We start from the raw sequence: 66,382 nt of genomic DNA, 5'->3' as shown, positions 1-66,382 counted from the left end.
AAGCCCACCAGAAAAGTGAAGAAAATCTCTGCAATAAAGGCACACCAGACCACCTTCGTTGGGGGAGCCGCGGTGTAGACCAGAGCAGTGCAGCTGAAAGCAGATCCCAGCCAGGGCTCCACCCCAACCCCAGAGGCTGGGGCACACTGGCCCAAGCCAAGGGCCTGCCTGGAAAAGAGCTGCACAGGCACACAAGCAACAGCCAGAGGTTCACCCCAATACCATCAGTAAGTGTTCAAGACCCTAGGCAGAAGCTTGCTCACACAACAGGAACTGGGGTGCAGAGCCCCCAGCCAAAGACCCTCCCAGACAACAACTACACAGGGGCCCGAGCCAGTGGCACACCTAGATATCATGCCAAGTGTGCACAGGCCCCAGCCAGAAGCCCACCCAGACAACAGGTCAGCTCAGGGATCCAGAAGGCCACCTTTCTGAACCCAGGAATCAGTGTACTGGTGAGCAGCAGAGAAAAGGCAGCTCTGTGGCTTGCTGAGAACTCAAGACCACTGGGAGAGCAAAAAGTTGCCTCAACAAAGGCACAGCACGCTGCATCTGTTGGAATGAGAAGACATGTAAATAAGCCTCAACACCAGACTTCCAGATCACCTAAGGCAACCCCAAAGGGAAACAAGATGGAACAATCTGTTACTCAATGATCTGGACACCCTGAACTGGCAAAGAAAGAGAATCTGGAAAAAATGAAATCAGAAATAATTTCTCAGATAACAGCAGAGATTGTGCCCATAGTGCAAGCATGATTAATAAATCTAGAGTGGACACAGATAAAATAATAGAGAAGCTGAGGAACATGATGGAATCCCAACATAGGAAACAAATGGAATCCATAAAACACATGCAAACAGATTTCCAGGAGATTAAAAACTCCATTGAAAGTTTATGCAGCAGAATGAGCCAATGTGAGGACAGAATTTCAGATATAGAAGATAAGATTGCAATTAGTGACCAGGAAAAGAAAAATTGCTTTAAAATAGTAAGGGACCATGAGAAATCAATCCAGCAGCTGCTAGACAATGCAAAGAAGAATAACATAAGGCTGACTGGAGTCAAGAAAGAAACAGGAGAGGGTGCAGTTGACATAAAAAAACTATTCACAGAAGTGATGGCAGAAAACTTCCTAAGCAGGGGAAAAGAACTTGACATACAGATAAGGGAGGCATATAGGACTCCAAATAGCCTTGATCAAAAATAATATACACATAGCCATATAATAGTTAAGATTCCAGAAACCCAACAGAACAACAAAATTCTACAAGCAGTGAGAGAAAAGAAACAAATCATATACAAAGGAAAGCCCATCAGAATCACGGCAGACTTCTCAATGCAAACTCTCAAGGCAAGAAGGGGTTGGTGTGATGTATTTCAAGCCCTAAAGGAAAACAGCCTCCAACCCAGATTGATGTACCCTGCAAAACTATCTTTCAAAATTGATGGAGAAATAAGATATTTCCATGACAAAGAGCTCCTTAGGAACTTCATGAATGTCAAACCAGCACTCCAAAACATTTTACACAATACCCTAGGAAAAGACAATGAAGATTGCAACCCCAGGAAACCCAGTGGAATGAATCCTTTGGGTATGACAAGAAATTAAATGCAAAGGGGGAGAACCCAAAAAAAGAAAAAGTCATGACAAGGATAACTCAATATGTATCAGTTATAACTATCAATGTTAATGGTCTCAATTCACCAATCAAAAGAATTAGGGTGGCAGAATGGGTCAAGAAGCAAGATCCAACAATATGCTGCATACAAGAAACACACTTAATTTGAAAAGAAACTCATGCACTGAAAGTTAAAGGGTGGGAAACAATACTCCATGGGACAGGAACCTGAAAAAAAGCAGAAGTAGCTATCCTCTTTGCAGATCAAGTGGATTTCAAAATCTGAAACACTGCTGGTCCCAAGAATTTCAGAGAAGGGACACCCAACCTGTATATACAAATCTATTTTGAACATGTGTTTTCATTTCTCTCAAGTAAAAACTTAAGAACAGAACTGTTGGTTCTTAGCAGTAATACAAGAAATTTCTATATTGTTTTCCAAAATGGTTTTATCATTTTACATTCATATTAGCAGTATTAGAAAGTTCTAACTGGTTCACACCTAAGCTGACATTTGTTCTTTTAAAACCTTTAATCTCCCTAATGAGTGTAGCAATCTTGCTATTATACTGATTAGCATTTTTCTGATTCTAGTGATGCACGCCTTTCCTTGTGCTGTACTGGCTATTTATTATCTTCTTGTGTCTACTTTTTAATTTGGTGGCCTATTAATGAGCTGTAAAAGTTCTTTATATGTTCTAGTCATAGGTTATATGTATTATAAATATGTTCTGATTAAGGACTACTTTTCATTTTCTTAATGATGTCTTTTAAAGTTCTACATTTTGATGGAATCTCATTTATCATTTTTTTTCTTTTATACATCATGTTTTTTGTATCCTAGGAAATTCTTGCCTACCCTAAATTCATGAACATTTTCCCTTATCATTTCTTCTTAAAGTTTTATAGTTTTAGTCTTTCATGTTTAGGTTCATAGATCCTTTCAAGTTATTTTTATGTATGGAAATGAAGGGTTGAGGTTAATCTTTTACATACAGATACCAGGTGTTCTAGTACCATTTGTTGAAAACATATTTTTCTCTGCTTTTGCATTTATAGTCTATAAAATGTTAATGTTAAATAATCTTTCAAAAATCAGTGGACCATATATGTGTGGTTCTATTTCTAGATTCTCTGTTTTATTCCATTGATCTATATGTCTTTCCTCATGCCAACATTGCCTTGATTACTGTAGCTTTAGAAGAAGGCTTAAAATTAGGTAATAAATGTCTTCCAACACTGTTATTTTTTTTTTAATTTTCCAGGTCCTTTCCACTCCTACATAACTTTTAAATTTCAATATCCAATTCTTCATTTATAGCAAGTATACATAGATCTGAATTTTTATATATAACTTGTGTTTTCTAATCCTGCTAAATTCAAATACAAGTTCTAGGGGCTTCTAGAGATTTCTAAGTATTTTCTCTGTAGATGATCATTTCATGTACATATAAAGATTTCACTTCTACCTTGCCAATCCTATGCTATTAGTTTCTTTTTATTGCCAGACTATTTTGGTTTCAGCCTATGTTTCAAAGTTTAATGCACAGACGAAGAGTAGACATACCTGCCCTTGTTCCCCACCTTAGGGAGAAAGCATTGTATCTTTTCCATTCATATAAGTTGTTTTTGCTGGAACTATGGAGTACATATCTTTTATCTGTTGAGAAGTTTCTGTTCTACTTCTAGTCTCCTGATAGCTTTTACCATGAACAGCTATAGAATTTAGTCCAATACTTTTTCTGCAACTACTTATAGGATCATATGGCTTTTTCCTTTCCTTTGTTAAAATGATGACTTATAGGGCTAGATCTTCCAATCCTGAACCAACACTGCCATCCCTATAATAATTCCACTTACCACATACTGCCAGATCTGACTTCTAATACTTTGTTTTGTTAAACAAATTTTTATTTATGTTCATACTTTTCTCTTCTATTATCTTTATCCAGTTTTAGTATTATCACAATGTTGATTTCCTAAAATGAGGGGAGATGTGTTCCTTCTTTTTTCTGCTTTAAATGTTTGATATAATTTATCAGTTAAAATGTATATGACCCTGTTGTTGTCATATAAGTAGGTTTTCAAGCTAGGAATATACTTTCTTTAATATGTGCTATTCAAATTTTATATTTATTCCAAATTTTATATTTGTCTTCCAAGGTACTGCATAGAAGTTGTCAAATTTATTTCAAAAAAAGATTTTTGTAATATGCTTTCTATATCCTTTTAAAATTCTGTAAAATCTGTGGTAATGTCTCCTAGATCTTGATATTGTACTTTTAAAAAATGTATAATTGATACTGTGTAATAGGAAGAACAGGTCTAAAGGAATAGGGGAAGTGGGAGGACTAGGGGAAAAGAAAGAAGGGAAAATAAAAAATATGAGAAAAGGAAAAAAATGGAAACAAAGTCTTTGTACATAGGGATGCGTAGAGGGGGTGAAGGGAGGGCAGGGGAATGGGGAAAAAAATAAGAACCAAGATATGTTGTGTAAAGGTACAAGATCCCAATGATGAATGTAACTGTATCTTATACCTAAAATATACCAATAAACTTAATGGGAAAAAAAAGAAAAGTAGAAAGCATTATAAATAGATGATTAGCCCCTGAAAATGTATCATCATATATCATGAAGGTATATTCTGTTCGCACTGAACACACTTGTGGCAAAACCACTACAACAAATAGACTTGAAGTAAACGTTCAAGGCATTAAAACAATCATTTCACCCTGAAACTGCACAAACTCATGAGATCGTCTGATGTGCCGTCCACCTGTATTCTATTGAGGGCCCTCAGCCTCTAAATTCTGCATATTTTAAAACTACGGAGAAACCAGCAAGTCACTTTATAGTTGTCAAACAAAACTTAAGCACCAGATCTCTTACATCATTACGCTCTGATGATGCCTTGACGCTTTCCCTCCTGCATGTGTTCTCTTTTTATTTTGAATCTTCCTTGATTTTACAAGTGGGAGTAATTTCCCCCTAGATGTTTATGTGATTCTGATTTACAAATGTTGAGACCTGTTGGCCTCAGCCTTCAAGACATTTATCAATTAATGTTGCTAAGACCTCAAGAAAACTGTAAAATGGTAAAAGTGAAAATAGGCATTTGAAAAATATTTTCACATAATTTTTCACATTGGTGAACCCGTGTTGGTGTGTGCCATCTCCTTATCAGTATGACTTGCAACAAGGTTGCTATGCTTTTTGAGCTTCCGCCTTGTAAATAGGTGGTTGAGACCATTTAACCAGCTCATGTGTCATAGGGAATGCATTGTATGGAAAATCAATTTTAAAACTGAACAAGAAAAGAAAAAGCAGCAAATAAATTTTAATATGGCACAGAAAATAATGTCAGGCTTGTCATGCTCTAATATAAAGTAAGTCCACATCATGTTTTAAAAATCAAGTCAAATTCTGTTTTCTACCCCAATCTAACTCTTTCAGAAGCTCACATGTCGGTAGGAAGAGGCGGTGAATTATTGCATACAAATGCACCAAAGTAGCTAATTACACTACATTAGAACGATGTAACACCTGGAAAGAGGGTAATGACAGATGGCTAAAGGCTGTAACTGTTTATAAAACCACCATCAGCCACCAAAATTATTTGTTTCCAAAAGAAATATAGTTTGGGAATAAGTAGTTTATATTTTTTAAACTGTTTCTGTACCTATAATAAATTGCAAAATAGCAGGTCCTCTGCCTCTCCCACTGTTCTCCCAAGGGAAATGAGGATAACTAGCAAATTGAACCTGTCATGGGGAGCCCTGCCTACAACTCTGTTGTCAGATGACAAGATGTTTGTCACCATCACCAAACTGTTTCCATGACAAACTTTAGGCAAGCAAGAGTAGTGGGAAGCACTGTCCCTTTGGGATGGCAAAATACTCCATAAGTTGAATATTCTCCCAAATTATATTATTTGTATTAGTTAAGAGAGCAAAATAATGTAACAACCAGGAAGCAAATGTGTGCTCATGTATTTCCTCTCTACCCGCTGAGCAGTGAGGTCAGTACCATAACCCTATACCATTTGCCACTTTTGGGGAGCCCGGAAGGCAATGTGGACACAGGGGTGGTTAATGACCCCCTTTATCAGATAGAATCACTTTTAAGAATCATCAGAAAACAACTCTGAAGGGTCCAGGGTGTCTCATTGTTTATATCCTTTCTCAGGCATTGGACACAATACGGTGTTTATAAATTAGATTCCACTACTCTGTGAGTTAATACAGAAACAAAACAAAACGTCTCTCTGCAGCAAGCTTACTCAAAACAGTACCAAAACAACATTTGCCCATATCAATCTATGTCTGCATTTTTAACTGTTTGCTTACTCCTAGCAAAATAATGTTTTGTTGTCATTCCCAAGTTTCCAAGGTCTGATTATTAAAAAGAAGCAGAAATAGATTAAATATATGCAAGGCAAATTTTGTCAACAAACTTTCAATGTGGATTATAGACAGAGGCCTGGGCATATTAATGATGTGTATTTATAAGAAAAATTATTTCAGGGCCGGGGATTTAGCTCAGTGGTTTCGCCGCCTGGTGTGCAAACTCAAGGACCTGAGTTCGATCCCCAGTACCAAAAAAAGAAAGAAAAATTATTTCATATTTAAGATGAGTATTTTCCCAAAACTGCCACAGTAGATGCATTTCTTCTAAAGGACTTCAACTTTGGCCCGTTATATATCTTGAGTTAATTAATGAGGAACATAAGATATGACACCTAAAGGTACTTGGAAAATTATAGCAGGTACAACTTTATTATACATATTTATTTATGTCTAACCTGTTTCAAGAAAAAAAAGATGAGGACCAGGGATTTAGCTCAGTGCTTCCACCACCTGCCTTGCAAGCGCAAGGTCCCGAGTTCGATCCACGATACCAAAAAAACAAAAAAGAAAGAAAAGATGAGATGACGAATCATGGAAATATGCACAAATAAAAACAAAACGATCAAACAGAAGCCTCAGATAGGATCGCACTAAATGACTGCACTTCCAGGCAGCTAAAGCACAGAGAAATCAAGGTGTTATCTCCTTGCTCTGAGGAGGAAAATACACAAGTGTATATGAGCAGAGGGATTTCCTTCCTGATATTAAACCACAGGAGTGGTTATGTATGAACTTCAGAACAACAAATACTGAATAGCAAGATGGTCAGTGCTTTATTATTGTCCTGAAGATGCTAGAGACACTTTTCTTATAACCATTTTCAAGTGGGGAAACTTGAGAAAGCAAAATTAACTCGTGTCTGTTTCAGAGACCTAAATTAGTGGTGCCGCTCTGACTCAATTGCAGGTTTAGGACAGGCATGAAGACAGCGTATCTGAACAAGGGCTCTGAAGACCATCAGCACCATGATTCTTCAAGGTTCCTTTTCAGAACTGAGGCTTTCTGGACCTCACGCTAGCACTTCTGAGCAGAGCTGGTTCTCTGAGTCCTTGCGAAGGAGCTGCATGGTAAATGGGCCACACATGCTGGGTATCCGGGCTCTCGGGATCGAACCCACCCCTCTATACTGGGCCTGGGGGTCTCAATGAACCACATCTGTCCAGCTGTGATGGCCGCATCCCGGCCCTGCACCCAGGTCCCTGCAGGCCCCCACGAGGGACAGGAGGGGACCACCGCACCTTCCATTGTGTCACAGCCTGTGGGGTTGCCAGAGCCCAGCTGCTCCAGCTGTTTGCAGCAGCAGCTGGTTCCAGTCCCACACCGTGTCCGTCCTGTCCTCAGAAGCAACCCAGGCAGACCGACCATCCAGGAGGGCTCCTCACCTCAGAGGCCAGGACTCTGGCCGGATCCCCCTCAGCCCTCACAGCCTTCCCCTGCTGCCAGGCCTGGGGGTGGCAGCTACTTCCTGCCCTGCTCCTCTCTTTGTGTTTGTTTGGTTCCTTTTTACCTTTCCTGTCCTCCAATACCTGTATAGCCAGTCCCCCATGAAATTCTCTCTTAAAATAATCACTGTGAAATTTTTTTTTCCTGACTAGGACATGACAGATATAAACATTAAATTTTGAGTTTCAGTAACTTGGACAGTTGAGGACACAACCTATCCCCTAAGCTCTCTACTTAAAATTATTTAAACTCTTCTCTTTTGAAACCATTAAATATGAGGCTGGCACCAAGCACTCCAGCCACACGACAGCTTATTGCCTTAAGAAACTTCTAGAAGCTCTAGGATTCAAATGAACTGGTAACAAAGGTGAAATTCTATTCTCAGAAATGAAGAATTCTTAGATGATCTCTTCAGATTCAGAGCTAATCCAGTTCTATATAGAGGTGGCCTACTTAAGAGTCTGTGAGGAGAAAAAAAAATGTTTTTATTTTTTTTTTCAAAAAGATTTTTACTCTTCTTAAGGACATCTATGGGGATGAAGAGCATGCTGTGGTTTTCTGTTAAGGTGGGGCATCCATGGTGCCACACTCAGGCATGTATTCCTGCCTCCGGTCTGCCTGGAGCCTTCGCACACACAGTATCCGGCACAGTGCGTGGGCTGGGGCTCCACACCTGGGGCTGCTTTCATTGCGGCCCTCAGGACTGGCCTGTTTGAAATGCTGTGAGAGCAATTGCTTCACTCACAGACCTATGTCTGGTGCTAAACTCCCAAGCACAGGGCAACAAGCAGGCCTGGGAGTCCCATTTTCACTGGGTTTCGAAAAGCATCTAAGGGTTCGTGAGAGAAATCTGGGGGGCTGCTGGTGGACGGCAGAGCTGTCAGGCTCCTCTCTCCTCTCTGTCCTGCTGGGACCCAGGCCTCTGCCCAAGTAGCCCAGGGAGCTGCTGGCATTGCCACTGCCCACAGAATCTCCAGCACACTGAAGGCAGAAGAAACAGAATAGAAACTGAGGACTATAAATGTTTTCTGCTCCCACTAATCTGTTTGAAAAGTGACTGCATCACTTCAGCAGCACTCTCCTCAGTGGATGTGTAGTGTGAAACGCGTCTTATATAACTGTTCATACATTTACAGGACCTTCATGTAACTTAGACAGGTACCCAAGTTTCTGGAGTTTCGAAAAATACTAATTACTATCTCCTCTTCTTCTGCATGACATTTAATACATAAAATGGTCCGATTACAAGACAAATATTAGGTTACAATGAAGACTGAACCTGATAAAGCTCCATTTTCTACAGCAATTCAAGCAGATAATACATAGCTCTTGAATTTTAAACCTAAGTATTGAGTGCACCGGTGGCCTTCCCCCCCACACGCCCCTTCTCCTTACTTCCTTGCCTCCCTTCCCTCTTTCCCCAACAAGCACGACTTGCCCTTCTATCTCTCTCTGCTCTGAATCTCCTCTCTTTCTTTCCGTTTGTGGAGATGGAAGCATAACCTTTTAAGAAGTGCTTTATGTGCTACACTCTCTCTAAACTTTCATCTGCCTGGCCAGCCTCCTTGCATGAAATATAAGCTAGAAAATGAAGATGTGTGAGCGAGACAGAGGACAGCATCCTGCACTGCCCTGTACAGTCCGTCCTTCCAGGCTTCACCAGCAGCAGAGAGCAAGGCTCCATTTTTCTGAGCACTTCCTCATTACCCACATTCTCCATAGAGAAATCGGCAGGAGCTTCCCCAAGACTCCAAATCATAAAGTAGGTGTAAGGACATGGTCCACTGAGCTCCCTCCTGCACGGTGGCTGCCCACGTGCTGTGCGGTTCTTTTCCTGCATTTAATAAAACTTTGCTACTGTTTAAAAAAAAAAAAGGTGTAAGAACGTATGTTAAGTTCCGGGTTGGTTAATATTTTCACCATTAGAGAAACAGGAGACGTTTGCCATTATAAGTGAGTGTGTTATCTGGCTATTCGCCATTCTTCAGGTGCCTTTGGACGCTGAGCAGTATTCCATTTCCAGACAGAATCAGAAACATGAAGATTAACCATTGCTCGAGACAGGGAGGATGATAAAGGATCCCAGAAAGGAGCAGACGAAAAAAATCAATCCAAACGAACTGGCGGAGGCGGTCACGGTGGAACCCGCGAGGCGATATAAGTCACTCACCTGGAGCACGACGGTGAGCGCCGCTGAGGCTGTCGGGGGTCAGCAGACCGCCAGAGGTGAAGGAGGCCAGGGGTGCAACCCTGCAAGGGGACCCCGGTGAGGCGCAGCCCCGACCAGGCCGCCCGAGAGGACGCGAGGCTGGCACCGAGTCTGCCCGGTGGTGCTGGCTGCCCACCGGAAGAGGTCGGCCAGCACTCCGGATCCGCGACCTCACGCCGGCCCAGGACGAGGCCCGAGCCCTGAAGGCTCCACGGTGCACACAGACGGGCGTCCACAGCCCACAGCTAAGCGGACCCGAACTCCTGAAACGGGACCACTTCTGTGTTAACCCTCCTCGGGTCACCTAAATAAAAGAAAGAAACATTGAGATATCGGGGTCTATAAAATACGATAGCCCCCCCCCATAGAGCGCATATAGAAAAAGATGCACTGCACCAAATTAAAGCTTCTGGCAGTGTGCATGAACTCAGTTTCTCTTGTTCTTAGTTTCTGTATTTTCACATTGAATAAATTCACAGCTTTTTAAACAAATTCGTATCGGGCTGGGAATTTAGCTCAGTGGTTCGGCGCCTTCGCAAGCGCAAGGTCCCAAGTTCGATCCCCGGTACAAAAAAAGAAAGAAAAAGAAAGGAAGGAAGGAAGGAAGGAAAGAAGGAAGGAAGGAAGGAAGGAAGGAAGGAAAGAAAGAAAGAAAGAAAGAAAGAAAGAAAGAAAGAAAGAAAGAAAGAAAGAAAGAAAGAAAGAAAAGCTTAAACAAATTAATATCAATTAATACATTGGTAGCTGAAAACATCCAAACTGGGAGTGGGGGCCCTTGGCCACGTGGCCGCGTTGCCCACAGCAGGGCCCTGCAGGAAGGTGGGGGGAGCAGGACACCGAGGCTGGGCCGATTCGGCGTCCGTCCAGTGACTGCTCGGGCCATGCGCTTACCCTGCAGAGAACACAGGCACTAACTCTGGGGACACAGAAGCCACTGAGTGGCCCCCGCTCAGTTTTCTGAGAAGAAGCCATGGTCAGTCTGGACAGCGCCCACCACACGCGCCTTCCAGATCTGCCTGTGTCTCACCGTCAAGACCGCAGCTCCACCGAGATCCCGAAATCCTGCCGCACCTGAAACGGCACCGGAACTGCCGATGGCTGCGAACTGCCACATAAAATAAACCATAAAAAATTGTTAATCTTTCAGTATTTAAAAAAATAAAACATCTAAACTACAACCTCGATACTTACAAAGAATCGAAGATGTAAAAATTAGAATAGTTTCTATGTACATGAATAATGCCTTACACAAATAAGCACTATTTTTCCACATTCCCTCATATTTTAGCCTAGTGTTACATTTTCAACATTTTGCTTTGTCTTTGTGTGCTTGTGTGTGTGTGTGTGTGTGTGTGTGTGTGTGTATTTTGAGACATGGTTTCCCTATGTAGACCAGACTGGCCTCAAACTCACAGTGATCCCCCTGCCTCAGCCTCCTGAGTGTGGGATTACAGGCACGTGCTTCCACCTGGTTGCATTTTTAACTCTCGAACTAAACGTAAGGTTGGCTTTTCTGCTACAAACTGATTTGTTATGAGCAGCACTGGAGACCTGACATACAACAAGCCCGGTGTAGATCTGGGACTGGCCCTGTTTAGATGTCAAGGGACCTCCCAGCAGCCACTGTGGCCACAGTGGACCCCCAGGGAGTGGGAAAGACTGTCCACCCCCGCCAGTCCCGGGGAGAGGACTGGAAGCAGTGGGGCGTGGGCAGTCAGGGTAGAGTCTGGGAGGCCCAGAATTTACAGCCTGGGAGTTCTCTTTACATAAAGAAATTTTTTAAATTATAAAAGGAACATTTAATTCAAATGAAAAAACATATCAAATTATACATTTTTTTAAAATTAAAAATGTCTATAAATGCCAGGGATTTAGCTCAGTGGTTCTGCCTCCTGCCTCACAAGTGCAAGGTACCGAGTTCGATCTCCAGTACCAAAAAAAAGTCTATAAAGACATTACAAAAAATCCAGAAAAATCACAAATATTTTTATTAATTAACTTCCTGGCACATCTCTATTATATTTTTTCTTGTTTTCTTTTTTTTTTGGCTGCACAATCTTTGCCTGTTCACATGACAATTCTGTAACAGTTCATTTAAAATGTAATTTACTTTTTCTTACGGCTTATGTGATTGTATTTTTCCTTATTAGTATTTTTTTTAAACTTTCTTTCAGTATCATTATTTGTTATCAGTGAAGTCATACAAATTTTCAGGGATATTGACAAATAATAATTAATATATATTACATTCCTAATGTGACTCTATTTCCTATGTGGGGAGATAGGGCATTCGCAGATATGTAACACCATACACTACCTTTGAGGAAATGCAGATCTGACAGATATGACACATCAAAATCTATATACATTCAGTTTCTGCTTTAAAAGAACTGATAGATTAGAAAATAACAAGGTCTAGATCCTGGCATTAATCACATATGAGAATAAAGGTGGCTACAATCATTTAGAAAACAGTTTGGTTGAACATTCATATGAGGTTGCTTGAGGAGTTTGCTTACCAAACTGTAGCATCCGTTGTTTCTTCTTAGATATGAGGCGATTTAACATGTTCCGCTGTTGTGTGGTGACAGACTACAGCACACGATGATCAAATTTACAGACAACAGCAAATTGGAGTAAGTAGTTATTACTTTGGAGGACTGGAGTAGAATTATAAATGACCTTGTAAAGCTGGAAAATAACTCATACAAGCAGACTGATAAGCAATTGTACAGAGAAATGTTAGAGATTTTTTTTAACTACACAAACAAAACAGTACATTCTTGCACAAATTGTTTTTTAAATGCAGAAACCACTATCCATCAAACTGAATGCACATCAGCAAGTATAGCAATTATGTGAAATCTTCACTTTCAAGAAAGTTTAACAACAGTATAATTGGAAGGTAACAGAAAATCATAAAGTTCCTACTACATAGGTTGGGAGAAAGTGGTTTTCTGATGACATTTGATGCAGAGCTTCTGTATCTGATAGATTTCTCAGATTAATTGAACAAATAAAACAGGGACCATCACTAAATACACACACACATCCACATGCTTCTCAAAAATTGGGCTCTGTTTAAGTCAATGTAACCAATACTTATAAACATTTATGCATAAGGGTGCACCAACTACTTTAGGCAAAAAGATACATAGGGCATGGTTCCTGTTGCCAAAGTAGGATTTAAAAGTATTAAAAACAGTAATATCATTCCTTAATTGAATGCCAAATGAAGTTCATTTATTCCACAACTAAATTTAATGGCATTTGTTAATTGTATCTGAGTCATGATTTCTTAAAAAGTGTTAATAATATTAGTCAGCTTTCCATCACTGTGACAAAATACCTAATATAACAACGAAAAGGAAGACAGATATATTTTGGTTCATGGTTGCAGAAGCTTCAGTCCATGGTCAAGCAGAAACCTCATGGCAGAAGCACATGGTAATGTAGTTCACCTCACAGCAGCCATGAAGCAGAGAGGGAGGGAGACAGGGAGACAGGAGTCAGGAAGAAGATAAAATAATACCCCAGCGTCCTGTTACTTGATTCCAGGAGGTGAGATGAGAACCAAAAAACCATCTATACTGCCTCAGTTACTTTTCTCTCATTGCTGAGACAAAATATCCAACACCAAAAATTAAAGGAGGAAAGGTTTATTTAGCTCATACTTTGCAGAGGTTTCAGTCCACAATGCACTGCTGCAAGGCAGGGTGGCAGGGTGGCATGGCAGACAGGCGTCACAGAGAAGAAACAGTTCATGGCAGGGAGAAGATAGCAAAAACAGTAAGGGACCTTAACAGTGTCTTCCTGCCCCTTTTATCTTATCCAGACTACTTAGGGTGGGCGGCACTCATGCCCTTAATCCTAGTGCCCTTGAATTTAGCACTGCACCATGAATCAATTCCAGTGTTACACACTGCAGATCCAGCCATCTTTGAAAAAGCCCCACCTATGTTTGCATGAGCCACTGGGGGGACATCTAGACATAAGCTATAACATTCTACCCCTGAACTCCCGAAGACTCCTGCTCATCCCTTTATGCAAAAGGCATGTAGTCCATCTCCAAGCATTGCCAAAGTCTTAACAGTTTCAGCATTGCTGAAAAGTCCAAGTCCAAAGTCTCTGAGATTTAAATTAACTGCAAGCACTTGTATAAATGAAAAGAAAGTTAAACACTTCCAACATTCAATGGCACAAGATAAACATTTCCATTTCAAAAGTTACAAATGAGAATATAAAGGAATGGGGCCCAAGCAAGACCAAACTCCAGCAGCAAACATAAAATCCCACACTTCCACTTCCAGAATCCCTGGCAATCTGTGGCAAGTTATGAACTTCAAAGGGCTTGGATGGCTCCACCCCTATAGCACTTCTGGTGCTTGTAGCTCCTATAGCTTCTCTCTTGGTCTGGCTCTGCTCCCTCCTTGCAGTTTTCCTCAGATGCTCCATGTTCCTGGCTTCTCCAAACTTTTAGGGTCTCCACTGCACCTTCAACTTCACACTCACAGCTTCACACACTGCCTTCTCAGGGGCACACTGCCTGACCTCCCAGGCTTTCTTCTGAAATCTGGGTGGAAGCCTTCCTGACCCCACAACTCCTGCAATCTGCATGGGCCTAAAACCAGCAGCGCATGAATGATGCTAAGGTCAGCTGCCAGCTGGAGCAGAGGCCAGGCTTCCTTCTCTCTTGGCTGTAGAAGTTGAATATCTATGAACCAAATCCTGAGGAACAACTTCCCTAGGCTTCTGCCATTCTGGAACATGGTGCTCTGGGGCTCTGTTCTCAAAGCAAAGTCTTTTACTTTTGCAATTTTGAGGCTGCAAAGGGTGGAGTCCTGCTGCTTCTTATGATGCCCTCAGGCCATCTTTTCTATGCTCCTGTTCTTTCTCAGCAATCAAATCTCCTCTGCTCTATCTTTGCAGTTCACAGCTTTACCGGTGCTTCCTTTCTGGCCAAACTAAAAATAGTTTAAATCTTCTGCTTGCCTCTTTGCCCTTGATTCTCAACATAGATCTGACTAAAAGCTCCCAGCAGCAGCCATGCCACAACTACAACATTAGACTGCCTTGATATTTCTTCTGCCAGATTAATTAGTCCATCACCCTTAACCTCAGCCTCCGGCAACATCTCTGGACATGAGCAAAATGCAGACAAACTTTATGCCAAGGCATAACACACATTGTCTGGAGTCCAACAGCCAATGTAGCCCTTCCCAGCAGAAACTTCCTGAGGCTGGTCTTTACTGGCAGGATTTCAATCAGCATTCTGGTCTTCTGAACTCTGACCAGAATCTCCTATCAAGTACTGCCTGAGGCATTCCAGCTCAACTTTTTCAGTTGGCATCTCTGAACACTTCCTAACTCTTCCCCAAGCCATTCCCAAAGGCTGCTGAACCACAAGGTCAGGTAAAGTCACAGCAACAACCCCGCTCCTGGTACCCAAAACCTCTACAAACTGTGACCTAAAGAAACCTTTCCTCCTTTAACTTTGGGTGTTGGGTATTTTGTCAAAGCAATGAGAGAAGAGTAACTAAAACAAATACTAAATTATTTTGGTGGGAAACAGTAGTAAGTCCCAAGGCAATTAACACCAAGTTCTAGCTTGCTCATAGAGTACCAAAGGACAAGGACTGGGAGGGAAAAAAAACCGAGTCAAAATGCAGTGAGTACCAAGTTTGATGAGTTTCAAAACTGTTGAAGACCAAAGTGTGCCTGTATAGTTCCCAGGTCATGCCTCCAGGCCTACACCCTTTAACCAGGCCCACCCATATCCTGCCAGTACCTCCCAGTAATGCCACCAAATTACAGTCTTGTCAATGGGTTCATCCACTGATGAAGTTAGAACCCTCACAATCCACATTCCAAAGCCTCACCGTTGAACACATGAGACTTTAGAGGAACATCTTAGAGCTAAAGCATAAAATCCAATAAGTGGAACGTTCAGACAAATAAGTATATAATATTTATAAAGATTACTGTAATACCCAGGATGATATCAGAAGCATCCTTACAATAGCTTTGATGAAGAACCGGGCATTTAGCTCAGTGGTTCTGCCACCTGCCTCGAAAGTGCAAGGTCCTGAGTTCAATCCCTGGTACCAAAAAAAAAACAAACAAAATAAAACAAAAAACAATAGCTTTGGTGAGTTAGGCACAATAATACTACTTTCGGTTGTTTGTTTGCTTGTGGGGTTTTTTTGTTTTTTGGTTTTTGGTTTTTTTGGTACCAGGGATCGAACTTGGGTCCTTGCGCTTTCAAGGCAGATGGCAGAACCACTGAGCTAAATCCCTGGCCTTGTTTGTTTGTTTTTGAGACAAGGTCCCACTTCGCAGCCCACTGGCCTCAAATTTGTGTCAATACTCCTGCCTCAGCCTTCCCAGAACTGGGATTATAGGCATGCACCACCATACCCGGCTTTTTCTGACAATTTTCACAAAGGCACAGGTTCTTACACCATCCTATATGTCCTCTTGATAATAACTGACATCATTCACAGAAATATAAAAAACAATCTTAATATTCATAGGGAAGCGGGGCTGGGGGTTTAACTCAGTGGTTTCACCACCTGCTGCGCAAGCGCAAGGACCCGAGTTCAATCCCCGGTACCAAAAAAAAAAAAAATATTCATAGGGAAGCACAAAACATCCCCAACAGCCAAAACACTCCTGAGCAAAAAGAACAGAGCTGGAGACATCATGCCATTGGATTCCAAAGTATACTGCAAAGGTAGAGTAAAAAAAAGAACACAGCACAACACTGCATGAAAACAGACACATGGGCCAACAGAACAGAACAACACCCTCAGAAGCAAACCCAAGGGGTCCCAGAGAATTGATTTCCACAGTTAGCAGGTGCGCTCCTGGAGAAAGATGGTCTCCTCAATAGAAAGCATTAGGAAAACCAGACATCCACACGAAGAGGGTTGATGTTAGCTTGTGTCTGATGTCTCACACAAAATCAACTAAAATGGATGGAAAACTGAACCCAGAGCTGTAAAGCTACCGGAAGGAAGTGAGGGAAAGTTCAGTACCATGGGCAAAGACATTTTTGGATGTGCAAAGGCATCAAAAAGAAAAAGGCAAATATCTGAGGATTACATCAAACAAAAACTTTTGCTCGGCAAAAGAAACAAAAGAGTAAAGGAACAAACTGAGGACCAGGAGAAGCTGTTTACGAGCCACATGTCTAAGAGGCGATCGATACCCACAGCATAAAGGGACTCAGACAGCTCCATTGCACGAAACAACTGAAGTTAAATGCAGCAGCAGACCTGAATGGGGCCCTCTTAAAAGATGGTGTGCGAGTGGCCGATGGGCATATTTTCAAATGTTCACCATCACTAACATCAGAGAAATGCATCTTAAACCAGAATGAAATGTCACCTCACATCTGTTAGAATGTTTACTATTGAAAAGACAAAAGAGCTGGCATGGTGGTGCACACCTGTAATCCCAGCTACTTGGGAGCCTGAGGCAGGAGGATGGCAAATTTAAGCCCAGCCTGGGCAGGTTAGCAACGTAGTGAGAGCCTGTCTCAAAATGAAAAAACAGAAACAGCTGGGAATGGAGCTCAGTGTGAATGCCCTAGGTTCAATCATTAATATAGAAGAAGAAAAAGAGGGAGGAGGAGGGGAAGGAAGAGGAGAAGGAGAGAAGGGGAGGAGTGGAAGAATAAATAATTGCATTCACAAAAACAATGGCATGGAGATTGCGGAGTAGGAAGCAGATGGGAAGATATTTGTCAAAGGGTGTAAACTTCCACTTATTGTGATTAAAGTCTTTTTTTTTTCAGATAGGGTCTCATTATGTAGCCCAGGCTGGCCTTGAATTCCCAGCGATCCTCCTGCCTCAGCTTCCCGAGTGCCGTGAATATAAGCATGCACCACCATGCCTGGAATGATTAAATTCTTGAAATCTAGTACACAACTCAATGACTAGAGCTAATAATGCATTATGTACTCAAAACTCATGAAGCAGTTAAAGCTTAAGCATTCTTACCCCAGAACTGTAATATAATATCATTGTAATATCACTGTACTGATAGACGTCCATTTGCTTGACTGAATCCTTTCACAGCACACACACACATCTAGATCCCATGCAGTACACCGTAAATCAAAACAGTATTTTTCAATGACACCTTTGACCTTAACATAGCTGAGAAAAAACTTTTTTTAATTTTAAAATTTTGATTGGATTTTTTGAGTTTTTAAAAATCGGATTATCTAGGTGCTGTAGCTATATTCCCAGGTACTCAGGAGACTGAGACAGGATTGTTGAGCACAGGAATTTGAAGCCGTCTGATCAAAGTAACAAGACCTTGTCTCATTTTGCAAAAAAGGAATGCCAGTGTGGTCATGCATGCTTGTAATCCCAGCACTCAGGAGGCTGAGGCCGGAGGGTCGCTGTGAGTTCAAGGCCAGCCTGGGCTACATAGAGAGACCCTGTCTCAAAAAGAGGAATGGGTGGTTATTGTTAGTTTTCAATTTATTTTCCATCAAAAATGTATTTAAAATACTCTTTCCTGTTTATTTATTGAAACGGGATCTTACCATGTAGTCCAGGCTAGCCCCAAATTCATAATCCTCCTGCCTCAGCCTTCTGAGTGCCAGGATTATAGGCATGAGCCCCTACACTCAGCAAGAATCCTCCTTTCAAAAATGCTGCCTTCTCTCTTTGCCCTGCTCAGAAATGTGAAGGTTAATCTTCAGAAAGGTCCTTTCGAGCCGGGTGTGGCTAAACACACCTGTAATCCCAGCACTCAGGAGGCTGAGGCAGAAGGATCGAGTTCAAGGCCAGCCTGGGTTACGCAGCAAGACCACAAACAGGGCCGGGCACGTAGCTCAGTGGCGCCGCGCCTGCCTGGCAAGCGCAAGGTCCTGACAAAAACAAAACTGAAGTAGAGAAGCCCCTTCAGGAGCTCTCCCGGAGTAGGTCTGGTGCTGCAGAGTCCTCAGGCCGCAGCAGGCCGCTCTGGCTTCTCGCCTCCCTTCCTGAGCTCTTTGCTAAGCGCCCTCACCTGAGGTTCCTTCCTTCCTCCTTCCCTCCGGGGTCCCCACCGCCCCAGCCGGGTTACTGTTTACTTCCTTCGGAACTGCTCTCTCTGAGTCAGTCCTCAGTGAGGTGCCCAGGGCGCAGGGCCCAACCAGGCCAGCTCGGAAGCAGCAGCCTGGGGAGGCGGCGCTGCTCCACGGCCGGCGCTTCTGGGCGCCGACGCCCCGCCTGGGCTCGCGCAATGTTGTCCTGCCTTGGCCAAGGGAAGCCACTGTTGCTTCGCCACCCAGACGCGAGGGCCGCGGGCTCCTCTCCAGCATCGGGAGCCCCGGCCCTGCAGGCTCTGCCACGCGTGTCCCCAGCAGGCAGGGTCGCGACTGCAGCGTTTGTGCACTCTGGTGCCCGCCTCTTTACCCACCCGTGTCCATGCTCTGCCTTTTAGTGCAGCCCTGGCGCCTGGGGTTCGGAGAGGGCCTGTCCCGTTGTGTAATGCAAACACGATTTCACGGTTCTCATTGACTCATTCATTCATTCATTTCTTATATATTTACTTATTTATTTGGTTTTGGGGGACGAGGTCTTACTTTGTAGCTCAGGGTGGCTTTGCACTCTCGAGATCCTCCTGCCTCAGCCTCCTGAGTGCTCGGATTATAAGGGTGTGCCACCACACCAGGCTTGATTTAGCCATTTTTAAAAAGAGTCAAACTGTTGGCAACATGTGAAGGCTTAAATGGGTAAAACCTTTCACACTGGGACAACACACAGGATTGCTTTCTGAATGCAGACAGTAGATCCCACCCGGGTCCGCAGACTCCAAAGGAGCGGGCCGTGGTCACGTGACAGGACGGGGCAGGCAGAGCAGACCGCCCTGGGGACCAGGTATAAAAGGGGCTGCTGGGCTGCAGCCTGCGCAGTGCACACCGAGGGCGAAGCTTCTGCAGGGACCACTCCGAGACTCAATGCGACCTCAGCCAAGCGAGGCACTGACATAAGGTGAGTAATTCACAACCACTGGTGTCTGGGTCTGGAGTCACCTGCACCCCGGGCCTCAGGCCTGAACCTGCTTTCTCCACCCAGTGGTCTGAGTGGCACACCCAGATGGACGGTTTCTTTTAAATATTTTTATAGTTTTGCTTTTTAATAATGATTCTTTGTTCATTTTACTTTTTGAGGTGGCGGTCTCACTGTACTTCCCAAGGTGAACTTGAACTCCTGGACTGGAGATCTGCCTGCCTCAGCCTTCCGATTATCTGAGACTACAGGCAGGAGTACTGGCCAGTGCCTGTATGCCCAACCACTTGGAAGTCTGAGGCCGAAGGATCAAAAATTCCAGGCCAGCCTGGGTGAGTTAGCAAGACCCTGCTCAAAAATTTAAAAAGCTTGGGGATGTACCTCAGACAGAGTGCTTGTCTTGCCTGCCCAAGACCCTGGGCTCCATCCCCAATACTACAAAAAAAAAAAATTGTTGTAATTCAGTGAATCTGGCACTTTAGAAGGATGAGCAAAGAGAAGCTCGAGTTCCAGCCCAGCTTGGGCAACTTAATGTGACCCCATCTCAACATAAAAAGTAAAAGGACTCGGGATGCAGCTCAGCGTGAGGACCCTGGGTTTGATTCCCAGTACTGCAAAATAAATATTTTAAATTTGTGGACAGTATTCTGAATCCTTCATCTCCAGATTACAGAAATGATCAGCATTTACAGGTTGGATGTGGGTGATTACAGTATGCAGTATACAGCAATGTATTACCAGAGTTGGAAATGAAGTCCATAACTGCTCTGCAATAACGTTTGTAATACCTGGCCCCTGTAAAGTTTAAAAATTGGTATTCTAAATTAGATTTATTTGTAACTGGTAAGTAACACGGCAGTTTACACATTTATAGGGAATCCTGTGATGTCTGATACACATTCTCAAATTGGGTTAAGCATATCTGCCTCTGCCCTTTATCACGTTCCATGGCTGCAACATGAAAAACCCTTTCTCCTGGCTCTGGGAGGCATGGGGTGCACCATGCTGTCCACACCCACCTGTGCACACCAGAATGCCCATGTGACTGCAATCTGCTACCCTAGCCCAGCTTCTACAAGATCAACCATATCTGAGCAAGAGCAACAATCAATATTTTAAAGTGTACTTTTATTAGTGCCTATTGATCTAATGAAACATGGGCTTTGATACATATATTCTGGTCATATCCATCATCCTCTTTCCCTCCATTATAATAGTTTCCCTTCTACTTTTATGTCGCCTTTTTTAGGTTCCATCTATTAGGAAAACATGCTATATTTGTGAGTCTGGCTTGTTTCACTGTAACAAGATCTCTGGTTCTGTCTACTTTCCTATAAATGATGTAGTTTTGTCCATTTTAACGGCTGAATAATAATACACTGTTATGTGTATACACCACATTTTCTTCATTCGTGCTTCTGTTGATGGACCCCTAGTCTGGTTCTATATCTTGGCTGTTTTATTCCACAATAAAAATGAGTATGCAGATATTATATATCCCTCCAGTTTGCTGGCTTTAATTCCTTCATAAATATACCACGGAGTAGGATAGCTGGAATGAATGGCAGTTCTATTTTTAGATTTTTTTTCAGAGCTGAACCCAAGACCTTTGCACTTAGCTATATCCTTGACCCCTTTTATATATTTTATTTTGAGACAGTCTTGTAAGTTACTCAGGTGCCCAGGCTGGGCTGAAACTTGATCCTCTTGCTTCCACCTGCGGGAGTGCTGGGATTCCACATATGTGCACCAAATCAGTCAGCTCTGGTTTTAGTTTTCTGAAGCCTCCATGCAAATGTCTGTGGGGCCATGCCCTTCTATGTCCCCACCTGCAGTGTAAACGGGTCCCTGCTTCTCCACACCTGTAACAGCATTTACTGTTTTTGTATTCTTGGTGATAGCCATTCTGACTGGGGTGAGATGGAATCTCAGTGTAGTTTTGGTTTGGATTTCCCTAATAGATAAAACTGTTCTGTATAAATTCATTAGAGTCTTTTAAAAATTTGTGTTTTGGATTTTCAGAGACATGACTTTTTGGAAAATTGAAAATGTTTTTAGATATAGTACTTTTTCCGTTTTAAATTGATTGCTTTGATTCAGTTTCTACTAAATTCATTACTTGAAAATTATTTGCTTTTGTTCTTTTTATATTTTGTTTGTATATATGTATTTATGTATGAAAAAGTATAAAAGTTTCCTCTGAGCATTGTTTAGCAAAGGCTCAATCATAGATAGGGAATATGTACAGTGTTCTCATTATTATTACTTTATATACAATTTCAGTTATTTTCTCTGTGATTGAAAAGATAATGTTTCTAAATTCCAGGTTTGATACTATGATTGTGGCCTGAGGTTTTTTGTTTGCTTGTTTTTAAATTTTTATCATTGTTATTGTCTTACTGTTAATCCCCTTAGTCACAGAAGGTAGTCTTGAAAAATTTGTGACAGGATTTTGTAGCCCAATAAACAGTTTCTGGAGAAAAAAAAAAGTGTTGAACATTTTGCATGTAAGGTACTTCCTGGCCATGCATACTTCTAGCTCCTATGCTATTGGAGTTCTCTTCAGGGAGTTTTTGCGTGTACCCACGTCTTCAAGGGTTTCCCCAGTGATCTCTCCTAGCAGTTTCTGATTCAGGTCTCATTTAGGTCATTGATCCATTTTGACTTGGTTTCTGTACAGAGTAGAGATCAAGCTCTAGTTCCCATCTTCTATGTAAGGACATCCAGTTTTCTGAGCACCGTTTGTTAAAGGGGCTGCATTTCTCCACAGTGTGTCTTTGGCTCCTTTGTCGGAATCATATGACTGTACTTGTGTGGTTTGTTGTTTGTTTCTGTGTTTTCTGTTCTGTTCCATTGGTTTATATGTCTATTTTTGTCCCAGTACCATGCTGTTTTGTTACTATGGCTTTGTGGTATAATTTGAAATCAAGTATTGTGAGCCTTCAACCTTGGTCTTTTTGCTTACAATCACTTTGGCTAGTCTGCACTTTTTGTATTTCCATATGAATTTTAGGTTTTTCCTAGATCTGTGAAAAACTTCATAGTAATTCTCATGGGGATTGCATTGAATGTGTAGATCACTTTTGGTAATACGGCCATGTTGACAATATTAATTCTGCCATCCATGAACATAAGAGGTCTTCTTCAATTGCTTTCTTCAGTGTTCTATAATTTTCATTGTAGAGGTCTTTCATCTCCTTGATTATGTTGATCCCTAGGTTGTATTTTTTTTTTAGATATTATGATAAAATTGATTTTTTTTATTTCTTTCTCAGCTACTTCATTATAGGTGTCTTTAAAAGTTACTGATTTTTAGTGATTTCACATCCTGCAATGAGTATTTTTCGTACTTTAAACATCTGACCTTCTAAAAGGTGATCTTTATTTTTAATAACCTGCCAAAATTTTGCTTTAAGACTCTTAATGTGTATGTTTGATCATAATTACCAGGACATTTTTTTTTAATTTCAGTAAAGTTTTCCTCATTTATAAAAAAATACAAGCCACTGTAATTTTGAAGACAAACTATAAAGTAGAAAATACCCATAATCCATGCTAGTTCAGAAACAGCAACTGGATGAACTCTGATGTCTTTCTTTCCAGGCTTTTTTTTTTCCTCTGTACACATATAAATATTCTGTTTCAAAGCTAGGATTATGTCTTTAAGTTCATTGTCCTTAACATCACTTCACTACCATCATCTCTCTTTAATCAAGATCTCTAGAAACAGTTACATGGAAATCTCCCAAACAGTTCTACCAGAATTTAGTTTAACTGGTCCTCACAGTTCCAAAATAATTGGGAGAAGGTATATCTGCATACATTGATTAAATTCAAACCATTTTTTGTGCAACTATGCAAATTCAAACTACTTATTTTGCCTAATCAAATGAGTCACCAGAAATTGTATGATATTGCATACTGACTACAATCTGTTAGTGATATCAAAACTCTACTTTTAATATAAGGATAAAGTCTTGCTCCCTTCAGGATCGTAAAGAAATAGGATGGCATTGGTGACAGGGTTTGGGTAGAATCTCCAGTTTTGGTTTCCATGATCTAGCAAGTAGCAAAGGCCAAAGGTCAGTGTGCTTCCTCATAAATAATTACACGGATGCCCTACAAATAGAGTACTTCGTTGGCAAAAACAGATTAATGAAAGCCAGCTTGGAATCAAGTCATGGGACAGTTATTTTAGACTTGTCAGTGTAGCGAGACTTGTTAGCCTTCCCTGGACCTCTGTACACTCTAGAGCTTGGAGCCAAAGCCAAGGAGCAGCAATATGCTAAAGAAAGTGTAGTTTCCTGGTAAAGAGTTTAATGCCTGGTCACTGATTAGATTATGAGGGGGAAACTGGAAATTAGTATCTTTGTGGTCGAGGCAGAAAGTAAATCACAGTTGTAATTTACCAGGGCATTGTCAGAGAGGGTAAAGGAAGAAATTGTGCTGTGAGCATAACTAAATTGAGCTATCACCAAGCCTGAGAGTGCAATTGTAACAGGGTACAATTAACTTATTTGACTCAGCTTATTTAAAATGTAATTGCTATAATTGTTTAAAGAAGAAAATAAGAAAGGACAGTGGTAGAGCATCAAAATTAGTGAGCTGACCTTATTTTAATAAGCTTATAGGCATAGCTAGAAATTCCCAGTTACCAATCTAGAAATTTATGTAGACATAGGCAATATCTAGTGGGGTTTTGTTTGTTTTTGCATTTCAGTACCTCACCCCACCCCCTTACCTGGGATTGAACTCAGGACCTTGCACTTGCTAGGCAGGTGTGGCGCCACTGAGCCACATTCCCAGCCCCAATTCAGTACATTTTTTTTTTAATCTAGACAACTGAAAGCACAAATATTCAAATTAACAGACTGCTTCAGCCAAAACAATAAAAAAGACTACAATTCTCACCAGAAATATACTGTATTCGATTACAATTCAGTCCTACAGTCTTTTTTTTTTTTTCTGTACAAAAGGATTGATTTTTCCTCTATTCTTATCAAGTTTCAGGTCCCTTTTGAAAATCTCAGTGCATATGAAAAGTATTTTATTCATGTTCTTTTTATGCAGTTATAAATACTGGCAGTATGTGGTCCAGGGATGAGAAATTTTCTTCTAGATTCCTCCTTAGAGCCTGTCTTCACTTCTGTTCCTATAGTTCCTACAGTATAACTCCTTGGGCAGAATTAGGCATCCCTGGTCCTGGATCCCATAGCACTCATCAACAAACATCTTTACACATTTTTTTTTTTTTTTTTTTTTTGGTACCGGGGATAGAACTCGGGACCATGTGCTTTCGAGGCAGGCAGTGGAACCACTGAGCTAAGTCTCTGGCCCACATCTTTACACATTTTAACAAACAGGATTCCCTCTCTGCGTATACATAGGTCAGTTTGGGGTGCAGTCTTATTCTTGTTTCCATGGCCTCCTCTTAGACTAGTCCAATCCACAGTAGATCCTCATGGAAACTGTGTCAGAACCATACAAGGAGAAGATATTTGAGTGCAGCATTGGCAGCTCTGACCCTCATGGTAGGCTTTCTGCTAAAGATGTTCACATGTAGTCAATACTAGAACAGAGCCAAGCAAAGCAGCAATTACTCCATGAATTCCTAGAAAAACCATCAGTCTGTTTCTGCTAATCTTTCCCCTCCTGGAACAATTGCTGTCTACTAACAGGAGACCAATGCTGACCAACCCTCCCTTCTTCAGAGGAGCTTTAGGTGGTTCAGCAGAGAACTTGAGCTCTGCAGGCCCTCAGAGACGTGCGAAGCACAGGTGTATGGATGGCCATGGCAGACCCATCTCCATCTTCAAAGGATCAAGTCAGATTTTCAAAGTAAAAGCAAGGGACCTTGGAAGACTTGCCTAGAAATCAGAAAGAACATTTAAGAATCTAGTTTCCATGTCATATTCATTGGAGAAGATTGAGAACTATAGGAGATAGACTCCTTGAAATTATTGATCCCCAGAGGCCCCTTCAGCAGTCTGTTTGCACAGGGAACATGGAGCCTGAGTACTGGAGTATTCTTAGGGCTCCTGTAGCTCTATTGCATTCAGAGTTTTTGGAACCACAAAAAAATTTCGTTCACTGCACTAAAAAAGGAAGCTTCTGTCTCCCTAAGTGATGTACTACCTTGTTTCCAGCAGCATGCTTTCACTGCCTTGCAGTGATGAGCAATCTTTGGCAACAGCAGCTGGAAGCTTTTAGGGTTGCAGAGCCCATCTGTGAATCAGGTGACTGAAGAGTCAGCCTCAGAGGTCTGAGCATTTACTTCCCATAGTCCAGCATCCTAGTCTTAGAAGAACAATGAGTCCAGGGCAGCACTTTTCAGTTTTGCCTGGCTCCCTTACCAGGGGTGTTCCAATTTTCCTCATCCAGAATGAGATAGTCCATTCTCCTCCCGACACCATACACCATGTTCATGTCAGTGAGAAATACAGTTAGATAAGGTAAAGGAAGTGATATGAAGGAAATCACTTGAGGGGTTCAGTTGCATGGAAATGCTCGGTATGTTCCTGCTGTGAGGGCTTCCCCTTGGCTCTGAGATGAATGGTGATTCTCTGACCACTGGGATGGGATGAGTCACTTCTCCTTCCAGAACAGTTTCCTGAACTGTAGCTGGATGACCCTCCAGATCTTTTCAGACCTTTAGATGACTCTAAGATGATTGTTTTCAGTGTCAGGGATCAAATCTGGGGTCCTGGGCATGCTAGGCAAGTACTCTGCCCCTGAGCTGCACCCCCAGCTCCTAAAATTTTTTCATCTACTTGTGTTTGGAAAAACGTGCTGCCTTTCACCATTCTAACAGCTTCTGGATCTCAGCTTCTCCCAAATGATGTGTCGATATAATAGAGATTTCACAATTTTCTTTTACAAAGCCAGGCATGATGGCACGCACCTGTACTCCTAGCACTCAAGAGGCTGAGGCAGGAGGATCGCCACGAGTTCAAGGCCAGCTTGGACTACATAGTGAGTTTAAGGCAATCTTGAACTACATAGTGAGAACTTGTCTCAAAAAAACAAACAACAACAAAAATTTCCTTTAACCATGACCATGAATGACAGAGGAGCTGCCCTATGTAGTTGGAGTGCTTTAAAAAAAAAATTAAGCTCTTAAAAACAAAAGATTATCATGTAGAAAACAGAGGTCTAAAAAAAATTTTTTTTAACTAAGAACTGGGACATTTTAAATGATTTTCATAGTATCATAACTTGTGTGCATGGTTTAAGGATAAAACCTAACTAGGATAAGACTGCCACAAGATATCTGCCCCCTAATTAAGCCTTATGTGTACAGTGGCCACTGCCAAAGTTTTCCCTCTCAAAATATATAATTGAAAAAAGCTGTTATAAACACTGAAGACTGTTCTGAAACTTTTATCACTGCTCTGACTGGGCAGCATGTCAGTGTTTATGGACATTACACACTGGCCACAAAACACGGGCAGTGCTGCTCTCAGTTAAACTTTAACATCATGTGGAAATTGCTTGGTGTAAATAGCACAGTAAAGACAAAGGAGTGCTCGCTGCAGCAGCACATACACTACAATCACCGGGTGTGGGGGCACACTCCTGTAACCCCGGCACTTGGGAGGCTGAGGCAGGAGGATCATCACAAGTTCAAAGCCAGCCTGGGTTAAACAGTGAGTTCAAGACTAGCCTGAACTAGATGGCCAAATCCTGTCTCAAAAATAAAATTAAATTTTAAAAAGGAAATATTTTCCTTAAGTTTCTAACAATTAGTCTTCCAAGTTCCCATTTTTGCAAATCTAAACATCTGGTCACCGTAACAAAATATATCCATCTAACGATATTACGGCAAACTTCGTTCAGGTTTGTCCTGTTGAGTATTTCTTCAGGGCATGGTTTCCAAGGGTTACAAAGTACACAGGGGAAGTTGACTCTACAATTTTCTGTTGGAAGGCTCTGCCAAGAGATCAGCATGTCACTATCACTTTGGGTGAATCTGTACCGGATCAATAATTTATTCCTGAGTCACTGATACTATTAGTTAGTTGTTAGGCATTTTGAGAAATAGAATAAGAATTTTCTAAGCAGTAATGTAAAAGTGAGCTATTGATCAGCATTTAGGAGAAATGCCCAAATGTGACATGCAAATTAGTCAGCCATCTGTGCTTTGTGGGAGATTCATACAAGATAAGCATGCTCATTATTGTCATCGCTTTCCTGTTTTCACCTTCTAATCTCATCGTCTGATACCAGATCCTGTTTCTCAAGGCTTGTTTCCTACCAAACACCAGCAGTCATTCAGGCACTCAAAACCCTGACACACCAACAGCGCAGACTTTGCTAGATGCTTATTAAATGCTTGTCATGTGCCAAGGGCTGTGTTGAGCACAAGGAAAGTAATGTACCACGGCCTCTGCCATGTGAGACCTCACAGGGGATGAGGGAGTAATGTTTTAGGTATCATAATTGGTCTCAAAAGCCTAGACAGATAACAGCGGAGCAGGAGGTAAGGCTTGAAAGGCAAAGATCTGATCTTAGAAGGTCTTAAATATTTTGTTAAAGAGTCTGGACTTAAGATAGCATGGTAGCACATACCTGTAATCCTGGCTACTCCAGAGGCTAAGTCAGGAGGATCACATGGTTCATGCCAGCCTGGGCAGTTTAGCAAGACCCTCATTCAAAATAAAAATTGCTGGGGATGGCCAGGCATGGTGGGACACGCCTACAATTCCAGCACTTGGAGGCTGAGGCAGGAGGATTGCCAGGAGTTCAAGGTCAGCCTCTGAATTGCAGAACAAGACCCTGTCTCAAAAAGAAAAAGAAAACAAAAAACAAGTGGCTGGTGATGTAGCTCAGTGATAAACCTACTTGCCTAGTATTTCCAAGATCCTGAGTTCAATCCTAGTACTGCAAATTAAGAAAGAAGGGAAGTAAGAGAGGGTCAGTTAGACTTTATCTAAAAATTAATGGAAGGCCACTGGAAGATTCTGAGTAGAAGAAAAACAAAATCAGGTATGCATTTCTTAAATGGCACTGAATTTCTGAAATGCAAGATGGACTAGATAAAACAAGACTGGAAGTCATTTATTTATTTAGTTAGTTTTTTTGAGTCAGGATCCCACCGTGTAGTATTGAACTCACTATGTAGCCCAGGCTGGCCTCAAATTCTCAGTGATCCTCCTGCCTCGGCCTCCCAACTACTGGGATTATAGACACGTGCAACACACCTGGCTAAGACTAGAAGTCATTTAATCAAGCTATTTCAATACAACTCAGTAAATACCATTGAAGGAGGAAGGGACAGAGTAAAGAAGGAATTAAGGCTCCAAAAGTAAAAATCAGAAATTTCTGAGATATTTTATAGTTAGACTCAGTAGAACATGGTGGCCAATCAGATAAAAGAGAAGAATTGGTCTGTTTCTATACTTGTCTCTTCTCAGGCCAAGAACAGGACTCTGGTATAACTATCAGATTTCCAGCTTGAGCACCTAGGGGCAGAAAGTTTGAGGCACTGACGTCAGGACAGAGATTATTGGCTCAGGTTTGGCCATGTTAACTGCAAGGTACCTGGAATTCATCCTATGGAAATATGTATCTGAAGCTGAGGAGATAACTTTTTACTGGAAGCACATTTTATTTATTTATTTATTAATGGTGGCGATTTCACATTTATTAATGGTGGGGGAAAAAACCCAGGTTCTTCAGAGAGTTTGGGCCAAGTAGGAAAAAGTGAGACAAAAAAAAAAAAATACACCCTACTCTGTAGGGTGGGATATGGTGAACAGACATAGTAGCCACCAGAAGCACATTTTAGAGTCACCATTGAATTTTTGAAAGCTGAGGCCAGAGAAGTCCTATAAGTGACAGTGGAATTATACACTGAAAGAGAGTGGCAGAGAAAGAATAGAAAATAATCCTTTAAAATAGTGCGAAGGCAGGCAGAGGGAGACAAACCACTGCGGACTGCAATAAAATCTTCTGACAGGTACACATCAATATTTCATACCACTTTTTTTTTTTTTTTTTTGTACCGGGGATCAAACTTGGAACCTTGTGCTTGTGAGGCAGGCACCGGAACCACCGAGCTAAATCCCCAGCCACATTGCTATTTCCACAAAAACATGTACGTGTGTTGGTAAAACCACAATCAGTTCTTTAAAGCTGAGGGAAGGGAGCTGAGGCAAATTGTTCTTTCCTGACCAAAGAAACCAAGGGCAGACCAGGAATAAATAATATTGGAAAAGGTCAGACAGTGGGCTCACTCATGAAAGACTAAGGAAGGTGCTATCGTAATGCTTTTCATGATATGTCTGCTTTCCATGGTTTCCAACCTTTGTGGCCATGCTTCTCAACAAGAATGAATTACTACAGAAGTGTAAAGAAAAAATTAAGTTCAATAGATACAGATTTATCCTATCAAATTGCTATACAAATTGAACAATGTGCTGCATGCCCAAAATGCCAGCTACTCAGGAGGCTGAGGCAGGAGGATCACAAGCTTGAAGCCAGCCTGGGCAACTTAGTAAAAAAAGGGTGGTGGGGGGGTTTTAAGTTGTAGCTCAGTGGTGGAGTACTATTGTGTTTAATCCCTAGCACTGATAAAAAACAAAAAATTGCTGTACAAGTTTTATAGTGCTTGCTCTCAATTACTGTACTTATCTCCTTTGAGACCAGTAACAGTTCATAAATTGGCACCCCTTCCAGAATGTATTTTGAGTAGCACATCTCTAGGAGAAAACTGCTCTTGAAATGATCATGAGATTCCAAGGGCAAAGTCTGTATCTATGATTCACGTTTCCTAAATGCATAGAAGACTGAATGCCACTGCATTTGTAATAAAATAATTCCTTTCCAGAATCAGAACAAGTTGGAAACCAAATTAATATTTAAATTTTGTTAGAGCCAGATGTGGTGGCACACGCATGTAGTCTCAGCACTCGGGAAGCTGAGGCAGGAGGATTGCTCTGAGTTCAAGGCCAGCCTGGGGTACATAGTGAGTTCAGGGCCAGCTTGAACTACAAAGGGAGACCCTGCCTCAAAAAGCCAAACATAAACAAATAAATAAATAAATTTTATTTGTTGAGCAAAGAATCAGAATATACGAAAGTAAAACAAATTTTTAAGGAGCAAATAATTCTGGTGCACACCTATAGTCTATATATGGTGCACACCACTCAAGTGGCTGAGATCAGAGGATCACTTGAGTGCAAGAGTTCCAGACCAACCTAGGCAATGTAGTGAGTTCCTCTATCAAAAACAGCAAAGAAACACGTTTAAAAATAACCTTGGAGGATATTCCAGGCCAGGAGAACAAGCAGCCTCCCAGAGTGATAGAGGCAGGGGTCCCTTCATCAGGACACTAGAGGTTAGAATCCTAGCTGCATCACATAAAAGTTGTGTGATAAAGCAGTCTGAAGCTCCATGTCCTGATTTTTATGATCATTTTATTCCAGAGAGACTTACAGGAAGACTGATACAGTGTTTAGTACATTACCAGCATACAATTTGCACTCAATATTTAACACAGCGTTCCCATAGTAAGATATATCTACAACAGCAATGCCTCCTCCCAACAAAGAGCTGAATAAAGAAACCCTAACTTTCAAATCCACAGAGCCCTTGCCCCTTTGTGTGCCCAGTCACAGCCTCAATTCTGTTGCAATCTTCCTCTGCACAGGTACAGGAAAATCAACCCAGTTCCACTTCTCGATCATTCCACTTGATGCCCTCAAGAGTGCATCCAGGTCACCTTGGGTTTTGATGTTTCCAAATGTTGGTCATAGGTTTAGAGATGACCTCATAGTTTATAGCCATAAATATGTATATAAAAACTTTCACTGTGGCAGTTTCTGCTTTAGCTCTTTGAAAATAAACTTATGTACCTTTATCTCAAGTTTTCAGGTAGCTTCTCCCTGGTTAAACATGAAATTCTCACACCTCACATTAGACTTTCAATAAAGCCACATTAAAGGTAGATTATAATCAGATTAATTCTCCGGGAACAGGGAAACAGAATGAGAAGAGTTGTAATGTTTTTTCACTGCTGGAGCCAGGTTACCATAAACTGGACCCTTCAGTTGTTGTTGCTGTTATTGTTTTTTTTGGTACTGGGGTTCGAACTTGGGACCTTGCACTTGCTGCAGAGATTATGAGTCTATGGGTCTGTCAGAACAACCTCTTCTTGGATAAATTCTCTCCATTTCTACATCTTGAAAATAACCCCTCTACTTCTGAGTAGCCAACATACAAGTTAATGTTTCAAATTATTCTGTGTATATAACATTACAGACACTCATTTTCTGAAGATAGTCCTTGCCATTCTGAAAATATTAAGAATATTTGATATTCTTAATTCTTTCAACATTCCTTTGAAATGATTTTTCCCCAGTACAAGAAGCATTTCTGGAAATTATAAAATGGTAGGAAGTTATGAAGAAAAAAAGGTTTATCATCACATTATTCAATGACACTCGTGAAACACTTGGATGACAGTTATGACAATGTTAACACTTCGGTTTATTTCTTTCCATTTTAACTATTTTCGTAGTATAATTATGTAAATTATGATTTGTATCTTATTTCAAAGTGCATGACAACCTGTGAAGAGAGTGAAGCCAAGAGGCCCTAGGACAAAACCCCAGTGAACACTCTGGGATTGTGAAACTAGGGGAAGGGGGCAAATGCAACTTAGAAAAATTAGGCATGGGGTGCCCTAAGTGGATTTTAAGTGCTAAAGCAACTCTGTAATACCCAAATGGACATTGTTTGAATATGTACTATGTGCACTAACGTCTGAAGATTTAAGAAATATGTGACAGCCACCTTTAAATAGAAAAAAAGTCAAAGCTTCTACATATTTCTTATGTTCCCTGTTTGCTGAACATGGCCCAGTTAAAAAGTAGTTGTGTTGTGGTAGGGGAAAAGCACGGCTCTTATAGCTTTTGTTAACTAGTTATTATGTTTGCAGGAAATTGTTCAAAAACAGTTCTCCTTATGTAAGGCTTGCCCACAAATGCTGCTTAGGTCACTGTCTAGATTATCTGCAGCCTAAATGCCAACTCTACAAATTAAATCTGTCAAGTGACAGTTTTTGCTGTAGCATGCATAATCAACCTTTAAAATTTATTTATACTCCATTTCCTTTCTCTAGCCAGATTAAATTCTCCTTTCCTAAGCTATTTTGGTCTCACTTCAGACTGGCAGAATTCAATGTTTTAGACAACCACAAGGCAACAGTGGCCCTACTTATTTCCATTTCCCAACTGATTTGTATTTGGGCTACCAAACAACAAGAGAAATTTAGAAAGTTTTCTGAAAATAAACATTATCTCACTATATTCCTTCAGGTAGCATAATATGAATCAGTCATGCCATGAAAATGCAATGAATTATTATGGGTTCTTAGATCCCTCCATTCAGTCCCAAGAAACAGTTCCTGGGAGCCTGCAAATGGCAAATACATATTCTTTCGACTAATCTGTCTGTCACATCTTAACGCGCATGCTGGACTCCCACGGAAATAAATACTATATTAACTGGCTGCATTACTAAGCTGAAAACTACCTAAGCAATTTTCAGGTTTATATTTGGATTAAAATTAGCCATGAAAAGTAAAGGGAAAGAAAATGGCATAACATAAAGAGAACTGTTTCTTAAAATGGTCACTTTTTTACAAAGTTGTTCAACACCTGCCTTGAAAACTTCCCAGAGAATTACTGCTAATGGTTGAATGTGAGGTCTCAATAAGATGTTTACTTCTGATTCAGCTACATTCATTTGTGCATTCATTGTAAAGTGACTGACACTTTCTGTATCTGAGTATGTATAAAATACAATAGCCCACACCCAGCTACTGGCCTTTGGACTTTGTCATTAGGTTAGATTCCTTGAGATGTTTATTATGACAAGCTTGATTGCTCATTGGAAATTGCTGTCTAAACTTCCTACAGAAATTATAGTGCTGCTGTTAGGATTTTATTATTCACTGAAATTTCCCTAACAGACTCTTGATAAAATAAATGCATAACTTAAGGGAAGAAATTGTTGCTTTTCAAAATATAGCAAGGGTTAGTTTTGAAAAATAAACACTAAATTATATGTTCAAAGAACTCTACACATTTTTACCTTTTTAAAATAATCATGAAAGATTAATTATGGATATAAAGTAGGCTGTTAGGGTCGGGGATTTAGCTCAGTGGTTTCGCCACCTGCTGCGCAAGTGCAAGGACCGGAGTTCGATCCCCAGTACCAAAAAAAAAAAAAAAAAAGAAATTACAAGTAAAGTAGGCTGTTATAATAGCAAAAGCAAAATCCAGATACCTACTGGGTTATGGCATATTGAGGTATTTCTCTCCATTAAATATACTTGATGTATTATTATACTTTGAACATTAGTATCATTAGTATCATTTGAACATTAGTTGGTATTGTTACATTTGATCATTCTATTATTGCAATGATAATACTCTTGCTGTATTAAGTGTTATCAGTGGTATGGCTCCAACCAACCTGAAAAGGATGAATCTTCCATTTCTTTTGTACACCTGGAATAAACAGAATCAATGTTTACTAGATCTGGTATCCTTGTAAAGATTTCTGATTTATTGGCTTCCATTCTCTCATCTCCCATGAGGGTTTTCCTTATATTCTTACAGTCTTTGTTTTCCTGCTTTTGACTTTTCTATTTCGGTTATACTGAGGAAAAGTCCTCATTATTTCGTCAAGGACACATATTTAGTTAAAAGAAATAACTTCTCTCTAAGGGGCTATCTTGTTTAGCAGGAGAGAAAAATCTTTTAGAGTTTATAGTAAGCATTGGCTTTTAAAGATTTTTTTTAGTTTTTGATGTCTGGACCACTGCCTGCAAGGCTATTAGAGATCACCTGTAGAGAAGTAGAGGTGCTAGTGCCGAGCCAGTCTGTGAAGGTTAGTGAATTCTCAGTTCACAGGGTTCTTCAGACCAATGCTGGGATGGATTACTGCTCTGAGAATCAGCAGCTTGAAACTATTGGACTCAATAGAGCAGATACCTTCTGCACAGCAGTGAGCCACTGCAGCTCAGGATACATAACATGGCAGTGGCCAGAGAGGCAGACCCATGACTACCCTAAGAGAATTTAGCAGGCTGGTTATCAAGCCTCCACTTATGACTTGTTTAAAATATGTTCTCTCAGCAGCAAAAGCCTCTGTTCTTCATCCTTGAACTATGTCCTTTTCAAAGTAGGACAGGGTGATACGTTGCCCGGGAGGCTGATTCTCCCAGTTTGAGCACAGCATTTGGGCTAGAAGAGCATAGCTCAGTACTTCATGTCAGCACTGCTGGTGGTAATCACAGGATCTGTGGAGCACAAGTCACAGCTTGTATCACAAACTCTACAAGAAAACTAGCTTAACGCAGACAGAGCTCTGCTTAGCATTTGTGGAGTCTAGATCTTATCCCACCTTTTTTTGAAAAGTCATTACATGCAGAATAGTTTCACTATTCTAGTTATCAACACTGTATTAGCTTGGGGGTAAGATTGGCTGTCTTTAGTTATGCTTTCTACGTTAAACAACCTTGTCATTTAAATCTGCCTGTGCTACAGATTGCCACTATTTTACCGCAACATGAAATTACTATTTGTCACTTGCCATGAGTTTTTAATTTCTATAAAATGAATCTTTTTCTTTGAGATTTGAGTTCCCTGGTCTGCTTAGCTTCAACCTTACCATCACAGGACTTTTTAAATCTTCCTATATTCTCTCAGACTTATTCTTTTTATATTTGTGAAGGGACATAATCTGTATCTCAGGCTCTCTAGTTTTCCTTCACTTAAATGGATTGCTAGGCAGGCAGTTTTCTTTAAAATGAAGATGAGTTGACTTTTGTTCTTTCAAAAGTCTAGCCTAATTCTGTTCCTCAAAAGCACTTACTTTGCTTAGAGTACATTTTTATAAGAAAGTTGAATAACTGTACAACCAGTCTCTAATTAGAAGGTCTAATAAATCCTGAGATGATACATTATAGTGACTGTGGACACAATCTGATCCCTAAAGCCTGCTTCAATCTAATGCTCAGGGAAAACAGCAAACAAAAGGCCTCAGTATTAGGGGGAAACCAAGTTCTGCAAAGCAGGTAAAGGTCTTGTTTACTCCTTCCAGAAAGCAGAGGAGAAAGGATTTTCAGCTTATCAATGACGCCCTCGCCCTTGTATGGCACAAAACTGCAGTAAGGCTTTCCCTTCTTAAAGGCCTAATTAGACAGTGGAACCACAGGGCTGAGAATGAGAAAAGAAAAGCTTAGGTTTTGACGCAAAGAATGACATCAGTCCATGACATGACCAGAGTCTTCTTCAGAAACCCTGGGTTTGGGCAGTGTGGCCACTGCACGGTGGCAGCAGCGGCAGCAGCACCACAGCTCCCGGGCTTTCGAAAGCTCGCAGGCCGGGCTCTGAAGACGAGACCCAGGCCGGCTCCTCCCGTCACGTCCCGCATTCGGCCGTGAGTCACCAGGCCGGCGCTCGGGCAACACAAATGTCCCTGGCTGACGGAGATGGCAAGGGCGCGTGCCCGAGGTAACCCGGCTCGGCTGGCGCGTCCCTCAGACGCCGGCCTCCGCGTGACGCTCGTGCCCAGGTGGCTCGGTGCGGTGGGTTCTCGGCGGGAGCCGCTCCCGTCCAGACGGCTCCCCCTCGCGCTCGGCCCCTTCCCCACAGGCTTCCAGCGCTCCCGTCGGCCCCACCAAGAGCCACTCACGCGCCCGCCCTCACCATTCATCAACCGGTTCGCGCCGGCGCGGGCCGCCGGGAGCTGACGTCCGCAGGGGCGTGCCTCCGCTCACGCACTTCTGCGCTGGGCCGGGACCCGGGCCATGATTGGCGGGCGGAGGGGCGCGCACGTCACGCTGGCTATAAAAGCGAGGGCTTGTGACGCAAGAGCGCCCGGCGCGCGTATTGGCTGCTTAGCTGCGCCGGTTCGTGACGCACTCTCAACCGCTCGGTGCATGGTCGCTTGGTGCCCCCGCCGCCGCACCATCGCCGCCGCCCCGCCACGACCGCCGCGCCCTGCCCCGCCGCCGCCGCCGCCGCCCGCCTCGCCGCCGCCTCGGGACCGGCTGTATGATTAGGCCACAATCTTCAATGAGTAGACATATTCCTGTGAGTACCCGGCCGGGACCCGCGCCCGCCCGTCGCCTTTGTTCCGCGCCCGGGGCCACCGTGAGCCGCTGCCCGGCCTTTGTGATAGCGGGAGCGGGTGCCCGCCGGGCCGCAGACAAGATGGCTCCGGAGCCGGCCGCGGGCCCCCGCCGGGCTCGCGGACACACGGCCGAGGAGACCCAGGCCCGGACCGGCCACGCCGCGGAGCCGCCCGCCGCGTCCCCTGCGCCTGCGCGACCTCGCTGGCCGGCCGCGGGGGGGCGGGGGGGAAATCTGCGGGTCGCACGTGCCGGCTAGCTTCGGAAGCCCCGGAACCTGCGCCGCCCGCGACCCTCTTTCCTCCCCACCGGCCGGCGGGACCCCAAGCCTTCGCTTGTGCTGGAGAGGCCGCGCGGCGCAGGCTCGGGCGGAAGGTGCAGTGGGATTATCTCGCTTGCTGCAATCTTTGCCCGGGAGTGCTGACGTCTCCGGCGCAGATTGAGACGCCGCCTCTGGAGGGGGGGAGTGGGCGCCGCGGCCTCTCGGGGCTCCGGAGAACAGGTTGCGACAGTGAAAGTTACTTTCCCCGTGGGACCTTAATAAAGGAGTCTCAATGCTGGTTCTTTTGTTTTGCCGAAAAACAGACTGGGCCTTTGACTTGCTCTTTGTGGTCTGAGAGATCACCGTATAAATAAACTAGTTGACATTTAACAAAGTTCCAGAAACGGGCTGTATTTAAAGGTATAAAGTGAAAATGGAAGCAGACTCTGTAAGTTCTTTACAATGCTTAAACTTAACCATGCAAAACAAATGGGACCTTTTTGTTATTATAGGGTTTTATTTGGTAGTTTCCTCTTGAGAATATGTGTACATGTTTAGGACAGTGGCCTTACATAATTATATTTTCTTGTAGGAAAACTATACAGCTAACATTTCCCTCATCCCTGTCAGAGTGGTTTAATAAACATCAAATATAAAAGCAAAAACTTGAAAAGGAACTTAAATGATTTTCCAAATATGAGTTAAATTTTGCAAGGTCTAGTACTTTCAAAATTTGAAACTTCATAAAATTTGTATTGTGAAAAAAGGTTGATCAGATGATGAATATAGGAAGTTGTATATAGTGTGTACATAATGCTGTGACACCTGTGGCCACCTATTAAGAGAGAGAACAGCATTTCACCAAATGCAACACTGCTTTACACTCAGTTAATCTGTGGTCACACACCCCCTCTTAAATTTTGTTACTCAAGTAAAATATCTTCGGCTCTAATTTGAAAAAAATAGTTGTACACTTGAGTTCTGTAAAAGCATAACATTCCCTTTGAATTGGTAAATAACTTTTTTCCTCTCTCTTTTTCTTTTAAACAGCAGTTCTGTGGTGTTCTTGGTCACACATTTATGGAGTTTCTGAAGGGCAGTGGAGATTACTGCCAGGCACAGCACGACCTCTATGCAGACAAGTGAACTGTAGAGATCCATTACTGCTCCACCAATAAGCCCGGTGAGAGAGGCTCACCTGGACACAGAAGTGGTGAATTGAAATCGTAGAGCATTTTACAAGAGTTCTGACCTGGATGGGGTAAACCTTAGTGCACTTCCTTTCTCTTGCCTCAGTATTACTGGATTAAAGGATTGCTGCTTCTTGTTAAGAGGTTGATTTCATTTCCTAGTACTCCCAATACCATACTCAAAGCACTGAGAAGTTCAAGTGGAGTATATTGAAGTAGACTTCAGTTTCTTGTATCATTTCTATTCAAGTTTTAAAATCGTTTGTAATCCTCTTAAGTTTTTTTTAACTAAATAATGGCTCGAATGAACCGCCCAGCTCCTGTGGAAGTCACATACAAGAGCATGAGATTCCTCATTACACACAATCCAACCAATGCAACCTTAAACAAGTTTATAGAGGTAAGAGTTGATACCTTTTAATGTCCTAAATTGATTGTAGTATAAGTGAGGCTTATAGCTATGAAAATACTGTTTGAGAAGATAATGAGATGACATACAGGTGTAGTTCCTAGAGATGAAATATCGGTCTGTTCATTAAGTGAGAGGTAAATTACTTTACACAGTTTGAGCAGGACATGTGCTTGCATGTGGGTTAATAAATGAATAGCTGGTTCTTCATCCTTTTGAGTTTGCTTAATTCTACCGTGGCAAGTTGAACTGTATAGCCCTCTCTTACGAGGATTGACAGGGGAAGGTCACCATTTATGGATTTTTGTCCAGTCTTCTTAGCATACTGCCATGAACTCAAGTTAGGTTATGTCTTGGGCCCCACACAGTGCTTAGAATCCAATTTTTATCTACTCATTCTGCTGCTATTTGGCAGATTTGTAGCCAACATTGCCTTACTACCTACTGGCCTCCTTTTATTAGGGAAGGAATGTAATGCTCAACAATTTACCTGAACACGCACATTTCACTTCATTAATATCTACAGTTGTTCAGAAATAGCAAATAGGCTGCTGAGATCATAGGGAAATATTTTAATGCTGCTTTTATTTTTCATATATTTTTGAATGCCAGAAGAGTTATAATCTGTAATGCATTTTAAAGCCTGTAGTTTTAAATGATAGTAGGTTTAAAACTTTCTGTATTATACTTATTATACTCTACTTCAAATGAGTGAAGGCGTAAGTTATTGTAATTTAATCAGGATAGGTTACTTGATTAGTTGTTAATGGTTCTTTTGGTTGTATTCATCTCAGTCCTTGTTGCTTGTATACCTTTCTTGTTAGTGCTTCATCCCAATCCAGTGTTGCCATGACTATAAATAACTTCAGTATATGAAGGGCCGGTTTTTTAAGGATTTCTAATTTATTAAAAATGTGTTATTTAACATTTTTACTTTTGTACAGTTCTGTTTTAAACAAGATTTGTGTCAGGTTAAAAATACATAGGAAGTTGTACCATTGTTTGCATGATTTTCTATTACCCAGCATACATATTGGTTACAATGATCAGAGTATCAAATGATGAGCAACAGTGGTGTCCTGAGGAAGACCTCATTGTTTTTTTTGATGTGTATTTTAATCCAGGAACTTAAGAAGTATGGAGTTACCACAATAGTAAGAGTATGTGAAGCAACGTATGACACTACACTTGTAGAGAAGGAAGGCATCCATGTTTTTGTGAGTATTTATCCTTATGTTTTTATGATACCATGTTCACAAAAGTTTATTAAACCACAGACCTCAGGAAGCTTAAATTTGTGACAAAATTATACAGTGTCAAAATTTTCACGTGAATACAGGTGAAAGCTAAGCAAAAGTTTAAAGTTTAAATCTTCATGGGGATAGAGGAGTTATATTTCATGGACATTTAGGCTTAATAAAATGTGATTAAACTTATTAAATATCTGAAGTATGTAAAATTCTCTTCATTTAGGATTGGCCATTTGATGATGGTGCACCACCGTCCAACCAGATTGTTGATGACTGGTTAAATCTTGTAAAAATTAAGTTTCGTGAAGAACCTGGTTGTTGTATTGCTGTCCATTGTGTTGCAGGCCTTGGGAGGTAAGAGAAGTTCTTAATTTGAGTCTAGATAAAGATATGAGTGATTTGTGCTGCCAAAGCAAGCACATGAGTTGATCTAAAAGTACACTTTATAAATTCCTTCCAAGTTTTTATATATAAAGTCAGAATTTAACTACAGGTATTGCTTAATAAGAATTATGAATAGTTAACACTTCTCAATTTGCGAACGGGTGGCATGAGATTTTCCAGGATTTGATTTTGAAATAATGATTTATCAAATAATTCTTACCTTACCAGAGCTCCAGTGCTTGTTGCCCTAGCATTAATTGAAGGTGGAATGAAATACGAAGATGCAGTACAGTTCATAAGACAGTAAGCAATGGATTCTCTTCATTTGCACCCTCTTGTGTTTTCTTGTTGAATGTCAGTGAGTCTCAAGTGTGTTACAAATTGCCCATCTATTGCCATTTTTAAAATGGAATTAAGCCAAAAAGTGTTAACATTCCATGTAGATGGTGAATACTGTGATTCTAATTGAACAGTGTTCTTTGAATTACTGTTTTGCTTTAGATTGTTGACTGTTAACTTGTGATTTTGCATTTTATTGCGGTGTAAATAAGATGATAAAAATGCACAGGTTCCAAAGGGAGGTCATTTGACAATAGCAAATGAAACACCCAGTGCAGTTCATATAGTCTCATTTTAGTTCTCTGGAACGTGCCTGCTGTGGCCGTGGTAGTCATCTTCCTTGCCATCAGAAGGAGCCGCTTTCTGACTCCATCACCATAAGTCACTTTTGTCTTTTCCTTCCAGAAAGCGGCGCGGAGCTTTTAACAGCAAGCAACTCTTATATCTGGAGAAGTATCGTCCTAAAATGCGGCTGCGGTTCAAAGACTCCAACGGTCACAGGAACAACTGTTGCATGCAATAAAACTGGGATGCCTGATGCGACTGCCTTGGACGTACAGCTTGAGGCAGGACCTGACTGTCATACAGATTAGCCCATGTGTTGGCTCGGTGAATGAGTCTAACGAAGCTTCCGTAGGAGCGTTGCAAAGCAGTTATACAGGCTACACACAAGCTTAACAGAATCGCAATCTCTGGGTTTGGGTTATGATCAGCATATTTGGACAATTACTACAAGATTCTTATTGTTCAGCATTTAAATTGTGCTTATCATTTGTACCAGTTGACTTTCCTGAAACCATCCAGTACTGAGTTAGGATATTCCCATGCCAGAATCTTAATGATACATAAGAAATTTAGAAAGATTAGGTGCCAAAATACCCAGCACAATACTCTTATATTTTTAGCATCACATAGAACCAAAATTCCAGGAACTAAGAATACTCTAGACCTGTGTTTTATTCCTTCAGTCATTTCAAACACGGTAGGGCCTATGTGGCTATTTTCCTGCTCACTTTATGTTTACATCTCACACTCAAACCAGTATGCATCAGGTTTGCTTAAACATTGATTGTTCTTTTTGATTATTACCAAGTCTTATGGTGATTATTTAATGTCTTTCTACAAGTCTTATTTTTGCTGTTCTGGGAAACCTCCATTTTGAAAATCTACATTGTTACAGAAGCACATGTCTTTAATGTCTCAGACAAAAAAAGCCTTACAGTTAATTTAATGCTTGCACTCTGAGGTGCAACTTAACAGGGAGGGCCTGAAAAAAGACTAGGAGTGGGCTATTCAATAATTTTAGTAAAATGTTGCTTTTGTCTTGTGCAGAACATGTGTAGAATATGCTCTTTAATTTAGTAAATATTTTTTAAAAGGTATAGATGCTTTGTTATTGTAGCTAGAACAATTCTTAATCATAAAATTTCTGAAATTCTTGTAATTTTTTCCATACTTATCAGAAGTTGTTTACCAACTTATTTTTGTTTGCAGTGTGATTTTTTTTTTTCCTTTTCCCAGCCTCTTGCAAAAAACAGAAGTGAGTTTCTGCTAATGAATTGAGCAGACATCTAATATTTTATATGCCTTTTGAGCTGTGTAACTTAATATTTGGATACTTCATAATTTGTTTTATTATGTAATTGATAAAATGGTGATGTGTATTAATGTTAGTTCAGCCATATATTTATACTGTCTGGGAATGTGTGGTTACAGTTCTGTGGGACAAACAATTTGTCAGTGTTCACCAGCTTGTAAAAACTTAGTGCAAGAGCTTAAACATCTAAATAAATAATGAAATCCATTTATCATTGAGATTGCTTTGCTTAAAGTTAACTTATTTTTATAGAAAACAAAACTAATGAATTGCACTTCACTTAATGCTAGTTGGTGTAAACTGTCGTTTTTAAACAAAAGGGTTAAATGAAGTCATTTTAGTAAGGTTTTGGATATAATTTGTTATGGTTATAAACAGTATTTAGTACTGAATGCTTTACATGATAAACTTCTTGATCTAGACAATTTTGAACCAATTTATTGTGTACCTGGGAGAAAGTACATAGAGGAAGACCTTGATTTTTACAGCTCGGTGAGGCACTAAGTGGTTTTGTGCAACTTCTGAACCTTAGTTTTCTCATTTGCAAATTAATTATTACATGCCTTTAAAGATACTGAAATTAACTTGAACCTGAGTACTTGGCACATTAAGGCTTAGTAAAGTTTTTTTTCAATCTGAAATAATTTCCTTTGCATAGGTTTATCTAAAAGGGACAGATGTCCTTGTCTCATTTTTAATAAACAGTTATAAATGTGAACTAAAAATCTGAGTAAGATGGTACTCCACCTTGTTTTAAAGATGTACTTCCATCTCTTCATGTCACTTTTGGCACTTACATATCCTTAAATTTTTGCCAAGGCAAAAGGAAAAACATGCCTATGGGACCTCGGTTCTTTAAATCTTAGATCATTTGTGACTAGGGTAATTTATTTAACCTAAGCTATTTTTTTAAAATACAGCCTACGCTTGATAAGAAATTTGTGTAATTGATTACTAAATGATAACATTATTACCACATAGCTCATAAAGCAGGATTTGTGTTTATTGGGAGAGAATAGGTACCATCATAATGAAAATCTAAGTTTAAAAGGTTTAATTTACAGTATTGGATTTTGTATATGTGGTGCTAACATCACTATAAACCTTATCTGTATAGTATACATCAGATTTGCTTTTTAACCAGGTTATTTTGTATCTTGTAAATATGGCCAATCATAGGAATGCCTGTAATGCACCCTAAAAGATTCCATCTGTCTGATAAGAATTGAAAGAATTAGTCTTGATGAAACTACTAGGTAGTATTCTAAAATTTGGCTGTGAGTGGGACAATGTAAATAGTAATTGCCTAGGCTTGTCTATAGAAACTAATGTCGCTGATAGAAGTAATAGGTTTACTGAATCATAACAAGAAAATTACATCTGCATTTAGTGGAAAGAGAACCCTAGAAATGCCATTGGTCGTTTTGTAGTGCACTGCAACTTTCATTTGTTGCTGTCCTAGTCTTGGACCCTAAGCCACTCTATACCTGGAGGCAGCCCCCAGGGCATATGACTCCATCTGGTCTCCTCCCCCTGAAGAATGATGCTGTGGTTTTCCCACGTGCTTCAGTCTCCATCTCTCAGAGTCTGTTATGTGTAGCTGTATTTACCTGACAAATAGCTACTGTTTTCCAGGCATTTAAGACCTTTGCAGAGAACATAAACGATGGGGTTCCCAGTAAGAACCCCACCTCTTGCCAGAATTAACAGTGTTTCAATTGAAATTTTAGAGCATGTAATTTGATGAAAATACTTAAAATAGAAATAAAAGCAACAGTGTTTCTTATACATGTAAATTGAAATTCTTTTAAGTTTTTAAATTCATTAAGTGTAGTGTGTGCCATGTTTATACTCCACATTCTTGATTTCTTGAATAATGTTTGTGTGTAGCTGTGCCTCCATACACCTGATTTGAAAATTAAAAACTGGCTTAAAAGTATCTGACACTTAATTTTTCTGCATTACATTTCAGGTAACAAGCAGAAGCTTGGAACAAAAGTAAAACAAAATTGTATTTACTTTTAACAACTTAAACTGGTTATGTTGAGAGGAACAGAAGAATGGAGAGAAATTCTATGGTCTGATATAGTGCCATACTGACCAATTAATGTATATAGCTGTCATAATAGCACCATTAAAAATCTTGTTGGGCAGGGGATGCAGCTCAGTGTGGCACCACGCCTGCCTCTCATGTACAAGGTCATGAATTAGATACCCAGTACAAAAAAAAATCTTAGTGTCAAGTAATTTTCATAATATTTCCTTCCAGTAATATTGTCTCAGTTTTATATATGCAAGGTTTGAGCTTCGAATTAGGAGCCCAACTAATAGATTATGGAACTGAAGGATTCAAATCTGCATTTAAACCTGTCTACTAACCCACATTTAATATAAATGTATGTGGTTATTTTTATGTCACCAATTAAAACTTGAGTTCCTGAAACACTTTCCTGTTGAAATCATTTTCATTAAAGACAGTGTTCTTCCAACAGACTTGTATAAAATCTTGAAGTTTTTTTCACTTTGTCTTCTATTTTTGCAGAAAAACCCTTTCTTTGTTAGAATACTGTTACACTGCAGTAACAACTACAATCTCAACTGTTTGAAGATCAAGACCTCTGACTTAAGATGTCCATTACAGGGCACCAAGTCCGTGGAACAGCTGCACTGAAACAGTTACATCAGAAGGCACTGTCTCACGGTGACTAAAAGACTAAAAACATGTCACTTGAACTCAATGGACTGAGCTGGTCATGAAGCCACCCAGCAAAGGAAAGTGACTGTCATGAGCTGGAGAGGGAGAAATACATAGCATTAATCACTACCACACTGAGGTTTACTTAGGAGTTCATTCACAGCAATACTCCACATAACCGAAACAACCAGCAAAGGGATAAAGTTCCCAAGCAGCGAAAATAAGTGTGAGATTCAAGTACTCAAAGTTGTGCTTGTTAGAGAATCATAAGTAACCCTGTTTAGGTAATTGGGTTCCTGCCAGGTTAGAAGTGGTAAAAGGTGCAGAGCATGAGAGAAGCACATGGGTAGCACTGAGATGCGCTTGTCAGTCTTTTCAGCTGAGAGAAATTACAGCAACAGAATTCAGGGAGCACAGCCGTTTCCAACAAGTCGGGCTTACATCTCAGACCTGAGGATGTTAGGGTTAATGCAAAACAGTTACGATGGCCCATAGCCATCAACAATATAAACCAAGTTTAGTTTTACATTTTGTTAAGGCAAATTTTTACAGTTATTGTCAAGGGATGTTTGTAGATGTTAGAAAAATGATGCCATGATTCACTCTGGCAAAGTGGGTTAAACTTACTTGGGCTATTATTTACATAATTTATTTTATAGCAATGCGAGCAAGTAACATGTTGATTTTGAATCTTTGTATGGGAGAATACAGTATTTAACCATTGTGTGAGTCAGCATCTCAAAGAAACACAGCACATTCACAGTGGGCCACTAATGAAAGCAGCGAGTTTTTACGGTACAGGTATCAACTCCCAAACTAAAAGAGCAAAGGAGGCAGTGTCATTACCAGAACTGCATAGAAGGGCTAACTGGAGGGCACTGCTGGGTGAAGCTGCAGCTGAGTTGGAAGACAATCGACTAGTGGCAATCTGGGAAGAAGCCAGAGACCAAGAAATACATACCTTCATTTCCTCCTTTCTTTCATCTCTCCTGCCATCCTCCCCTCCCTTTTACCCAGTAGGAAGTCACTGGGCAAATGAACCTGTAGCATATACAGATCAGCTATTGGAGAGCAAAGCAGAGCACAGAATAGTAGAATGGGAATTAGTTTTGTACCCCTGTATTCTCCCTTTTTATTCACAGATGTCTGGGACTAGTACTCTGCAGAATAGACTCAGAAAAGTTGAATCATTCATTAAGAGATCCAAACTGGCACATATGCCCTCGTATTCTGAAAATAACAATATAACAGAAGCTTCTATAGTGAATGAAAGAGCTCACTCATTTAATTTTAGTTTAATGAACAAAGTGATGGGCAGGAGGGGCAAGCAGAGTGGAGCTTCCAAACAAATTGTCAGACAAAGCAACGCTATTTCCATTTCACTTTTGACCTGTGCCCTGTGATCAGAGTTGATCATGTTCGCAGAACTATTCCAGGACTTTAATTTTTTCCAAAAGCCTTTAAAAACTATTATTCAGATAATTTCCTTCCTGAGGCATCATGTTGACCATGTGACATCCATATACGTAATTTTTCAACTTTTGACTAACTGCCAGATCCTCATCTGACAATAATGTGATTTGAGCAATTCTCAAAAATTGCTTTCATTGGCTTCATAAAAGCCTGCAATTTAAATTCATCCCCACGTGTTTACAGTATATTATTGGCTGAGTTGACTGGCAAGAAAACAACAACGAGGCTTGGATGGAATTGACCTTACTAATGTTAATTGGGGAGAAATATTTACATAAAGACTAGTTTCATGAGTGGATCTTTACTAGTTAAAATACTCTTGCTTCCTACTAACACAGGTGGGTCAGATGGGATTTGGAGCCAGGTATGGCGGCCCCTATGTCCCAATCCTAGTGGAAGGCAGAGCAGGAGGATCGCCTAGAGTCTGAGCCCAGCTGGGGTACACAGTGAGTTCAAGACTGGTCTGAACTACATGTCAGACTTTTGTCTCAAAAAACCAAAACCCAAACAAGTAAACAAAAAATTGGGATTAGGGACTATGGCTTTTAACTCTATTCAGCTGCCTGTGCTCTTTACAGACCTGATCACACTAGAAGCCCACCAATAATGGTGATAAGATGATCCTACAGCATTTAATCAGTAACTCCCACCTCTCATCAAGGAAGAATCCAGCCCAAAGGAAATGACTCATCATTTGGATTCTAATTCTCATTATGATGCAAAATTTGTAACATGAAAATACTTGCACCTAGGCTTGCCCCTAGTTTCAACATATTTAAATAGTTACTTCCTTAACAGAAAGATCTGTCTTAGGACAATCTCTGTGGAGTATTTCCCTAATTTAAATGTCATCATAAGGAAATCAGTATGCTAAGAAAACATCCCTGTAAAATTCTTTTTATGTTTACTAGCCACTATTTTGTATACATAACAATTTATATCATGCATGCTAGGATTTATTCAAATATTAAGTGACAAATTTGATTATTAAATCTTTTTTTTCCTAAGTCAATACATATGTACTGGAGAAAAAAACTTTTTAGAAAGCAGTAGGGAAGCTGTATGGTTTGTTGGCAGGGGTAGGGGCAAGAAGAAAGGCAAAGATCCAGGCTTATGAGAGCTGTCCGGTGTTTTAATGGATTAGCATCAGGGAATCATAAATTAGTTGAGTAGATGCATGTACTTAACATCGCGTGTGCTGGGCACAGAAGACACAGTAGTGTGAGGATACACTTGGTCCTTGCCATTGTGAGACAAAGATGAGAAGGTCAGAATTTACAGTCAAATTGCTAAGAACAGAATAATACTAAAATCCATCTAAACCAAACCATCTCCTGAAACATTCTGGGTTGCATCTTTGATATAACTTCTCAATACTTTCCACTTTGGAAAAGAGGAAAGTAACTTGCTTAGCTTCTACTTGGTAGTTAACTTTTAAAAAGGATTCATGTCTTACATGACACAGAGCACAAAAGAATAGAGAGCAGAGCCTGGTGGTGCACGCCTATAAACCCAAAGAATAGTCAGTAGAAACCTAGCAGTGGTACCATGTTGTTTTGAAATCAGGCTTCGCAGTTGACTTTTTTTTTTTTTTTTGAGTTGGTGACTCTTCCTTTAAACCTTCCCAAGAGTCTGTTCAGCAGGTTGACTCCACAAGGAAGAAAGCAAAATACCAAGACCATCTGAACTAACCCTGAAGGCAGAGACCTAAAACATACCACTTTGGTCCACCAGAGTTTGGGCTTGGGTTTTATTATCTATATGTGTCCAAGAAAAGCAGAATGAATGTATTACACATACGTTATTAAATTTTAAAATAATAAGTTGTTTTCATTCTATGCTGTGAAAGTAACCAATAAGGTCTCTTTTTTTTTTTAAGGTCCCTTTTTAAAGCATCATTATGATAAGACATGGTTTTTTGAGCTTTGCTGATTTGCAGCTGAGCCTGATTTTTTTTTTTTTTTTTGTACCAGGGATCAAACTCAGGACCTTGTGCTTGCGAAGCAGGTGGTGGAACCACTGAGCTAAATTCCCAGTTTAAGCATCATTTTGAATTTAAATATATTTCTTGCATTTTAATCCATTGCAATGGATTAATTCATTTTTGTTGATGCTCAAATTGGTCTGTCTTTGAATAGTGTTAGCTTCTTGAACTTGCCGCCAGAGTTTTTTTCATGACCCCAGTACAACTGGTCATTTCTTTGCTTTCTGTTATGAGAAGAAATTTCAGCCTTAAAAAAAAAAGAAAAGAAAGAAAAAGAAATTTCAGCCTCATTCCACACATTTTCTGGCCCTACCTGGAATCTGCCTTTCCCCCAAGAAGTACCAATTCCTCTTATTTGAGATGGTGTTTAAAGACTATAATCTGCATGCTCAAGATCACTCGTTACAGGGCCAGTCATTATTTTTAGGTTTTTTCAGTGGACAAATTAAAAATACTTTTTATTTTAATTTATATTGTTTTTAATTTTTTAACTTTTAATATTTTAACTTTATTTGTTTATTTTGTGGTGCTGGGGATTGAACCTAGGGCCTTGCACATACTAGGCAAGTGATCTACCCCTAAGCTACATCTCCAGCCCTTTTTTTCACTTTATAACGAAAAAGTTCACTGAGCTTATAGACAGTCCAAACAGTGGGTACAGGCTCTGGCAGGAACCCCCTCGGCAAATGTGTGTGAGTATGTCTGAAAATGCTTTTTGCAAAAGAAATTTTTAAAAAGGGTAATACTTTACTAATATTTCTTTTTTTTTTTTTTTTGCTCTTTGCTTTTCTTTTTCTCTTAAAACAGGATCTCACTATGTAGCCCAGGCTGGCCTTGAACTCACTATGTAACCCAAACTGGCCTTGAACTCATGTCAATCCTCCTGTCTCAGCCTCTCAAATGCTGGGATTACAGGGGTGTGCCACCACACCGGGCCATACTAATATATCTGATTCAAATTCAGAGCTACAGAGATTTTTTTAATTCTAAACTTTTTTTTTTTTTGGTACCAGGGAACAAACTCGGGTCTTTGTGCTTACGTAGCAGGCAGCGAAACCACTGAGCTAAATCCCCGGCCCTTAAATTCTAAACTTTTAATTGACAAATAATTACATGTTTATGGGGCACACTGTAATACTTTGATTTATCTATATATCACAGAATAATTAGATCAAGCACATTACACGACCATCACTTCATATACTTTTCCCTTTTCTTGTGGTGCAAACATTTAAAATTTGCTCTTAGGAATTTTGAAATACACATTATCATTAACTATAGCCACCATGCTGTGCAACAGATCCCAAGAACGTTCCTTTTAACTGAAACTGCACTCTCTCTCGCCAACATCTTCTCAACCCTCACCTTCATAATCATTTTACTGATTGCATAATTAGATGAAGCTAATGGTGAGCCTCACAAAGGAATAGCTATTTCATGAGCCTTATGCCATAGTGGTAACTCATTCAGGAAGGCTTAGGGTAGAATAGCTGTCCTAATAGCTAATGTCCTGTCGTTCCTACAGTGAAGTAAATAGCTTATAGAGTCTGGTAGTTCTTAGTGACATGATGCAGACTGTTGTGGTTCATATCTAGATGTTTCCCAAACCTTGCTTGCTGATAGGTGGAGCTTTGGGAGGTGCCTGGATCGTGCAGGTGTGATACTCACCAGAAGATTAGTCCACTGAGTTATGTTGGGAGGTGAAGCCTGGTCAGAGGAGGTGGATCACTTGGGTGTGGCCTGCAAGGGGCTATATTCCTCTCTGTTGACTGTTGTTTCCCACTGCCATGCCCTAAGACACCCCACCCTACCTTGGAGCCAGCCGACTATCAACTGAAACCTCTACAAATTGTGAGCCAAAAGAAACCTCTCCTTCCTTAAATTATGGGTGTCAGGTGTTGTGTCTCAGAGATGAAGAAAGTAACTGAGACACAAACCAAGTGGGAATTTTTGTCATATTTCTTCTAATTCTACAGATCTCCTTAGATGAGATGATCTATGTGAATAAGCCTTGATTCTCTTTCCCTCAGCCATTCATTCTCACCTTCCTCCTTGTACAGAACCCAAATGTTATCCAGCAACAGTGCAAAATTGCTTCAGAGAATGAATGATGTTTGATCAAAGCGATGGTTCTCAATTCTGGCTGGATACTATGATGGCTGTGAGTGAACTATACAAATACCAGTGTGATGGCATCATCCCAGAATAATTAAGTTATAATTTCAGCGAGGTGGATGCAAGTGAAACCATGTTTTTAAAACTTCCAGGGGCTGGGATGTGGCTCAGTGGTAGAGAGCACTTACCCAGCATGTGCAAGGACCTGAGTTCCATCCCCAAAACCACAGAAAAAAGAAAAAGAGAAAAAGAACAACTTCTCGGGCTACCTCAATGTACCACACACCTGAACCAATCAAGGTAATTCAGCCTCTTTCTCAGTGGCCAGAGGACGGCGTGAGCCTCTGATCTGGCTGATGAGACAGAAGGGGAATTCTGTTGGGGGCTTCTGGTAAAATTTTCCTCTCTAAAGCAAGAGAAGAACGTAAGGGAGGTTTCTTAATACCAGCACCCTCTTTCCTGTTTGGAGGAGTCAGAGGTATGTAGTTGTGATGTCCAATGTGCAACTGCTAGGGAAGATGCAATAAAGATGATAGAACACCCAGGTTGAAAAGGTTTGAGTGTATCAGTGGGAAAACACAGCCACTGTAAATATACTAGGAATAAAATACTTACTGTAGGAATTAGAGCCTACACTGACAGAAGGGTTGTAAAAGCAAAGATTTACAAAGAGGATACAGAGGGTCGAAAAGTTGACATCTAACTGCCTACTGAAGTCCCAGTGTGGGTAGACAAATTGCAGCTGGCAGGAAAATCTAAGAAAAAACAAATGTGACCAGTTGCAAAGTGGGACTGCAAAAGGTGTGCTTGCAGAGAGGTTTCTGGCAATGGTCATCCCTTGGGAAACAGGTGACAGTGTGTGACCATCACCATTGGGCTGCTATTGATGAGAGGACCAGCAGGTGGCAAGAGAGGCCAAGCACAATGTGGACAAAGACATGCTGAGACTCTCAGAATCTCCGCCTCTGTCACCCAGTCTCACTAAAGTGACCTTCTGAGAGTAATGGCTTCAGTTTTTCACTCAATTGCCAAATCTCACACAAATTCCTCTTTGTCGTATTCTAATTTGGAACCATAAAGGAGAGAGGATTCTGGGAAATGTAGTTCCCATCTTCAGCCAAGAAATGGGATAAACAAGCTGTACTACTCCTGGAAAGTCTGAATTTGGTGGTTAAAATCAGTAGCAAACAACAACAAAAAAGGGGAAATTGGGAATGATGCTCCAGTTGACTATCTTTCAGAATTTTGCCTCTTCCTACTATAAATGAAAATTCATTTCCTTGAATATATAGGTTCATGCCTCCTTTTGGTTTAGTACTCATACTTATACAGATAAATTGATAATAACCATAGAATATAAAGAACAAAGTATTAGGGACAAAAGAGCAAAAGCTAAAAAGAAATATTAAATTAAGTAAATTAAAATTTAAAAAGTGGATAGGTGACTTCCAGGAAGATGGAGGAGTGGTGAACAGCGAAACAGCCTCTCCAAGTTTTCTCATCCAGATTCTGGAATTCATTAACATAAGGAAGAGAAGAAGGAGGGAAGTGGATCCCAGGGACCTAGCAAGGATCTGAAGCAAGAATTGAAGCCCATGGGAAGAGCAAAGAGAGAGACTTCAATGAAGAAGAAGGAGGCAGCAAGTGGCACTTTCTCCCTGAGCCCTGATTCACCATGTGGGAAGGGTGACTCAAGCCTGCAGACCTACTTGACTACTGGTGACCCTGGAGGACTCCACAGAGAAACACACCAGTGGAATAGAGCAGTGGACACAGCAGACTGCTGGTCTGGTGAGTTATTTAGGTTCATACATCCCCCAGGAGAGGGCAGTTAGCTGGTAGCCATCTTGGAGAAGGGCCAGCTGAGCCCAGAACTCAGAGCTGTGACCTGGTTCCATTAGGGTGAGATGTAACCAAGTTCAAGTCTGCAGGAAGTCAAGGAGCCAAGTTTAAGCTAGCAGGAGGCACAGAAAGTCCTGCAGGCAAACAAAACAGGTTCCAGCCTCAGAGCAAGAAACCAACATGAGCTTCAGAACTAAAGGAGCAGGCTTGCTGGGATTATCCACTACTCCACCATAAATCTAGGAGTGGCTTATTTAAATTAATCAACATGGATCTGGACTCTGTCTGCCCACTTTGTCTACCAGTGACAGCAGAGACATGCCTTAAAGTAGATTTTTTTTTTATTATCTTCTTTTTTTTTCTTTTTGTTTTGCTTTCTTTCTTTCTTGTTTTTACATAACTGGGAATATTGTTTCTAGCTTTTTTTTGCTGTTGTTGCTCTGTTCTGTTCTTGTTTTTATTTCTTTCTTCTTTCTTTCCTTCCTGTCTTCACCAGTTTCCCAAAGTTTGCAAGATCTTCCTTTGTTCTCCAACCTTGCTTCTAAACTCTTACTCTTCTTCTATTTCTCTATTTTTTCCCCTAACCTCTTTAAATTTTCTTTCCTAAAGGTAAAATCACAATATTGAGGACATGTTTACAGTGCACATTGCTCTGGTTTGTTTTAGATTTTGTTATATAGCCACAAATCTGGTTCATACATTTAAAGGTTGCAAATTAATAGTTACCATGGTTTGTCATTTTCTAGGCACTCTGGGTGTCTTTTGCTGCTTGACCATGGCCTCCTGACCACAGATGTCTCCTGTAGTTGATCCTCACCCAGTTGCTATGGGAATATAAAACTGGGATCCCTGAAATAAAGGCAACCTGTGCCCGCTCAAGTCTTGGGTTCAGTCAGCCTCTTACCTGGTATGGCATCCAAGAACTCACTTCAGGGGATACAGGAGGCACTTGGGCTGGAGTCACTCACATACTGTTACAGCTCACAGTATCTGCCAGTCAGTTCCACCACTGGGTTTCTCCATGAAGGCTTTTGGAGTCACAGCCTTCACTGTGTCTCTTGTAGATTCAGCCCTCCCTTCTCATGAGCGTTAAGCCAGGAGCCAGGGAGAAAGTATGGATTGCTTCTTTCTTCTTCTGCACTACATGAGCGTTAAGCCAGGAGCCAGGGAGAAAGTATGGATTGCTTCTTTCTTCTTCTGCACTATGTCCTGCCTCTCTATTTCTCTCAGGCCACAACTTTCCTGTCAGAGCCTTCCTGGGTCCCAGGACTCCACCTCTATGAAAAACCAACTGCCAAGAACATACTTAACAGAGAAGCTAAAAGCTTTTCCTCTAAAATTAGGAACATGACAACATGACACCACTTTTGTTCAACATAGTTCTCAAAAAACTAGCCAGGGCAATTAGACAAGACAAAAAAATAAAAGGGATATTGATAGGGAAAGAAGAAGTTAAATGATCATTATTTGCAGATGACATGATACTCTATAGAGAAGACTATAAAAACTCCACCAAAGGACTCCTAGAACTAAATACCAAATTCAAAAGTGTAGCAGGATATAAAGCCAACACTCACCAGGTGTGGTGGCACATGCCTTATAATTCTAGCACTTGAAGGCTGAGGCAGGAGGATCACTGCAAGCTCAAGGCCAGCCTGTGCCACATAGTAAGTTCAAGGCCACCCCAAACTATTTAGTGAGACCCTGTCTCAAAAAAATGTAAACACTGGAGGCTTAGGATTTAGCTCAGTGGGACCATGCCTGCCTCGAAAGCACAAGGTCCTGAGTTTGATCCCCAGTACCACAAAAAGAAAAAATATATATATAAACACTCAAAAAATCAATAGCATTCCTATGCACCAATAATAAACTTACTGAGGGGGAAATTAGGGAAACAATGTATTTCACAGTAGCATCAAAAAAATGAAATATTTAGGAATTAACCTAACCAAGGAAACAAAAGACCTCTATGATAAAAACTATAATACTCTGAAAAAAGAGATCAAAGAGGACATCAGAAAATGGAAAGATGTCTCCTGTTCCTGGATAGGCAGAACAAATATAGTTAAAATGACATACTTCCAAAATGGTTATATGTATAGATTTAGTGCAATCCCAATCAAAATATCAATAACATTTCTTACAGAACTGGAGAAAGTAATCCTAAAATTCATATGGAACCAGAATAGACCTAGAATAGCAAAAGAAATTCTGGGTAATAAGGGCAAGGCAGGGGACATCACAATCGCAGACTTCAAGATACATTACAAAGCAACAGTGACTTGATAAAAACAGCATGGTAAATGGAAACAAAGCTTTTGTACATAGGTAGGGGATGGGGGGAATGGGATAAAATAAAATAAAAAATGTTTAAAAACCAGGATATTGGAAAAAAAAAAAAGACTTGTGGATCAATGGAAAAGAATAAGAAGATATAGAAACAACTCCAGGCACACTCCATTATGTAATATATGACAAGGGAGAAAGATCCCTTTGCTGGAAAAAAGATAGCCCCTTTAATATAAGGCAAAGACTTTCTGAATCAAACCCTGGTCGCACAAGAAATAATACCAAAAATCAACAAATGGGATAACATTAATACAGAAACAAATGAGAAAGCCCTTGAAGCAGTATTTGAAAAGTATGGATGAATCGTGGAAGTACTCTTGATGAAAGACTGAGAAACCAATAAATCAAGAGGATTTGCTTTTGTTACATTTGAAAGCCCAGCAGATGCTAAGGATGCAGCTCAGGACATGAATGGAAAGTCCTTAGATGGAAAAGCCATCAAGGTGGAACAAGCCAGTAAACCATCATTTGAAAGTGGTAGACATGGGCCACCTCCACCTCCAAGAAGCAGAGGTCGTTCCAGAGGTCTTAGAGGAGGAAGAGGAGGAAGTGGAGGAACTAGGGGACCTCCCTCACATGGAAGGCACATGGATGATGGTGGCTATTCCATGAATTTTAACATGAGTTCTTCCAGAGGACCCTTTCCAGTGAAAAGAGGACCACCACCGAGAAGTGGGGGTCCTCCTCCTAAAAGATCAGCCCCTTCAGGACCAGTTCGCAGCAGCAATGGAATGGGAGGAAGAGCCCCTGTATTGTGTGGAAGAGATAGTTATGGAGGCCCATCTTGAAAGGAGCCCTTGCCCTCTCATAGAGATGTTTATTTGTCTCCAAGAGATGATGGATATTCCACTAAAGACAGCTATTCAAGCAGAGATTACCCAAGTTCTTGTGATACAAGAGATTATGCCCCACCACCAAGAGGTTATACTTACCGTGATTATGGTCATTCCAGTTCACGTGATGACTATCCATCAAGAGGCTATAGTGATAGAGATGGCTATGGTCTGGATCGTGACTATTCAGACCTCCTGAGTGGAGGTTCCTACAGAGATTCATATGAGAGTTATGGTAACTCACAAAGTGCTCCACCTACACGAGAAGCAGATACTAGGAACAAACAAAACTTTGGACCAAAATCCCCATTCAAAGAAACAAACAAAAAGTGGAAACTATTCTGTCATAACTACCCAAGGGCTACTAAAAGGAAAATTGTGTTACTTTTTAAAAATTTCCTGTTAAGTCCCTCTTCATAATTTTTATGTTCTTTTGAGGAAAGAAAAGTAAAACATGTTTAAGTTTGATTTTATGACTTGCTCTCAACAAGCAAATGTTTAAGTGTGTAAGGCTTGACTTGTTATACTAGTGTTGTAATTTTCCAAGTGAAAGAGTCCCTAAAGGCCACTTCCTGAATTTTCCCAGGAAATAAAACAAGCAATTCTAAGATCTTCCACAAACATCTAGCCATCTAGATGTACATTGATCTCCACTGAGAGATGAACCATTCTGCCTGTACAGACAAGCTAGCTATTAGAGGGTGGTTGGGTACACTCTTAGGATTTCAGGGTATCTTCCAACTGAAATCTCTGTGTTCTCAGTATGGAAAAGCCTGAGATCAGATACCCATGTAAGGAAAGTGCTATTCGCCCAGTAAACCCACAAAAGCAAATGGATAAAGCTGGCCATAATTTGCCTTTCTGACATTTCCTTGGGAATCTGCAAGAACCTTCCCTTCCCCTTTCCCCAGTAAGACCATTTAAGTGTGCGTTAAACAACTACAGAATACTAAATACAAAGTTTGGCCAAAACCAAAAAAAAAAATTTTTTTTTAAATAAATAAAGTCCCAATCCAAAAATGGGCATTTGAAATGAGCAGACACTTTCCAGATGAAGAAATACAACTGGTTAATCCATGAAAAAATGTTCAACATCACTGGTCATTTGAGAGATGCAAATTAAAACAACAATAAGATTCCATCTCTTCCCAGAAAGAATAGCTACCATCAAGATATCAGCCAGATGGGCTGGGGATTTAGCTTAGTGGTTCCTCCGCCTGCCTTGCAAGTGCAAGGTCCTGAGTTCGATCCCCAGTATAAAAAAAAAAAAGATATCAGCCAAAAACAGACACTGGCAAGGCTGTGAGGAGAAAGGAACCTTTCTTCATCGTTTTTGGGAGTGTAAAGTGACACAGCCACTATGGGAATCAGTGTGAAGACTCCTCAAAAAACTGAAAACAAAAAACAAAAAAACCCCTAAAAATAGAAGTTCCATTTGACTCAGCTGTTCCCATTTTAGGTATCTTCCCAAAAGAGTTAAAAACATCATAACCACAGTGATATATGTATACCCATGTCTATAGCAGCACAATTCATAATAGCTAAATTGTGGAAATACCCTATATGGCCATTAACAGATGAACAAAAAATGAAAATGTGGTATTTATGCAATGAAGTACTACTCTGCCATAAAGAAAGGTAAACTTTAGGCATTTATAGGAAAATGCACCTTTCAATCATAATGTTAAGTGAAGTAAATCAGACACACAAGCTTGAACAGCACATGGTTTCCCGTATATGAAAAAGTTAATAAAGTATGAAATGAAAGACAGATAATGGAAAAGAGAGAGAGAAACTACTGTATTCTAAGCATGTTACTACTATCGGTTTCTATTTTCACTTCTGTATGGTGTGAGAGCTCACTTTGCAGGATTTCCACTTCTTAGGATATGTTAAGATCCTTATTGTTGCTATGCATGGTATATTTTGAATTAAAAAATAAATTCCCTGTATATGAAAACCTGTGAAGATAGAGAGTAGCTGAGTGGCTGCCTAGATTTAGGGCGAGGAAGTGGGAGATGATAGCTAGTGGACAGAGTGTTTTGGGGGATAAGAAAAATGATCTAAATTTGACTGTGCTCATGGTTGTACAACTCTGTCAATATGCTAAAATCTACTGAATCATACACTTTGTTTGTAAATTGAACAATATGCAAATTTTAGTTCAATAAAGTTCTTTTTAAAAACTAAAATAAAATACTCCTTGGTTTCTTAAGAAGTTTACACAGCAAGGAAGAAATAATAACTATGTGCATATACAACAAATGAATCTGATACAGTGATACCTTGGTTGGCAAATGACTCCAAGCCCAAACTTTCCACTACTTTAACAGCAAAGTTTGGAAAAATCTCCTTGGTGTTTGGAACTTTGCTTGATAGTCAAACCAAAAATCCAACTTGAAAAACTTGTATGGGACACATGAGTCACGTGTTGCATGTGGCCTTGGACACAAAGGGTGATGCTTCAGTCTAAACGCAGTTCTCACCCACACAACACAGAGTGGTGTGTCAGTGTGTTACAACATTTGTCATTTTGGGGGTTTGTTTTGCACTTAATTTGCATAAAACATCATAACCATGGCACTAAAGAAAGTTAGTGATACCAGCAGTAAAGCTAACAGGAAAGCTGTGAGAACCACAATGGAGCTAAAGAAAGAAATCATTGCAAAATTTGTTAAAGTCCTGGGAAAATGAATTTATAAGTGTAAATTTTGGACCTCTTATTTGGAACCACTTATTTGGTTTTCCATTATTTCTGATGGGAAAAAAATATGGTCAGTTCTTGAATTTTTTGGTATTTGAACACAAATTTGGAACAAATTGAGTTTGACAACTGAGGTACCACTATAATGTTGTGGCTTAGATCTTAAAAGTCCCCCAAAATCTCACATGTAGAAGGCTTGGCCTTGATCTGCTGGTGCAACTGGGAGGTGTGGAAGCTCTAGAAGTAAAGGCTTGTTGGAGGAAGGAGGTCACCAGGGACCATGCCTTTATCCCTGGCCCTGTCTCCTCTGTCTGTCCCTCTTTCTCTCCCCATTCCCAGCTGCCATGAAGTGAGTGTCTTTCCTCTATCATGATAGTTCTGCTGTACCACAGACCTAAAAGCAATGGATCAGCCCACCACAGCTATCAATTCTAAAACCAGGAGCCAAAAAACAATCCTTCCTCCTGTAAGGTGTTCTTAGGTATTTTGTTATAATGATGTAAAGCTCATTAACACAGACACTAAACAAGCTTAGCCTCTGCCAATGTTTGTAATGATAAGGAATTACTGGGAGCCAATCACAGAATTTGAAAATAGAACAGATTTTCTCTAGTTATTGCATTCTATTTTCTTTTCTTCTCAATGCCAGGGATGGAATCAGGGTCTTGTTCATGCTAGGCAAGTGTTCTACCACTGAGGTATACCACAGCCCACTGCATGCCTACCTACATTATCCAGACTGGCCTTGAACTCACCATCCCTTGGCCTGCGTCTCCTGAGTGCTGGGATTACAGACATGAACCACCATGCATGGTATTGTATGCTCTTTTTTTTGGATTGGGAATCGAACTCAAGACCTTGCACTTGCCAGGCAGGTGAGGTGCCACTGAGCTATATCCCTGGGATTGTATGCTGTTAAGAGGATAAAATAAAGCATTTTCTGAGGTTTGAATGTTTAAATGATTATTTTATATATAATGTGTGTATACATACATATATACTTATATAATAAATACACATGTACACATTTATATAGCCTTTCTATACATAATTATGTATGTAAATGTAATATGAAAATACATTGTCTTAGTGACTTATCTCATTGCTGAGACAAAATACCCAACACCCAAAATTAAAGGAGGAAAGATTTATTTCAGCTCACAGTTTGTAGAGGTTTCAGTCCATAGTTGGCTGGCTCACAGGCAGAGTGGCTTGGCAGAGGGGCATCACAGAGCAGGAAGTAGTCCATGGGAAGCAGGCAGGCAGGAGACAGCAAAGCAGCAAGCAGCAGCAGTAGCTTGCCTCTCTCTTTTATCCCTCCAAGCTATCCACCTTTTGGGTGGTGTCACCCATACCCAGGTTGGGACTTTCCATTATCCACCTAGAACTATGCTAAACCAATAAATGAACAAATTTAGTAATCATGCACCCTTAATTCTAGTATCATACCCTTAGTCCCAGCATCATACCCTTAATCACAGACAGCACTACACATCCTAGATTCAGCCACTTCTGAAAAGCCCTACCTATGACCACATGAGGCTTCCACGGGTACATGTAGATATAAGCCATAACATATATTCTAGGAAGAATATATATTATATTCACATTGCAGTGAGCAGGATGGTCCAGATATTTGGTTATTTGTCTTAAACAACAACCCAACATACAAACATAAATTTGCTGACAATGTTATTTACCAATGTCATGTAAAGTTTATAGTTTCCTGGTATACTATACAAATATAAATTTCTAAAGCTAAGAATGCTGATTTATTTTGAACTCATGGAAGTTATCTACCCCAAATAGTGGTATTAAGTACATAGATCATAATGACTTTCACTTGGTAAATATTTTGACTTATTACATATTTAATTATTTTCTTATATTATAATTTTTCTCTATAGTGATAATTAAATTTAAATTCTAAATAAATGATAAATATAAGGAGATTTAATAATTGATGCTACTATTTACTGCTATACTATTTTATAGTATTTATTAGTCATCATATATTAATTTATAAAATTTTTGGGCCGGGGATTTAGCTCAGTGGTTGTGCTGCCTGCCTCACAAGTACAAGGTACCGAGTTTGATCCCCTGTACAGAAAAAAAATCGTGGGCCAGGGATCTAGCTCAGTGGTTCCATCACCTGCTTCCCAAGCACAAGGACCCAAGTTTGATCTCTGATACAAAAAAAAAAAAAGAAAGAAAGAAACCTATATGACAAAAGGTAACACTAGAAAAATGAACAAGACAAGAATTGAACCCTGTTGGAACTCATCCTCTAGTGAGAGAGCTGGTTAAACTTTCACAATAAAACATGATGAATGCATTTTGCATTGCTATGGTAATGAAGACTTGAAGCACAACCTCCAGAGCAAGTTCATGGGAACACATTTAACTGATGTCTCAGATGAGCAAGGGCAGAATATTAGGCTGTAGTATCAATTTCTAAGATATAAAGCTAATGAATAATTTACAGTCATCAATTAAGTGCATATTTTTCAAAATCCTTTCCTGTCCACTGAAACGAGTACTAGGCCTAAGTGCGCTCAATGTTTCAATATGTTTTAAAACAATTAACAAAACAAGTCTTTTTTAAAAAATAAAATATTTATTTACACTTTTGTTGTAACTATCCCAAACTAACATTTCAGACTCCTGGGAAGATGGCGGAGCGGTGAACAGCAGAGAAATGGCCTCTCCAACATTTGATGTCCAGAAGCTGGAATACAGCCATATGAGGAAGAGAAGAAGGAGGGAAGTGGGTCCCCTGACCCAGATAGGATCTGAAGTGAGCATTGAAACCCACAGGAGAGCAAAGAGAGACTTCAGTGAAGAAGAAGGAGATGACAAGTGGTGCTTTCTTCCTGAGCCCTGACTCACTACGTAGGGAAGGCCGCCTCCAAACTGCGGCTGCACAGTGACTACTGGCAATCGCAGAGGCCTGCATGGAGAAGCGCACAAGTGGAACAGGGTAGTGGATACAGCAGACTGCAGTAGCTGGTGAGTCATTTGGGTTCAGGGACCACAGGAAAGCATGACTGGACAGTAACCATCTTGGAGGGAGGTCAAGCAAGGCTCAACGGCTCTGCTGCTCTGCTACTAGCTCTTCTAGTTCTCTGTAGTTCCATAGCTCAAAATAGTTTATGACTTCTAGATTTATCAACTTGAGATAATATATACTATTAATGATTTCTAATTCAAATTATTTTTCATGCTTTCCAATTTTCCCATCCACATCTTCTAATTAAATATTTGTTTGATTTTTGTCAGATGTTCCTAGGTATTTAAATAGGGAAGTTCCTTAACCCTCTGTGACTCAGTTTTTCTATCTCTCAAATGGAGAAAATCTAAGTACTTCAAAGGATTATTGTGAGGGTTAAGCAACTAATATGTGCAAAGTGCTTAGAACTATGCCTGACACACAGTAAATTCTATATAAATAATAACTGTTACTGCTATTGTTATTTTTCTTCAAACTGTTACACTTATAAATTTACATTCTGTATGTGTGTATGTGTATGTGTGTGCACACATGCACATTAAAGACTGAAATCAGGGCCTTCACACTAAGCTACATCCATATACTTTTTAAAATTTTTAAAAATTGTTTAAAATTTTGAGACAGGGTTTTGCTACATTGCCATTTCTCAGGCTGGGCTCAAACTTGCAGTCTTTCTGCCTTAACATCCCAGAGTGCTGGAATGATAGGTGTGCACCACCATGCCTTGTTTAACTTCAAATATTTTAAAACATCAATATCTCATTCAATCAATTCAGCTTCCGTTCTTCCCTAACCTTGCACCTCCCAATTTAAAGGAATTAAACGATTGAGTTAAATGAATTCATTTAATTCATTTTTTCCTGTTCTGTAAACAAAAGTAAGCTTTCCATTTTTTAAAAAATTCTTTTATTGGCACATTTTAGGTATACAACACAATTACATTTCTCATTGGGAACTTGTAGCTTTACATGATGTATCTTGGTTCTTATTTTTTCCCCATTCCCTGCCCTCCCTTCACCCCTCCACCCTTTCCTATTTTACAAAGACTTTGTTTCCATTTTTTCCATTTCTCATAATTTTTCCTTTCCCTTCTTTCCTTTCCCCTACCCCTCCCATTTCCCCTACCACTTTGACCTTTTCTTCCTATTTCGCATTATCAGTTATTCATTTTAATCACTGGTACATTTTAGGTATACAATATAATGACATTCATCCTTGGAAATTTGCACCTTTACATAATCTCTCTTGGTTCTAATTTTTCCCCCTTCCCCTGCCCTCCCTTCAACCCCTCCATCCCTCCCTATTTACAAAGACTTTGTATCCATTTTTTCATTTTCTTATATTAATTCCGTTCCCTTCTTTCCTTTCGCCTACCCCTCCCACTTACCTTTCCCCTTTGCCCCTTTTCTTCCTATTTCACATTATCTATTATGCCTTTTAGTCCTTATTTACACTTTCAGTGTCTCACACTAGAGAAACTATTCGGTATCTACACATGTGTCCTTTTTATTTCACTTAAGAGTATCACCTCAATGGGCATCCATTTAGCTATAAATGTTTCTAATTTCTCATTTTTATGGCTGAGCAGTACTCCATTTTATTAAAAAAACACATTTTCTTTATCCAGTCTCCAGTTGATGGGCATTTGGGCTGTTTCCAAGTTTTAGCTATTACAAACTGTGCTGCTATGAACATGGGTGCACATATATCACTGTGGTGTGATTCTTTTAATTCTTTGGGGAAGATACCCAGCAGGGGAATAGCTAGGTCAAATGGGTCTTCTAGTCCTAGTTCTTTGAGGTATCTCCATACTGATTTCCACAGAGGTTGCACCAGTCTACACTCCTACCAGCAGCTGAGCAGCGTTCCTCTTTCCCCACAGCCCTGCCAGCATTTGTTATTGGTTGATTTCATGATAGCAGCCATTCTTTCTGGAGTGAGGTGGAATCTCAGCGTAGTTTTCATTTGTATCTCTCGAATGACCAGTGATGTTGAATAGTTTTTCATGTATTTATTTGCTATTTCTGCTTCTTTGTCTGAGAAATGTCTGTTCATTTCAGATGCCCATTTTTGGATTGGGTCTTTAAATTTGGGAGGTCTGATCTTTTGAAGTTCTTTGTAGATTCGAGATAGTAGGCCTTTGTCTGAGGAAGAGCAGGTGAAGATTTTTTCCCACATTGTGGGTTGTCCCTTTACACTACTGGTGGTTTCTCTTGCTGTGCAGAAGCTTTTTAATAAGAAGAGATCCCACTTGTTGATTGTTTGTGCTAGTTCACGGGCAACTGAGGTTTTGTTCATAAAATCTTTTCCTACACCGATGTCTTCAAGGGTTCCACCTAACCTCTGTTCCAAATGGCTCAGCGTTTCTATTTTAATATTTAGATTTTAATCCATTTCTATTTTAGTTTAGTGTATGATGAGAGATATAGGTCTAGTTTTAATCTTTGGTAAGTTGAAACCCAATTTTTCCAGCACCATTTATTAAAGAGGCTATCTTTCCTCCAGTGAGGGTGTTTGGCTCCTTTATCAAAGATGAGATGGTTGAGTGTGTCTGAAGCTGTTTCTGCATCTTCTAATCTGTTCCACTGGTCCCCAGGTCTGTTTCTTTGCAGGAACCATGCTGTTTTTATCACAGTAGCTTTGTAGTATAGTTTCAAGTTGGGGGTTGAAATACCCCCTGCCATGTCTCTGTTCCCTAGAATTGCTTTTGCTATTCTAGGTCTCTTCTTGTACCAAATAAATTTTTGGATTGTTTTCTCAAGGTCCATGAAGTATGCTGCTGGGATCTCAACTGGAATTGCATTGAATCTATATAGCAGTTTTGGAAGTATGGCCATTTTCACTATATTGATACTTCCTACCCAGGAGCAGGGGATGTCTTTCCATTTTCTGATATCATCTTCAATCTTTCTTTTCAGAATGCTATAGTTTTCAGAGAAGAGTTCTTTGATTTCTTTTGTTATGTTGATTCCTAGGTATTTTAGTTTTTTGGATGCTATTGTGAAAGGAATTATTTGCCCTATTTCTCTCTCAGTGAGTCTGTTCTTCATGTAGAGGAAAGCTATTGATTTTTGTGTGTTGACCTTGTAACCAGCTACTTGACTGAATTTGGTTATTAAGTCTAGAAGGCTTTTGGTGGAGTTCTTGGGGTCTTTGATATAGAGTATCATGTCATCTGCAAATAATGACAATATGATTTCTTCATTTCCTATCTTAATTCCTTTTATTTCTTTCTCTTGTCTAATAGCTGTGGCTATGTTTCAAAAACTATACTGAACAGGAGTGGTGATAGTGGACATCCTTGTCTTGTTTCTGATTTTAGTGTGAAGGATTTCAGTTTTTGACCATTTAGTATGATACTGGCTGTTGGTTTTTCATAGATGGCTTGTATCAGTTTGAGGTAGACACCATCTATTCTAATTTTTTGTAGGGTTTTTATCATAAATGCATGTTGGATTTTGTCAAATGCTTTTTCTGCATCTATGGAGAGAATCATATGGTTTTTGTCCTTGGCTCCATTGATATAGTGTATTACATTGATTGATTTGAGTATGTTGAACCATCCCTGCATCCCTGGGATGAATCCCACTTGATCAGAGTGTATGATCTTCTTGATGATCTTCTGCATTCTATTTGCCAGTATCTTATTAAGGATTTTTGCATCTATGTTCATTAGTGAGCTTGGCCTATAGTTCTCTTTTTCAGTTGGGTCTTTCTCTGCTTTGGGGATCAAGGCGATGCTTGCTTCCAGGAATGAATTTGGGAGTATTGGTTCCCTTTCAATTTCATTGCAGAGTTTAAACAGTAGCGGCAGCATTTCCTCTCTAAATGTCTTGTAGAATTCAGCAGTGAAGCCATCAGGGCCCGGGCTTTCCTTAGTTGATAAGTTTTTAATTACATTTTCAATTTCATTGGTTGATATTGGGTGGTTCAGAATTTTTAAGTGTTCTTCGTTCAACTTTAGTAATTCATATGTGTCTAGGAATGTGTCCATTTTTTCTGTGTTTTCCATCTTATTGGCATATAGGTTTTGGAAGTAGGTATTGATGATCCTCTGAATTTCTGCTGCGTCTATTGTAATTTCACCCTTTTCATTCCTAATTGCATGGATTTGGGCCTTTTCTTTCCTTTTTTGATAAGATTGGCTAAGGGTTTCTCTATTATGTTTATTCTTTCGAAGTACCAACTCTTGGCTTCATTAATTTTTTGTATCATTCTCTTAGTCTCCATTGAATTTATTTCTGCTCTGCTCTTTATAACTTCCTCCCTTTTATGAGCTTTGGTTTTGTCCTGCTCTTCTTTTTCTAGAAGCTTGAGGTTCAGCATCAGGTTCTTTAATTGGGCTCGTTCTGTTTTCCTAATATGTGTATTCACTGCTATGAATTTCCCTCATAAGACTGCTTTCATTGTGTCCCATAGATTCTGATATGTTGTATTGTCATTGTCATTTAATTGAAGGAACTGTCTGATTTCTTCTTTAATTTCCTCTGTGACCCATTGGTTATTCAGAAGTGTGTTTTTCAATTTCCATGTGTTTATGACATTTTGGGGGTTTCTTTTGCTATGGATCTCCAATTTCATCACACTATTGTCTGATAATATACAAGGGATAACTTCAATTCCTTTGCATTTACTTAAACATGCTCTTTGAGCCAGTATGTGGTCCATTTTGGAGAACAACCCATGTGCAGCTGAAAAGAATGTGTATTCTGATTTTGTGGGGTGGAACACTCTGTAAACACGTTAAGTTCATTTGTTCAAGAGTTTGATTGAGTTGTAGTATTTCATTACTTATTTTTAGTCTAGTTGATCTATCTATTTGCAACAGAGGGGTATTGAGGTCCCCTACTACAATTGTATTTGTGCATATATGACTTTTCACATCTGTTAGTATTTGTTTTATATAGTTGGGTGCACTAGTGTTTGGTGCATAGATATTTATGATTGTCATCTCTTTCTGTTTGATTGTTCCCTTTACAAGGATGTAGTGTCCTTCTTTGTCTCTCTTAATCAGTGTTGATATGAAATCCACTTGATCTACCAAGAGGATAGCTACTCCTGCTTTTTTTCAGGTTCCTGTCACATGGAATATTATTTTCCACCTTTTA

The 66,382-nt window shown here is 40.2% G+C and overlaps 2 protein-coding genes, 1 long non-coding RNA gene and 1 pseudogene across 3 annotated transcripts; 3 read left to right on the top strand and 1 right to left on the bottom strand.

The window, feature by feature from the left end:
* Positions 1-31,091: 31,091 nt before the first annotated feature.
* LOC147829480 (uncharacterized) lies at positions 31,092-36,516 on the bottom strand. Its single transcript, XR_015448899.1, has 2 exons — positions 36,414-36,516; positions 31,092-34,208 (listed from the first exon to the last, which is right to left on the bottom strand). It is a non-coding gene; the product is annotated as an uncharacterized LOC147829480 (long non-coding RNA).
* Positions 36,517-36,622: 106 nt separating this feature from the next.
* On the top strand, positions 36,623-38,570 carry LOC147829479 (uncharacterized). The gene is made up of 2 exons (XM_087205151.1): positions 36,623-36,800; positions 38,151-38,570. Exons 1-2 carry the CDS (start codon positions 36,762-36,764, stop codon positions 38,244-38,246), a joined length of 135 nt encoding a protein of 44 aa, XP_087061277.1. The 5' UTR covers positions 36,623-36,761; the 3' UTR covers positions 38,247-38,570.
* Ptp4a1 (protein tyrosine phosphatase 4A1) lies at positions 38,500-44,712 on the top strand. The gene is made up of 5 exons (XM_004846111.4): positions 38,500-38,690; positions 39,824-39,916; positions 40,173-40,303; positions 40,562-40,636; positions 41,078-44,712. Exons 1-5 carry the CDS (start codon positions 38,586-38,588, stop codon positions 41,193-41,195), a joined length of 522 nt encoding a protein of 173 aa, XP_004846168.1. The 5' UTR covers positions 38,500-38,585; the 3' UTR covers positions 41,196-44,712.
* A 10,276-nt stretch (positions 44,713-54,988) lies between these two features.
* LOC101720395 (RNA-binding motif protein, X chromosome pseudogene) lies at positions 54,989-55,515 on the top strand (annotated as a pseudogene).
* The last annotated feature ends 10,867 nt before the right edge of the window (positions 55,516-66,382 follow it).

This window comes from Heterocephalus glaber, unplaced genomic scaffold (assembly GCF_053883595.1).
Source record: "Heterocephalus glaber isolate CG9 unplaced genomic scaffold, H.glaber_assembly_v1.0 deba00000594, whole genome shotgun sequence".
In the NCBI taxonomy this organism is placed as follows: Eukaryota; Metazoa; Chordata; class Mammalia; order Rodentia; family Bathyergidae; genus Heterocephalus; species Heterocephalus glaber.
Note: the sequence above shows the minus strand (reverse complement) of the source record. Positions and strands in the feature narration are given on the sequence as shown.

What these genes read in the sequence shown, in the direction of transcription:
- LOC147829479 (XM_087205151.1), top strand. Translation starts at nt 36,762, where the DNA reads ATGATTAGGCCACAATCTTCAATGAGTAGACATATTCCT. An exon ending in CAATGAGTAGACATATTCCT is followed by an intron (nt 36,801 to 38,150) that starts GTGAGTACCCGG and finishes TCTTTTAAACAG; the next exon opens with CAGTTCTGTGGTGTTCTTGG.
- Ptp4a1 (XM_004846111.4), top strand. Translation starts at nt 38,586, where the DNA reads ATGGCTCGAATGAACCGCCCAGCTCCTGTGGAAGTCACATACAAGAGC. An exon ending in CCTTAAACAAGTTTATAGAG is followed by an intron (nt 38,691 to 39,823) that starts GTAAGAGTTGAT and finishes ATTTTAATCCAG; the next exon opens with GAACTTAAGAAGTATGGAGT. An exon ending in TGTGTTGCAGGCCTTGGGAG is followed by an intron (nt 40,304 to 40,561) that starts GTAAGAGAAGTT and finishes TTACCTTACCAG; the next exon opens with AGCTCCAGTGCTTGTTGCCC.